Genomic DNA, 72,089 nt, shown 5'->3' with positions numbered 1-72,089 from the left:
AATCAGAACTAAAATTATTATTATTTTAGGTAGGTTTCAGATATTTTTATTGAACATCATTAAAAATATCCTCGAATTTCATTTTCTGGCCCATTTTTGGTCAATGGTCAAAATTTGACCAAAAATGAAATTATCCAGGAATATTTGTTTTTTAAAAATCAACACTAATATAATTGGCATTATGGGAAATTTATGGACACTTTTGCCTAACAGGTTTAAAATACCCATAAATTTCATTTCTAGCCCCCTTTTTGGTTAATTTTTTTACCATAAAATGGAAGTGTCCAGAAATTTTTGAAAGAATTCTCTAAAATCAAAACTATCAAGATTATTATTCTAGGAAAAAATCATACATTTGTTTCAAACAGAATTAAAATAGAACATAGATGGGAAACCTCTTGATTCTCCAAGTGCCAAAAGGCCTTTTGGTGTTGCCTTTGTTGGGCATATGGATAGCTCTTCCATGGCCAATGCATGCAATCAAGGTTTCCAAGCATACATGGGAAACCTCTTGATCCTTCAACTGCCAAAAGGTGTGTTGTGTCCCCGACATTTGGTTCTCTCAAGTACTCCTTTCCAAACACCTTGAGCACTATAGTAGCACATTTGACCATTGCTTCTAGGCATGTACTCCCACACATGTGGAGGTATCCATCACACTGGTCAGTGGTGTACCAAATGCAAGCATGCATCCTCCTCCCGCCCCATGCATTTCTGGAGAAAAGAGAACCCAACTAGGTCAGTGACATCCTTCTTGAGGGTGAAATAATCATGATAGGTCTTCCCACCCACCATAATGTGCAAGAACAATGTCATGCGCATTCGGAAGCGACGCTGAATGAAGCTCTCATGAAACAATGGTGCAGCAACAAAGTATTTGATGAAGAGATTGACATGGCCCCTTACTCGATGACCATAAAGAACTCGATGTCCCGGAGTTGAACACTTGAAGTTGAGAACATGCTCCTCCGTCTTTCTGTTTCTTCAAGAACACTCATCATCATCTGAATCATCATTCGACGATGACTCGATGAACTCATTATAGAAGTAACCACACCTGAATCAACCATGTGTTCCCTGAAATTGATCAAGGAAAGTGTCAATAAAACATCCTATGGCGTTTAAAAAACATTTGGCATGCACGGTGTGCGACATGGGCAATATTAGTTGGGGGGGGGGGTACCTCGGCGGTGTAATGGAGCGCTGAGGGCTAGCAATGATGGCAGCATGGAGCGGCAGGAGGTCCGGGAATGCCGGGGCGGCACCCGAGATGGGTGCCGCGGTGGTGGTGGCGGGGTCTGATGTAGAGAGAGAAGGGGTAGAGTGGGGACGGGGAAGGGTCCAGGTGGGATATTTGGGTGGGACGGGTTTGTTGGGCCGACGTGGCGGACAGTCCATGCTCCCGTATTCCTTCGCTCCGTTTGACCGTAGAATAGTGTTGTCCTGGCCAAAATGGAGCAGCCTGTTAGATGGACTTTTCATATTGGACAATCTGGTCCGACCATATGGGGTAGGGGGGCCTATTGGTGTTTCCCAATATGCTTCTGCGTAACCATACAGTGCCATGCAGTAAGATACGCGCTCCACAAACTATCACGGTAGCTCCACCAAGCTGTGACATGCGCCGAAGCACCACCACACCGCGAAGCAACACTGTCGCACCCTTGAGCTCCATGACGCCCTGATCCCCGCCACACCTCCCAATATTATCTCCCCTACCCTGGCGAGCTACTCGACACTCGTGGTCTCATCGACGTCCTCTCAACTCATCTGAGATCCTTGGCACCTCGCATCATCAATATTTCGCCTACACCACGGATGGAACATGATACCGGTAGGGTTCTAAGGTGGTTCGTAGGCGGAAGATGAGAAGGACAAAACTACTGACATGTAAGATCCATATGGAAGAAGAAGAAAAATATGATGTGTAGTCAAGAGGACAGTGTCCACTAATCGCACATATGCTGCTAGCCAAATAATCTAAGGTGGCGTTTGGTTCTGTGGCCATCCACCCCTGGGACAGGGATAGCCGATTTTTTTGGGGATGCCACCCGTTTGGTTGACCAGCCAGCAGGGATATGGATAACCAGATGCCCTCGAATATTCGCCCAAAACCTGGCTGGAAAGTCGCGAAATTCTGGCGGACGATGGCAGCCACCCGCGCGTGAGCGCCTCTTTTTCCCGTGCCGGTCGCCTCCCAGCCCGTGAACCTGTTTCGTTTCCTTCTTATCTCACCCTCACCCGATACCCTAGCATCACAACTCCCTCTCCCGATAGAAGAAGCGGCAGCGGCGGCGGCGATTTGGATCGAGGCGGCGGCGCGATTCATCTTGGATTCCGGTGCAGTGGAGGTACAGATCCTCCTTGTCCTCATTCCCCTCTCTATCCTCTCTGTTCTATCACTAGTAGAAAAATGGTCAAACGTGAAGCACATTAGTGCCGGTTTGAATTTGAGCCGGCACTAATGGTACCATTAGTGCCGGTTCGAACGACTATGCATTAATGTCGGTTCGTGTTGAACCTTTAGTACCGGTTCGTGCCACCCCTTTAGTACCGGTTCGTGGCACGAACCGGTACTAAAGGGCTAACCTTTAGTACCGGTTTGTGCCACGAACCGGTACTAAAGGGGTCTGACCTATAGTACCGGTTTGTGACACAAACCGGCACTATAGGGCAATTTTCAAACTCTACCCCCCCCCCCCCCCCCGTGTGTCGCCATTTCAGTTCTGAAAAAATCAAAAGAAAATGATAAAAACTTCAAAAAATAAAATCCTTCGAGAGGTAGTCAACCCGGCCAAAATTCTACGGCCTCAGCGGCGATAATGTCTGGGTTAGGAGCAGCCGGGGCAGGAGGCCATGTGCGCTCACCGGCTCAGGTGCTGATGGATCTCATGGATAAACTTACGGCCTTGTTAACTGCTACTGTCGTCCCCGCGAACCAATCTGAGCATGAGGCAGAGGTGGCACAGGTTCGCGATGAGATCGCCCGGGCCAGGAAAACCTTAGCAGCTGAAGATACTAGATTAGCCACAGAGCGGGCGGCTTTGGACGTACGGGCGCAACAACTTCAGGCAGAGGCTTTTCAGCTCACGTTGAGCTTGAACGCATCTAATGAGGTAATGAGGAGGAGACATCAGAAAACTCAGTCCCGTTTACCTCAGATTTATGATCCTCGGAATCTCTTTGCTACACCCGGGGCCGGCCCAAGTAACCCGCCAGGTGCAAATCAGTTTATGACATCCGGAGCGGGAGGCCCAGTCCAGCCTCCGGTGACAGCGCCTCTTCACAGCAATATGGCACTGCCCCATTACGTACCAATACCGCAGGGTCACTTCTCCAACCCCATGGAGAACTTAATCGCAACATCAGCACATTTGGCGGCTCTCCCAGTAGATGATGATGATCCGACAGCGGTGGAAACCCGGAGGATCAGGGAACTTGTCCAAACAGCCCTGGCTCAGCAAGAGACCTACCCCTACAGCCGGGACAAGATTCACTCAACTCCTCCGCCCTGGTTAGCTCCGCCTCGTCAAAACCGGAGCCCGAGTTACAGTAGACACATGGAGTTAGAGGCCTTGTCAAGTAGCGCTCAGCGCCGGAACCAAACCGGCGGGTATAACCCGGTTCAGGATCGGATACGTCAGGAGGACGAGTGGGCGGCTCAACAAGCGGCTCAGCTAGCAGCCCAACAAGACTCACCGGCTTACCCAACGACTTCCGTTGAGGAGGGTGTTGCTACTAGAACCGGAGGAGTTCCTTGTCTGGTACCGGCTCTACGTAATGTACGTCTGCCCAAGGATTTCAAGGGACCTCGAAAGGTGCCGAATTATACGGCCGATTTACAGCCTGGGGCGTGGATTGAAAGTTACGAGATGGCCATGGAGCTGCTGGAGGTTAGTGATGAAGCGATGGCTAAATACTTCACCATGATGTTGGACGGAACGGCCCGTTCTTGGTTAAAGGGTTTGCCACCCAATTCCATTGGTTCATGGGCGGAGCTAAAGGCCCGTTTCATCCAGAACTTCAAGGACACCTGGAAGCAGCCTATGTCGATTGTGGACCTGACAAATTGTAAGCAGGAGGAAGGTGAATCTACGACTCATTGGGTGCGCCGGGTCAAAGATATAATACATTCATCGGACAAGATGGATGCCGGCTCAGCAGTTCTCATGCTGGAGAAGAATTGCCGCTTTGAGCCTCTGAGACAGAAACTGGGGCGCCTTAAGTGTGATTGCAATGATATGGGGACGCTGATGGCGGCTTTAGTCAAGTATGCCGATTCTGATAGTACCAAGGATCCCGCGTCTGATGAGGAAAAGACAGGGAAGGGAAAGAAGAATGGTAATGGAAAGGGTCAGCAACATAACCCGGCGAGTCAAGGAGGCAATAAGCGTAAGGCGGACGGTAACCCAGAATTTATGGCCAATGCACAGGGTAACAATCAGAAGCGCAAAGGAAAGCCACCCCCTCGGTTTGGCGGGTCAGGTTCATCTCTTGAGCAACTACTCAATGAGCCCTGCCCGAAACACGGCACCTGGGAACGACCAACGACTCATTTATGGAAGGATTGCGCAATCATGAAGGCTTTTAAGAATTCTAATACGTTTGATGGCAATCAAGGCCCAGGCGGCGCCTCAGGAGCTGGCGGCTTTCATGTCCCGGGCGGCGGTTCAGGATTCGGTTTTCAGGGAAGCCAGGGTGGTTATAATCAACAGCAGTCTGGTCAAGGAGGTCAGCAGCAGCAGCAGCAGTCGGGTTATCAGAGCCATCCAAAACAGCTAAACAGTGGGAAGTATCCCGTGTTTACCACAAGTTTGTGTAAACGTGATCATAAAGTTCATAGGAGGGCGGTGAATTCTGTTGAGCCGGCAGCCCCTCGTTACTTGAGGTGGTCAGAACAGCCTATTGACTGGAGCAGGGAGGATCACCTCCCCGGGTTGATAATCCGGGTCAACTGGCCCTGGTAGTGGCACCGCAGGTTGGTGGTTATAAATTTACTAAGGTGCTCATGGATGGAGGTAGCAGCATCAACATCCTCTATTATGAGACCTTTCGACGCATGGGCTTAACTGACAAGAATTTAAAGACTTCCAACACCGTCTTCCATGGAGTGGTGCCTGGTAAATCGGCGTATCCTGTGGGTAAGATTGAGCTAGAGGTGGCCTTTGGAGACGAGCATGATTCTAGGGCGGAAAAGTTAACTTTTGAAGTGGTAAAAATCAAGAGTCCATATCACGCTTTGTTCGGGCGGCCGGCTTATGGCAAGTTCATGGCGCGGCCGTGTTATGTTTATTTACAGCTCAAGATGCCGGGTTACAAGGGTACCATCACCGTGCATGGAAGCTGAAAGGTGGCCCTGGAATGCGAAGAAGGCGATGCGGCTTATGCCGAGTCTGTCTGTGCAGCAAAGGTGCTCAAATTTTATCAAGATAACGTTGACCCGGCGGATATGACCTCTCTCAAGAAGCCGACTACGGAGCATGACCCGACCATGAAGTTTAAATCGGCTGCAGAGACTAAGCTTGTTGATTTTACTCCGGGTGATTCGTCTAAGCAATTCAGCATCAGTGCCAACTTCGATCCTAAATAGGAAAGCACGCTCATCGAGTTCATCCGTGAGAACCGGGACATCTTTGCATGGAAGCCTTCTAACATGCCGGGTGTACCGAGAGGACTCGCTGAGCACACTCTTAATATTGATCCTAAGTATAAGCCGGTCAGGCAGTTTCTGCAGCGATTCAATAAGGAACGACGAAAAGCTATAGGGGAAGAGGTCGCCCGGCTCTTGGCGGCTGGGTTTATTGTCGAAGTTTTTCACCCGGAGTGGTTGGCTAACCCGGTGCTCGTGCTCAAGAAAAACGGCACCTGGCGGATGTGTGTGGATTACACGGACTTAAATAAGGCTTGTCCGGCTGATCCTTTCGCTCTCCCCCGTATTGATCAAATCATTGATGCTATGGCGGGTTGTGCGCGTTTGAGCTTTTTGGATGCTTACTCTAGTTATCATCAGATCAAGATGGCAGTTAAGGACCAGGAGAAGATGGCTTTCATCACTCCATTTGGAGCCTTCTGCTATGTGTCTATGCCTTTTGGGCTCAAGAGTGCCCAGGCGACTTATCAATGGTGTGTACAGAATTGTCTCCACAATCAGACTGGGCGCAATGTTCATGCTTATGTGGATGACATAGTGGTGAAATCCAGAGAGGCGGAAACCTTGATATCTGATCTCAGAGAAACCTTTGACAATCTCCGGGTTTACAAAATGATGCTTAACCCGGAGAAGTGTGTATTTGGTGTGCCTGCAGGCAAGCTTTTGGGATTCTTGGTCTCAAACAGGGGCATCGAGGCTAATCCGGAGAAGATTAAGGCAATCACTTCTTTGGCTAAACCGGCATGTATCAATGATGTTTAGCGACAGGCGGGTCGTGTTGCCGCTTTAAGCCGGTTCATAAGCCAGTTAGGTGAGAAGGCCCTACCGCTGTACCAACTGATGAAGAAGGCAGACACCTTTATCTCAAGTAATGCTGCTAATGCTGCTTTTGAGGATTTGAAGAGGCAGTTATCTGAGCCGCCGGTTCTTGCAGCTCCCATTGACAAAGAGCCTTTGCTGTTATATGTGGCTACTAATTCACGAGCTGTCAGTGTGGCAATTGTGGTAGAGCCCAAGGAGGCTGGTAAGGAACATCCGGTTCAATGGCCGGTTTATTATGTCAGTGAATTACTCATCGAGTCAAAACAAAAATATCCTCATTGGCAGAAACTTGTTTACGGGGTGTTCATGGCAAGCCGGAAGCTGAAGCAATACTTCCAAGGTCACCCTATCACTGTGGTAAGTTCTGCCCCCTTGGGAGACATTATTCAGAACAGAGAGGCTACAGGACGAGTCGCCAAGTGGGCCATTGAGCTCGGGCCTCATGGTCTGAAGTACGTACCACGCACTGCCATTAAGTCTCAAGCTTTGGTGGATTTCATCAATGACTGGACAGAGCTACAGGCACCTGAGGAGAAGCCCGATAACACTTATTGGACTATTCACTTTGATGGGTCCAGACAGTTGGAAGGCTCGGGGGCTGGAGTCGTGTTAACTTCCCCTTGAGGTGACAAATTTTGCTATGTGCTCTGGCTTATGTTTCCTTGTACTAATAATGCAGCTGAGTATGAGGCCCTACTCCATGGTCTCCGGATGGCCAAGGAGATGAACTTGAGCCGGGTAAGATGCTTGGGAGACTCAGACCTTGTGGCTCAACAGGTGTCAGGCAAGTGGGATTCTAAAGATCCCCTTATGGCGGCTTACCGTCATGAAGTCGATGCTGTGGCTGGACATTTCAAGGGTTATGTGGTGGAACACATTGATCGAAGGAAGAATGAGGTGGCTGATGCCTTAAGCCAGCTGGGATCTCAACGTAAGCCGGTGCCGCCTAACACCTTTCTTGATGTTTTGAATAATCCTTCTGTTAAGTTACCTACAGAGGAAGATCTGGCAATACCAGACCCAGAGGCACAGCTGGTGGCGGCTCTCCACGTTATCCCGGATTGGACAGTGCCTTATTTGGCTTACATGACCCGGGGAGAGTTGCCTGAAGATGAGACCTCGGCAAGACAAATCACCCGGCGGTCCAGATCCATGACAATTGTCAATGGCGAGTTACATCGTTGCAGCGTCACTGGAGCGTTTCAATGTTGCGTGTCACCTATAGAGGGTCAGGAGATCCTTCGTGAGATTCATGAAGGCGATTGTGGTCATTACGCCGGCTCAAAATCTCTTGTGGCCAAAGCTTTCCGTCATGGGTTTTATTGGCTGACGGCTCATGCTGATGTAGAAGACCTGGTCAGTAAATGTGACGGATGTCAGAAATTCTCATGACGAGCCCATGTGTCGGCTCAAGAATTGAGGATGATTCCAATTACTTGGCCATTTGCAATCTGGGGGCTTGATATGGTCGGGCCTTTCAAAAGGTCTAAGGATAAAAAGACGCACCTCTTGGTGGCAGTTGACAAGTTCACAAAGTGGGTGGAGGCGGAGCCAGTCAGTAAGTGTGATGCAGCCACGACGGTCCAGTTTATGAAAAAGATGATTTTTCGCTTTGGTTTTCCACACAGCATTATAACTGATAATGGCACTAACCTCTCCAAAGGAGCTATGGAAGAGTTTTGTCAACGAGAGCATATCCGGCTTGACGTTTCAGCTGTGGCTCACCCTCAATCCAATGGTCAAGCAGAACAAGCTAATCAAGAAATCTTGAGGGGTATCAAGCCCCGGCTCTTGGTCCCCTTGCAGCGGACGCTGGGTTGTTGGGTGGAGGAGTTACCTTCTGTACTTTGGAGCATCATTACTACACCTAACAGATCTACGGGTTACACGCCTTTCTTTATGGTGTATGGAGCAGAGGCGGTCCTGCCAAGTGACATCCGTCATGACTCACCCCGTGTGGCGCCGTATGTTGAGGAAGACAATGAAAAAGCTCGGCAAGATGCACTTGACCTGTTGGATGAAGAGCGAGACTTGGCAATAGCCCACTCGGCGATTTACCAGCAAGACCTGCGCCGCTACCACAGCCACCAGGTTAGGTCCAGAACCTTTCAGGAAGGCGACTTAGTGCTCCGACTCATCCAGGATCAATCTGACATGCACAAGCTATCCCCTCCTTGGGAAGGACCCTTTGTGGTCAGCAAGAATCTGAACAATGGATCATACTACCTTATCGATGTTCGGGAGCATAAAGACTCACGTAAGTCGGAGGAGGAGACCCGTCGGCCGTGGAATATCGCTCATCTTCGGCCTTATTATACTTGAGCCATCGGCTCTAATGTGTATATACTTATACTATGTATATTACATAAAGCAATAAAGCAGGACCTCTGTCCTTTTTTCCACTCCCAAAAAGGTTCATGTGTTTTCTTTGTCAGGTGGTGGAGATAACCAAGGAAAAGCGGATCATATCTGAATCCGGCTTTCCTTTGGTCCGGCTTATGATCATATCTGAATCTAGCCGTGGTCATTTGGGGGCTTCCTATTCAAACATAGGTCGTATTCGAACCAAAGAGAACATAGCTGTCGATACCCACTTGATCGACATACTGCCAAACCCACTTGGGGGCTTCTTGATCATATTTGAATCATAGCTTAACCCCTTTGGGTCTGACATGGATTGTATTCGAATCAGCGTCATTAAACAACTCTTATGGTCACTTGGGGGCTTCCTGTTCAAACATAGGTCGTATTTGAACCAAAGAGAACATAGCTGTCGATACCCACTTGATCGGCATCGCCACAACCACTGGGGGCTAACAGATCATATCCGAATCTTAGCTCAACCCCTTTGGAATGGTTCACTGATCGTATTCGAATCAGAAACCCTTGAATTTTGTTCATCATATTTTACAAGTATCAACATTGGATATCTTGTGACCCTCTTGAAAATACAATGGAATACATTGCAATCCTCCAGAATTAATATTGGTTACATCAGGTGGTTAAGTACCAGGTGAACTTTTATGTGCCAATTTTCAGGAGTTAAACTTACCCTCAGGGGTTGGCTTATATAAGCCAGAAAAGCAACTGTAAGCATGATAGGGCAATGCAAGACATTTCTACAAAGGACATAACAGATTCATATAAACTACAAAGTGCATAGTGACGGCGGCTTATGCAAGTATTAAGGGCCATAAGCGTGCGCAAAGGCATAGCAAAACTCAAAGTATTTTCTACTCTGTTACAAGACCCCCCGAGTCTGAATGATGCGGCATTGTTTTTCTACAACGACATAAGCAGGTGGCACCTGGCAATCTACTCTTGGGGTTGACTTAAAGCTTCCGGGTTATCCTTCTCCGCCTCTCCGCCGGTTGTTTTGTCCTGGAAGGATGATGAGGCCCAGTCAATGCCACTCAAGGCCTCAAACTCAGCTTCATCATCTATTAAACCGGCTGGGTCGACTTCAGGGGCAAAGGTGTGCTTACGAATTGGAGGGATCAAGCTGACATCGACATAATGCGGCGTGGGGATTCTCCGATTCTCCTTGTCATAACCCGGCTGACACTTGGTGAGGTCAGTGTCGTTTCCAATTTGAGTGGCCACAGGGCGTATATCTCTCACGTAGGTGGTGAAATCCTTTTCATCAAATGGAGTGCCATCTTCCTTTAAACTTGGATACCCAAGAGCGATGTCGGCCGGGTCTAGCTCTGGTAACCAGGCTTTGGCCCGACTCAAAGCGGCTATTGCTCCGGCTTTTGCTTGGGCCCGTCTCAACTCTTGAATCCGCTGAGGAAGTACAGCAAGCCGTTGTAACACATCTTGCAAGAGGTAGGGCGCATCATTTGATAAGGCTACAACGGCCAAGGCACGTTGTGACCCGATGTACAGTTGCTCTACTAGAGTATACACCGCCTTCAGTTTGATCAGCATATTCTGCTTGAGGTTTGTGCTCCTGGGGCCTGTATTGGTAAGTATAAGGTAAACTTCAGGTAACAATTGAATGAATATTTACAATATTTAAATGCTTGCTTAAGATAACTTACCAAAGATCGCTGAGACCATCCGAGATATCTGGTGTTGTAAGCCGGTCAGTTCGGCTGTTGCACTTGCCAGCGACGCCTCTGCTGTCTCGGCCCGGGTCACCAGTCCGGCCTTTTCGTCAGTCCAAATTTTCTTCTCCGACTCAAATTTTTTCTTCAGCTTCTCTTGTTCAGAGATGCTGAATTCAAATTTTGAATTAGCCTTTTGAGTTTCAATCTTCTGGGCTGCCACACGGTTCTTCAGGTCAGCAATTTCTGATTCAAATTGACTTATGATGGCCTGCATTGCACCGGATAGTAGTCAAGATTACGGTAAATAATATTAAGTCCCAAGCACTTTGCAAGCAAAGATACTTGACACTTGGGGGCTAATGTATACTGAAGCTTTCTAAATTATTAAGCCGGTCCTGGATATTAAGTCTCAAATACTTTGCAAGCAAATATACTTGGCACTTGGGGGCTAATGTGTATCGCAAGTTAAAGCATATTTATTCATAAGCAATAGACTTGGGGGCTGGTACAGTAAGTATGATTGAAAGTAAGGAAGCATAAGTCATACCTCATATTTTTGCTGTATTTGCTTCACCATGTCAATTTCCAGGTCACGACTGCTTTGCACCTGGTTGATATAGCCCGAGACGATCTCTCCAATACTCAAATGAGTATAGTCGGTGATATCCATCTTGGCCTTACGGTGTTCTAGCAACTCCTCTTTAGCCGAGCATTTGGCAAGGACGGTGGGCCTGGCCGGCTCAACGAATTGAGCCTTGAGAAATTCCACTTCTGGGTCAGCCGTTTTGATTGGGCTAGGTGCCTCCGGGTTAACAGAACTATCAAGAATATCTTCAGCAGGTGGGTCAGAAGTTGGTGCTGCAATGTCTTCAGCCGGCTCAGGCGGCGGTTGATGTGTGGAAGAGTCGGGAGCAGCTATACCCTGGTCCGGTTCAGTCACCACAGGGGTTTGGGCCGGTTTATCCTTCTTGGTTTTCTTCCTGGGCTTAACCTGCACGTTGTGGGAAAAGCAGAGAAATAAGTAAAGAAACATGAAGAAAGAAAAATATAAGGTGAATAAATTGATATTACCCAGGGGCAGTCTTAAAAGCCGGCATGTTTGATTGCATGGACTCGCCGGATGAAGGAGAGGTATCCTGGTAATTGGAGTCACAGGAATTGAGAGGTTGACGGATTAGACCCGCCAAAGGTAAAAAAGGGTATAAATTGGAGATAACCTCAGTCCGACGCTTCTGGGTTGTGTCAGGCAAGCCGGAGGATAGCTCTGCATCCTTGATGGTCCGGGTCTGCCTCCGGTTGTCAAATTGCTGTTGCTTCAAAAGAAAGTCAGGATCTTGGTAAGCCAAAGGGTGTGAAAATCTTACTTTCCGGGTTACTCTTCGAATTTTCTGACGCGGCCGAAGTTCGGAGTCGGAGGAGATTATAATTACCTCTTCCTCGACGGGTTGGCTGTTGCCCGTGTCTTCCTGAAAGAAGGTTAATATCAGTAAAGTAGTGATAAAGGAGAAAGGGAAATTAAAAAGTTACCTCTTCCTCATTATCATCAGTATCATCAAGCTGAAACAGCTCAGAAGCGCTTGGCTTCCTTTTCCTTGAAGTGGTGGGCTTGGCGGTTTTCCTTTCGGCCCTCTTGGCCGCCCTGGCTATCTTGGCCGCCTCATGATCATATTGGATTTTCCAGAAGTTATCATTTGCCTGTAAAAGGTTATAAAGGGTTATGCGTAAGAATACAGTATAACATGGTAAAAAAATAACCCAACGGCTGGAAACTTACTGCAGGGGCCGGGTTCTTCTGGCAAAAAGGTAGTAAGCCGAAAGTGTTACTCTTCACTATGCCCTCTTTCAACAAAGACTGAGTTGTAACTTCCACTACGTCATCTGGTAAGGCGTCAGAACTATGCACTGAGGGTCATCTTTCTCACCTGAATAATTACACATTAAGCCGAGGCGGCGGCTTAACGAAATTATTATCCAGGCAACCCAGACTCGGACCAGGTCAATGCCATCTAAGTCATTCCCTAAAAGAGCTTTAATCTTCTTGATCTTGGGGGTGAGTGGCAGACGTTCAATAGCAGTCAACTTATCCGGCAGTGGGTGAGTAGGTTCAAGGCGCAATGCACGGAAGCCGGGCAGCGGGTTTTCACCAGCCGGAGAAGTATCTTGGCAGTAGAACCATGTCTGGTTCCAGTCCTTTGGATGACTCGGCAATTAAGCATAAGGGAACAGGTAGTCTCTCCACCTTTGAATCGATATGCCAGCAAGCTCCAGACTGGGCCCGTTGGCCCGCTCATTCTGCCGGTTCAAATAGAACAATTCCCTGAACAAAAGTAGGCTGGGTTCTTCTTCAAGGTAGACCTCACAGAAAACTTGGAAGTTGCAGATATTTGACACGGAATTGGGCCCGATGTCTTGAGGTCTTAAATCAAAGAAGTGCAGAACGTCTCTAAAGAATTTTGAACCGGGAGGAGCAAATCCCCGGCTCATGTGATCGGTAAAAATGATCACCTCCCCTTCCTTGGGTTGAGGTTTCTCTTCAGACGGTTCAGGAGCACGATAAGACATGACATCCTTCTTGGGCAGATGGCCAGACTTTACAAACTCGGACAATTTGCTCTCTGTAACAATGGATGGGACCCAGTTGCAGGTAACCGGAGGTTTAACAGCTTTGGGTGCCATTGGGTAAATTGAAGCGTACAACAAGATAAAGGAGAATTTTCCGGTTTATTATAGCCCGGAGAATAAATATTATTGGGCTGTTTAAGATGGCGGCTTAAGAAGGGGCCTAATGACATACAAGTAAGTATGTGATAATGTTTAACAGCTGCAGGTATTAAAAATGATTAAGGTTTTCTTAAGTCGCCAGAGGCAAGTGGTGCTGACAGCCGGTATTATCTTAAACCGGCTACACGGACTACTATGGCTGAAACAAAGTCAACAGACGCAGTTTTGGGCTAAGTGTGGAACAAACAGGTTTCACAAGTTGCAATCATTATTTTGGATCAAACGATGCTCTGGAAAGGAAAATATTTCTAGACCTAAAACAGTATAGAGAAGTTCATATACTCGCAGAGGGCTTCCAAAACAAGGGAAATGAGATCTGTTCTCATACAGGATAAGCACAAACATTTTCCACAGCAGTTCTAAGTTGTTTTTATAATCTAAACAAAGCATTGGAGATGAGAACTAATGGAGGTTTGCATCGGGCAGCGATGAACGATGACGAACTCAAGACGGTTTCAATGCAGATCTGAGAAGGGGGAAAAGAGGAACTCACAGATGCGGAAGAACTGCGGAGGGTCGCCATCGTTCTCTGGTCAGAATCAGGGTGATGCAGCGGCCTGAGTCGGTGAAGATGAGGGGGTCGACGGCGGCGACGGTGGAGCTTGAGCAGCAAAGAAGGAGGTGCGAGGAGGAAGACGACTGAAGGAAATGAAAAAGACCTAGGTCGCATCTATTTATAAGGAGGGGCCGACCAAGACGACACGAGAAACAAGGAGACGGAATATCATTTTACAACGGCCCCGACGCCTCGATTTTCGGGATGGTCAGTTAAGGCAAAAATCCGTTGAAGATATGATGAAATAAGATAAGGATTTAATTAAAAGATGATGTCACGGTGGATTAACCCGGATCCAGAAGATGACGTCACAATGGGTTATGACCTTTTCACGGATAGAAGACAGAGGGACTGATTCTTAAGGTATTTTAAGATTGACATGAACCCGTCCAAATCAATCTGGGGCCTAATGTTGGGGATATAACTATTTGAGTAAGCCGGCCAGGAGGGGCCGGGTTATGCAAAGAAGACGCATCGTAAAGGAAGCCCAAGACTCAACGTGAAGATGGCGGTTCATAGAGCTTAAGGCCCATGGAGACAAACCGCCGTAATGGCATGACTTGTAACATAAGGTAGAGGTAACTAGTCACCGAGCCGGACACTGTTTATGAGCCGGCCGGGACTCTGTAGGCCGCAGGGCGTCAACCCATGTATATAAGGGAACGACCCACCGGCGGCTTAGGGCAAGAAACAACCAATCGAGAACTGGGCATAGCGTATCTCACTCCTTGGTCATCGAAACCTCAAGCAATACCAACCCAACTAGACGTAGGCCTTCCTTCACTGCAAGGGGCTGAACTAGTATAAACCTCGCGTGTCCTTTGTCCTGATTAACCCCTTTAAGCTTCCTAGTTGCGATGGCTCCATGATTAAGTCCTTGCAAGAGGACATCTGCCGTGACAATTCCACGACACTCCCACTTATTTCTTTCGAGAGAAACTCTTTCTCTAGAAAGGACCCATTCTTGGCAACAAAGATCTTGCCTTCGGATCTGAGGTAGAAGGTATACCCAACAGTTTCTTTAGGGTATCCTATGAAGACGCATTTTTCCGACTTGGGTTCGAGCTTTTCAGGTTGAAGTTTCTTGACATAAGCATCGCATCCCCAAACTTTTAGAAATGACAGCTTAGGTTTCTTCCCAAACCATAATTCATACGGTGTCGTCTCAACGGATTTCGACGGAGCCCTATTTAAAGTGAATGCGGCAGTCTCTAAAGCATAGCCCCAAAATGACAGCAGTAAATCGGTAAGAGACATCATAGATCGCACCATATCCAATAGAGTGCGATTATGACGTTCGGACACACCATTACGCTGAGGTGTTCCAGGCGGCGTGAGTTGTGAAACTATTCCACATTTTCTTAAGTGTGTGCCAAATTCGTGACTCAAGTATTCTCCCCCACGATCTGATCGCAAGAACTTGATTTTCTTGTCACGTTGATTCTCAACCTCACTCTAAAATTCCTTGAACTTTTCAAAGGTCTCACACTTGTGTTTCATTAAGTAGACATACCCATATCTACTCAAGTCATCAGTGAGGGTGAGAACATAATGATAGCCACCGCGAGCCTCAAAACTCATTGGACCGCACACATCAGTATGTATGATTTCCAATAAGTAGGTTGCTCGCTCCATTGTTCCTGAGAACGGAGTCTTGGTCATTTTACCCATGAGGCATGGTTCGCACGTGTCAAATGATTTGTAATCAAGAGACTCTAAAAGTCCATCTCCATGGAGCTTCTTCATGCGTTTGACACTTATGTGACCAAGGCAGCAGTGCCACAAGTAAGTGGGACTATCATTATCAACCTTACATCTTTTGGTATTCACACTATGAATATGTGTAGCATTACGCTCGAGATTCATTAAGAATAAACCATTCACCATCGGAGCATGACCATAAAACATATCTCTCATATAAATAGAACAACCATTATTCTCGGATTTAAATGAGTAGCCATCTCGAATTAAACGAGATCCTGATACAATGTTCATGCTCAAAGCTGGCACTAAATAACAATTATTGAGGTTTAAAACTAATCCCGTAGGTAAATGTAGAGGCAGCGTGCCGACGGCGATCACATCAACCTTGGAACCATTCCCGACGCGCATCGTCACCTCGTCCTTCGCCAGTCTCCGCTTATTCTACAGCTCCTACTTTGAGTTACAAATGTGAGCAACCGCACCGGTATCAAATACCCAGGAGCTACTACGAGTACTGGTAAGGTACACATCAATTACATGTATATCACATATACCTTTCGTGTTGCCGGCCTTCTTGTCCGCTAAGTATTTGGGGCAGTTCCGCTTCCAGTGACCACTTCCCTTGCAATAAAAACACTCAGTCTCGGGCTTGGGTCCATTCTTTGGCTTCTTCCCGGCAGCTTGCTTACCGGGCGCGGCAACTCCCTTGCCATCCTTCTTGAAGTTCTTCTTACCCTTGCCTTTCTTGAACTTAGTGGTTTTATTCACCATCAACACTTGATGTTCCTTTTTGACTTCTACCTTTGCTGATTTCAGCATTGAATATACCTCAGGAATGGTCTTTTCCATCCCCTGCATATTAAAGTTCATCACAAAGCTCTTGTAGCTCGGTGGAAGCGATTGAAGGATTCTGTCAATGACCGCGTCATCCGGGAGATTAACTCCCAGCTGAGTCAAGCGGTTATGCAACCCAGACATTTTGAGTATGTGCTCACTGACAGAACTATTTTCCTCCATCTTACAGCTGAAGAACTTGTCGGAGACTTCATATCTCTCGACCCGGGCATGAGCTTGAAAAACCATTTTCAGCTCTTTGAACATCTCATATGCTCCGTGTCTCTCAAAACGCTTTTGGAGCCCCGGTTCTAAGCTGTAAAACATGCCGCACTGAATGAGGGAGTAATCATTAACCTGTGACTGCCAAACGTTCATAACGTCTTGGTTCTGTGGGACGGGTAAGTCACCTAGTGGTGCTTCTAGGACATAATCTTTCTTGGCAACTATGAGGATGATCCTCAGGTTCCGGACCCAGTCCGTATAGTTGCTGCCATCGTCTTTCAGCTTGGTTTTCTCTAGGAACGCGTTGAAGTTGAGGACAACATGGGCCATTTGACCTACAAGACATATTGTAAAGATTTTAGACTAAGTTCATGATAATTAAGTTCATCTAATCAAATTACTCAATGAACTCCCACTCAGATAGACATCCCCCCAGTCATCTAAGTGAAACATGACCCGAGTTAACTAGGCCGTGTCCGATCATCATGTGAGACGGACTAGCCAACATCGGTGAACATCTTCATGTTGATCGTATCTTTTATACGACTCATGCTCGACCTTTTGGTCTTCCGTGTTCCGAGGCCATGTTTGTACATGCTAGGCTCGTCAAGTCAACCTAAGTGTATTGCGTGTGTAAATCTGGCTTACACCCGTTGTATTCGAACGTTAGAATCTATCACACCCGGTCATCACATGGTGCTTCGAAACAAGGAACCTTCGCAACGGTGCACAGTTAGGGGGAACACTTTCTTGAAATTATTGCAAGGGATCATCTTATTTAAGCTACCGTCGTTCTAAGCAAATAAGATGTAAAACATGATAAACATCACATGCAATCAAATAGTGACATGATATGGCCAATATCATTTGCTCCTTTTGATCTCCATCTTCGGGGCTCCATGATCATCGTTGTCACCGGCATGACACCATGATCTCCATCATCATGATCTCCATCATCGTGTCTTCTTGAAGTTGTCTCGTCATCTATTACTTCTACTACTATGGCTAATGCTTTAGCAATAAAGTAAAGTAATTACATGACGTTTATGTTGACACGCAGGTCATAAATAAATAAAGACAACTCCTATGGCTCCTGCCGGTTGTCATACTCATCGACATGCAAGTCGTGATTCCTATTACAAGAACATGATCATCTCATACATCACATATATCATTCATCACATCCTTTGGCCATATCACATCACAAAACACTTGCTGCAAAAACAAGTTAGACGTCCTCTAATTGTTGTTGCAAGTTTTTACGTGGCTGCTATAGGTTTCTAGCAAGAACGTTTCTTACCTACGCCAAAACCACAACGTGAATTGCCAATTTCTATTTACCCTTCATAAGGACCCTGTTCATCGAATCCGATCCGACTAAAGTGGGAGAGACAGACACCCGCCAGCCACCTTATGCAACTAGTGCATGTCAGTCGGTGGAACCGGTCTCACGTAATCGTACGTGTAAGGTTGGTCCGGGCCGCTTCATCCCATGATGCCGCCGAATCAAGATAAGACTAGTAACGGCAAGCAAATTGACAATATCGACGCCCACAACTGCTTTGTGTTCTACTCGTGCATAGTAACTACGCATAGACCTAGCTCATGATGCCACTGTTGGGTAACGTAGCAGAATTTTAAAATTTTCTATGCATCACCAAGATCAATCTATGGAGTCATCTAGCAATGAGGGAGAGAGGAGTGCATCTACATACCCTTGTAGATCACGAGCGGAAGCGTTCAAGAGAACGGGGTTGATGGAGTTGTACACATCGTGATCCAAATCACCGAAGATCCTAGCGCCGAACGGACGGCACCTCCGTGTTCAACACACGTACGGAGCGAGGACGTCTCCCGCGCCTTGATCCAGCAAGGAGGAGGGAAAGGTTGAGGAAGAGGGCTCCAACAGCAGCACGACGGCGTGGTGGTGGTGAAGCTGCAGTACTCCGGCAGGGCTTCGCCAAGCTCTTATGGAGGAGGAGAGGTGTTGGGGAGGGGAGGGGCTGCGCCTTGGATGTTCTGTGCAGCCCTCCCCTCACCCCTCTATTTATAGGGGAAGGGGGAAGGGGGCCGGCCCCCTCTAGATGAGATCTAGAGGGGGGGCGGCGGCCAAGGAGAGGGGGGCTTGCCCCGCAAGCAAGGGGGCACCCCCTTAGGGTTTCCCCCCAACCCTAGGCGCATGGGCCCTAGGGGGTTGTGGCGCCCCAGCCCACTTGGGCTGGTTCCCTTCTCCATACAGCCCATAAGGCCCTCTGGAAGAGGTGGCCCCTCCCGGTGGACCCCCAGAACCCCTCCGGTGGCCCCGGCACAATACCGATATGCCTCCGAACCTTTCCGGCGACCGTATGCCAACTTCCCATATATAAATCTTTACCTCCGGACCATTCCGGAACTCCTAGTGACGTCCGGGATCTCATCCAGGACTCCGAACAACATTCGGTAATCACATACAAGTCTTCCTAACAACCCTAGCGTCACCGAACCTTAAGTGTGTAGACCCTACGGGTTCGGGAGACATGCAGACATGACCGAGACGACTCTCCGGTCAATAACCAACAGCGGGATCTGGATACCCATGTTGGCTCCCACATGCTCCACGATGATCTCATCGGATGAACCACGATGTCGAGGATTCAATCAATCCGTATACAATTCCCTTTGTCAATCGGTACGTTACTTGCCCGAGACTCGATCGTCGGTATCCCAATACCTTGTTCAGTCTCGTTACCGGCAAGTCACTTTACTCGTACCGTAATGCATGATCCCGTGATCAACCACTTGATCACATTGATCTCATTATGATGATGCATTACCGAGTGGGCCCAGAGATACCTCTCCATCATACAGAGTGACAAATCCCAGTCTCGATTCGTGCCAACCCAACTGACACTTTCGAAGATACCTGTAATGTATCTTTATAGTCACCCAGTTACGTTGTGACGTTTGGCACACCCAAGGCACTCCTACGGTATCCGGGAGTTGCACAATCTCATGGTCTAAGGAAATGATACTTGACATTCAGAAAAGCTACAGCAAACGAACTACACGATCTTTGAGCTAAGCTTAGGATTGGGTCTTGTCCATCACATCATTCTCCTAATGATGTGATCCCGTTATCAATGACATCTAATGTCCACAGTCAGGAAACCATTTCTATCTTTTGATCAACGAGCTAGTCAACTAGAGGCTCACTAGGGACGTGTTGTGGTCTATGTATTCACACATGTATTACGATTTCCGGATAACACAATTATAGCATGAACAATAGACAATTATCATGAACAAAGAAATATAATAATAACCATTTTATTATTGCCTCTAGGGCATATTTCCAACACGTAGGTGGCGGGGAGGCCGCGGCACGCATGGGTGACGCCGACCGAGGCAAAGCCGGCTCCTCCTGAGCCGGCGAAGGAGACCCCGCCGAGAGGCCGGAGGGGCCCGCCAAAGAGGAGGGCGGGCGCGGCGATGGGAGCGCAAGGGCTCCCCGAGACCGCAGAGTGGGAGCATCCAAGTTCGGAGCTGCTGTCGATGAAACCTGCTCAAACGGAAAAACAACTTCATCAAAGTAAACATGCCGTGAGACAAACACTCGACGAGAGACCGGGTCGAAGCAGCGAAAGCCTTTGGTGTTGGGTTGATAGCCAAGAAAGATACAAGCGAGAGAGCGTGGTGCGAGTTTGTGTGGCGTCGTAGCGGTGATGTTGGGATAACACAAACAACCAAAGACGTGAAGATCATCATATGATGGAGGAGACCCGAACAGAAGATGGTGAGGCATATAGTTCCAGCGTGGTTTACACGACCGGAGGTTGAGAAGGAGAGTGGCGGTGGCGAGTGCATCGGGCCAAAAGCGAGGTGGCATGTGTGCATGAAAGAGCAAGGCGCGGACACTCTCATTGAGGGTGCGGAGAACACGTTCGGCACGGCCGTTTTGTTGGGATGTGTATGGACAAGTTAAGCGAAAAATAGTGACATGCGTGGATAGAAGATGGCGAATGGCGAGATTATCAAATTCTTTTCCGTTATCGGTTTGAAGATGAGCAATTACTACTAGGAAAAGGGCTATAGATGAAATTGACACTAATGACGCACCAGACATGTGGTGCGCCATTACTATATACTAATGGCGCACCATGGTGCGCCATTAGTGTGAAAATACTAATGGCACACCACGTCCACGGTGCGCCATTAGTAATTTTTTTTTAATTTTTTCAAAACTAGTAATGGTGCACCATGGGAGTGGTGCGCCATTACTAGTTGAACTAGTAATGGCGCACCACATCCACGGTGCGCCATTAGTAATTTTTTTAATTTTTTTTCAAAACTACTAATGGCGCATCGTGGGAGTGGTGCGCCATTACTAGTTGAACTAGTAATGGCGCACCATGCCACGGTGCGCCATTAGTAAGTTGGCCCAAACATTCACCCGAATGCACCCCCCTGGACCGCCTTTTTAGTTTAAAAAAAATAAAAGAAAATGATAGAAATGTCAAAAAAAAATAAAAGAAAATAAGATTCCCATGTGATATGTGGTCTAGTTGTTAGCAAAATTTACAAACATGAATTTTTGACTTTTTTGCAAAATCTCTCAAGAATTTGTAAAAATGGGCATAACTTTTGCGTACAAACTCGGATGAAGAAGTTTTTTATATGAAAAATCATCTACTCGAAAAGTTACATCCGAATTTAAAATTCAAAATAAGTTACTAATGGCGCACCTGCCCATGGTGCGCCATTAGTATCTTCCCTCCTTCAAAATTCAAAATAAGTCAAAAAAATAAAAAAATAAAGTTACTAATGGCGCACCTGCCCATGGTGCGCCATTAGTATCTTCCCGCCTTCAAAATTCAAAATAAATAAAAAAATAAAAAAGGTAGTAATGGCGCACCTACCCACGGTGCGCCATTACTATGCCATATATATGGCTGGGCGCACCTCCTCCACTCCACCTCTCCTCCACTCCATCTCCTCCTCTCCTCCACTCCATCTTCCCTTCTCTCCTCCACCATACTACCCTCCTCCTCTCCGGCGACCTCCTCCTCCTCCTCTCTGGTGACCTCCTCCTCCTCTCTGGGGACCTCCTCCTCCCTCCTCTCCTCTCCTCCCCTCCCCTCCCCTCATGGTTTCTCCTCCCTCCTCTCCGGTGAGCTCCTCCTCCCTCCTCTCCCATTCCCTCATGGTTTCTCCTTCCTCCTCTCCGATGTTTCGGTGAACTCCTCTCCGGCGACCTCCTCCTCCTCTCCGGCGATGTAGGCGAGCGCCTCTCCGGTGACCTCCTCCTCCTCCTCTCCGGCAAACTCCTCTCCGGCAAAAGAACATGGCAAAAGAACGTACAAGATCCAAAAACAAGAACAAAATTTGAAATAATATCGTGCCAAAAAACGAGCAAAAAAACTAGCAAAAATGGGCAAAAAAATCACGATCCAGATCCAAATTCAAAATTCAAAAATAGCAATGGCGCACGGTGGGGGTTAGACAGTGCGCCACTACTATTATCCCGCCTTCAAAATTCAAAAATACTAATGGCGCACCGTGGCCTATACTAATGGCGCACCGTGGCCTATACTAATGGCGCACCAGTGGTGCGCCATTATACTAATGGCACACCAGTGGTGCGCCATTAGTAAAAAATACTAGTGGCGTGATACTAATGGCGCACCAGTGATGCGCCATTAGTAGGCAAAACTGGTGCGCCATTAGTAGCCCTTTTCCTAGTAGTGAATGGTGCGATGAAAGTGGGTGTTGACATAGGCATAAAATGAGTGAAGGGTGGAGGCGACATCGGATTTGCGGCGTAACGGAAAAGTCCAAGTGAAGTGTGAAAAATCATCTAAAATCGCAAGGTAATATGATAAACCCGAATTGCTAGGCACGGGGATGTCCAAACATCACAATGAATAACATCAAAGGGAAAAGTTGCAATCGATGAAGATGAAGAAAACGGTAGATGAACGTGTTTTCCTATGCGGCAATCATGACAAGTGTGAGCCGCTGATTTATTACATGAAAAGGAAAAAGTGCTCAAAATTTTATGAAGAGTGTTGGCGCCGGGATGACCGAGACGAGCGTGCCAAAGCGAGACGTCGGCATGAAGAGCAACCGGGCCACTGCGAGTAGAAGCGCCGCATGGGTAGAGATCATCGGGAGAGTCACATCGGTGCAGAACCCTCCGGGAGCGAGCATCCTTAACAGAAAAACCGAGAGCATCAAACTCAACGGTGACAGGATTTTCACGAGTAAGAGTGGGAACAGAACAAAGATTTTTAATTAAGGATGGTGAAACAAGCACATTATTGAGAGTTAAAGAAGAAGAGGGTAACGGAAGAGAGGATGAACCATGATGGGTGATGGGAAGAGAGCTACCATCACCAACCATGATGCGGGAGGAGAAAGGATAGGGAGCGGAACGGGATAAGATACCGGGGTTGGAGGCCATGTGGGTGGCGGCACCGGTGTCCATGTACCAATCGCCGCCTCCGTTGTAGGCGCTCGTCGAGGGGGCAACATGAAGGGCGGAGAGAAGCGCCGGGTCATAGATCGGAGGGGCGCCACCATATGCACCATAGCCCGGCGCGCCGCCGTATGCAAAGGGACCACCATAGGCTGACGAGCCATCGTAGGCCGCGGCAGCGCCAGACGCGGCAGGGACCAGTGCGGTCAGCAGCGCTTGAGGGGTGCTCGGCCGTGGCCCGAGGATGCTCGGAGCTGGTGGGCGAGGACAGGCATGGAGTAGGCATGCACTACTCCCGTCCATGGGTTATACCCCGAGAGCCAAGGCAGAGGAGGTGCAGCCGCCGCAGGCGCAGGAGGGCGCGGCGTCGTGTTGGAGTTGCGGCCCCGTCCCCCGCGACCCTTCTGCTTGCGGCCGCTGGAGGGCGCAGGCGCGGGTGGCGGGGCAGGAGCGGGAGCGCGCGGCCCCGGCTGGGTTGGAGTAGAGCTGTGGCCGGCGGCGAGGCCGACGTGAAGAGCGGCGTGGGTCGCCTGCCGAGCGGTGTGACGGAGACGCTTTTCCTCCATGCGAAGGTAGGTGACCGCCTTCGCGTACGTCGGTGTGATGAGGGAGAGGTTGGCGGCGGGCTAGCCAAGGTCGGGGTGGAGGCCGCGGAGGAGGTTGGTGAGGAGGACCGAGTCATCGATGGTCATGCCGACGTCGCGTAGCTCATCGGCGAGAACCTTCAGCCGCGTGCAGTACTCGTCGATCGAAAGATCGTTTTGCTGCATAGTGAAGAACTCCCCTTGAAGAAAGACGTGGCGCTGCAATTGATTGTTGAGGAAAAGATCACATAGGCGCGTCCACATAGCATACGCGGACGGATCGCGGGCATTCACCATGTTGAAGAGGCTGCCGGAGATGGTGAGGAAGAGCCACTTGACGATGCAGGCGTCCACAGCGAGCCACTCGTCGTCGTCCTTCATGTCGCGGAAGTCAACGCTCCCGTCAACATGCTCGATGAGACGGTAAGAGCGGAACAACAGCACGAAGTACGTGCGCCATGCGTTGTAGGACGGCGAGTCGAGGTCGAGGATGACAGGTACGTGGTCCTTGATGTGGATCTCGTTGAGGCGATCGTAGGTGAACATGGCACCGGAGAAAGAACCGGCGTCGGATGCATCGGCCTTGGCCATGGAGACGGCGGGTGGTTAGGGTTTTGGATGAGGGGAAGAGGGAGCGGTGGCTGCGATGGGTGTGGAGAAGAGGGCGGCAGCGGCGACAGAAGGAAGAGAGGAGCGGCGGCGGCCCTTAGGGTTTCGGGAGGGAGGTGGTGGGGGCAGGGGAAGAAGAGAAGCGGCAGCGGCGTCGACTATGGGAGAGGTGGCGTCGGCGGCGGCGGCTAGATGGATGGGAAGGAAGCGGCGGCGGTGGCTACGGGAAGGGTAGCGACGGCGGCGGCAGGAGGGTGGAGGAGTTGGCGCGGCGGCGACTAGGGCTAGGCGCGGCGGCGTAGAGGTGCGGAAGCGACAGAGGATCGCGGTAAAACTGATACCATGTAGAGAGAATATTTGGTGCAACTCATTGTATTCCATGGAGTAGGTTACATTATATACACATGATGTCTTGCGTGGCAAGGTAACTAATCCTACCATATCTCTAGGAGTTAGCTATACAAGGCTAGAGAAGATAAGATTAGAAATACAAGATATGTCACGTTCAACAATGTTCTTCCCTCTAGTGTACAGCTTCTTATGTGAAGGCTGTACCAAAGTACATGACGTTAGTTCTTTTTCACAGTAATAATCTTAATTGTGGGACATCACTATGTAATATCTCAGAGCTGGTAAAAAAAGACTTAGACATTATTGAGGGTTTGTGATAGGATGGTATGCCATTGACAAGTTAAGGTGATAAAAAAATTGGTGTATTTTCTATTATGGGCAAAGAAGCAAGAGTTTCACTATTACAAATTGTAAGAAACTGATCTTCAAAGCATATTTTGACATGTGAATTGGCTTTTACATGGCAAATAATTACAGCGAAGAAGTGGTAACCTATACATATATGCAATGCAGTCTAATTCTAGTTCTTATCATTACTGCATTGTTCTGCAAAAAGTAGGAGCATCACAATATATTAGTGCAAGTTCTGGACTGCGTTCACTCTTCCTTTAAAAAATTATGCAAGGTGACTCTGGTAACCATATACCAGTTCACAAAATATATAACATTGAATCATATACCAGTTTACAAAAATCCATACGTTTGTATTATTATTCGAACTATCTAATGAAAGAAGGCAGCAACTAACACATAAATTCATTAGAAAGAGATGGTATTCCAGATAGCGTCCCGGACAACGCTTCATTACCAAGGGATTATGCATGAACTATAATGCAAATACCTGCAGAGAACTTTACCATAAGCCTGCTTGGAACCAAACTCACACTTTCATGTTTCATGCACACAGGTAGTCAAGAGCAATAAATAAGAATCCATAATCTGATGGCATAATTAGACAGGAAAGGTTTAGCATTTGCTATTCTGTTGTAAATTATTGTTTTGATCACTTGACAAGCACATGAAGGTTTTATTTCTTCCAAGCTATTATACTCGACCTTAACAACATATTGGACATCAATCTTACCAACTTGGCAACTTGCTTAGATGCCCCAAAATCGGCAAGCTTAATGCAGCCTCTGTTATCAACAAGAATGTTTGCACCCTGTAAAACAATCCCATGATGACCAAGATAATTAGCAGAACCAAACAATCAATGACACAAAGATTCTAGTATATTCAGGCTTCAGAGTTTTTACCTTAATGTCTCTATGTATTATTGCATTGCTATGCAGATATTCCAACCCTTGCAAAATCTGCCTAGTATACTTCCTAATGACTTGATCAAAATACGCAACGAATCAGTTTCTCTTCTGCGAGTCAAATCACAGAAAACCGCATGATTGATGGTTACTTACTGCCTCCGGGAATGAACCGAGTTTTCCAAGAAGCGACTGGATAGACCCTCCAGGAACAAACTCCAGCAGGATATTCAGTGTGTCTTCCTCACGGACAGTCCCGAGGTACCTCTTCTCAAATCACAGGAAATAGATCAAACAACTGCAGTCTAGCAGTCAAGTATAGAGTATCTAAAATGTAATCGATCTTTCATCCACTAACCACAATATTGGGGTGCGAAAGGTTCTTGAGGAGCTTCACTTCTTCCTCAAGTTCTCTTATATGCGCCTAATCGTAGAAACAAAAGCCACAAATCACCTCACATGAAGGAAAGCCTCAACAACTAAATTGGTAACCAAATCGGTCGGAGAAGTGCTACTCACTTGGGCCTTACCACGGCTATCACTTGCATTACACTGCTATTCATATACTAATCATTTGAATTTATTCCTAGAAGGTAAATAAAGAACGGAAGCTTAAGCACAACCACTGATTTCTATCAACTTCCCAAAACAAAGCAACTGAAGCTATATTAATATGCAAGCCCAGCAGGCCCGGCCCTGAGGGGGGGCAGGGGGGGCGGCCGCCCCGGGCCCCCGGAATCAGGGGGCCCCCATTTATGTATGTATGTCATGTATATTACTAGTCGATTTGGCCCAGCACACAGCCCAAACGGGAGGTCAGCAGGCGGCAAGACACACAGCCCTCTGATGACGCATAGATTAGATCGTGCCCCGCGGCAGTTGCCCATCGCCGGCCATGCCGAGAAGCCGAGCCGCAAGGGCTGATTCAATGATTTTTGCCGGCGTCAGCAGACGACATGCCCCATGATTGTTCCGGGAGTACGTCGGCCACGCAGCCGCCGAGACATCAGACATCCCTAGTCCGCGCACCTTGCCTTTATCCTCCTTCAGTACATGTGGTAATGCATCTCTCTTATTTCCCGTTTCTGAAAAAAGGAACCCATCTCCAAGGTGCTTCTCGAGACTGTTGTTTCTTGTATTAGCGATCTAGTTGGATGGTACATTGAAACGACAAAGGAGGATTTCTTAAGTATTGTGATTGTTAGGGTTCAGTTTTGCCACTGACTGTGTGTAACTGCTCACAACTTTGGAGATATGATTGCATAACTTTACATTATGTAGACATTGCCAAGGATCTCTTGATTCTGAATAATGCCCAGAATCAGACGAACTATATGTACATGATTTATCAGTCTCCCAATTAGTCCAGAAATTTTCACATTGTGTTCTGCAATGACCTCGTTTGTGGGCCACTATATAGGAGATTTACATCAATGGAATTTTTAGAGGCCCAAGTGTATTACTAATTGATTTGAACTTCTATGTATATCAGTATATGGCTACTATTTTATGGCTGTGAGCCTATGGCACCACGTCATTGGAAGTTTTAGAGGCCCATGTAAATTGCTAATTGATTTGAACTTCTATGTATATAGAGTACATATTATTTTGGTAGCCAAGAATTAGCTTATATAAATCTTCATTCTTGTAATCAAGTTCATGGTTGTGACACTATGCATTTTCAGGCATTTCAACCGGATGCAATTCCAGTATGTGCACTCATGTGGGAAAAAATTTAGTTATGCACTCTCAAGTTTCATATTTCCTAGTATACATTGCATGATTTTGCTTACCCTCTCTATATGGATCTTTTTTATATACTTTTGATTTTTTTTCAGGATAGATTATTGGTGGATAGATCAACTCTTGCACACCTAATATATGGAGTTTTACTTGTGTCCGGCTTCACAAGAGGTGTGTGAAAATTTATCTTTCATCTCAACATCGCCGCTACATATTCCTTGCAGTGAGTAACTTAAGTTTCTCGACAAATTAATTATCATATACTACATAGTTTTTTTATCTTATACATAGTTGTTAAATGCAATTTAAGCATGCTTATTAGTATTTTGATGGTGTATAAACACGTGGTTACCATTTTTAGAAAAGGGCCCCGGGTTCTAGTTTCGCTCCGGGCCCCCGAAATCTCAGGACCGGCCCTGAAGCCCAGATTCCCATATACTTTATTATGGGGCGAAACAACCATATCAGAGATAAACATGAATCATCACTTACTTTTGCTGTTGTTGTTGGAAAGAGCATGACTTCCTGATGTGTGCTTCGTTTCGTTCTTCTACAACCGAACTCTGTAATAAAGAACAAACTAATAAGGCACACACTCAGTAATGGTAACATCTGTAATCGATGGATGGTAATTATATTCGAACGCCCTTGGAAAGGAAACATAAACCTGGGTTGATCGGCACTGTTCTGAAACAGCTGTATGCAGGCAGTGGAGATAGTTGGGCAGGCTGCCATGCTTGTGACAAAGCGGCTCGTCTGTACATATGTGACAATTAAGAAGGGTTCAGGCTTCAGAGTTTTTACCTTAATGTCTCTATGTATGTCGTCGCCGTCGCACGTGCCGGGCAAGAAGCCGCTGGTGGCCGTGGTGAGCTCGGAGGTAGGTGGGGGCGCATCCGGGGCTCCCTTTGTGGACGCTGCTCGCCCGAAGCCTACCTCCGGGGGAACCGATGCTGCTATGCGGAGTAACCCGCGGCTACAGACGTCGGCGATATGGAATCAGCTGAAGACGGCAGGAGCGGCGGGCACGGCGAGGTCGGCGTCGGCGGCTCCCGAGCGTGAGAGCAGGGATGACGAAGACCAGGAGGCTTTTCGGGAAGGAGAGGACCCTGCCGTTGACGATATGTTGGCTGAACAAATGCAAGCCATGTCTGGTGGAAGTAAGGAAGGGACGTGCGCCATGCACATGCAGAAGACCACGTCCAGGCTCAGGTCCAGGAGAATGGAGCCAAGGGCGCCCAGTACTCAAACGCATCCCAGCCGAGGAGTTCGGATATGATTCCGGCGCTGCGCAATATGTCACAGGAAGTGAGCATGGATGAAGCGGACGAGTCTGTTGGCGCGTCCGCCTTGGGCAAGCGTACTGCTGCTAGTGATCAAGTTGCTGCCGTAGGTGGAGAGGAGACTGATAAGGCTATGGTGGATTCTGCTAACACAAACAACCCGGCCGCGCTTGCGCGTTCAGGTACACCAAAGAAGCGCCGGACTCTTGAGTCTCTGGACGGGCAGCAGACTACGCGTGGTGGTGGGATGACGGAACATGACATGATGGACGGAGCTCACACAATGGAGGCAGTCGGCCCAGGGGCCGCCGACGAACTGACGGGGCCGATGGAGCCCCGTCAGGAGCAATGAATATCCTAAGCTGGAACCGCCGAGGGGCGGGGAATACTCAGACAGTTCGTGATCTTGTGAGTCTGGTTCAGGCTCAATCCCTTAGTATCGTTTTTCTTTGTGAAACTAGGCAATCAAAAAATAAAATGCAGAGGTACCGTGCTCGGTTAGGGTTAAGAGGTTTTGATGCTTTCGATTGTGCCGGTCGTAGTGGAGGCCTTGCTTTGTATTGGCATGAGTCTGCGAGTCTTGATGTAAAAGAAATGGACCTGACTAACTTCCACATGTCCGGAGGATTGCAACACATCCGGATGGTTTCAAAAAGTAACAGGAGTGAGTGTGGTGTGCGAGCCAATTCCTAATTTATTTCCAAGTCTGCATGCATGCATATAAAACAGAAATGATGACATCAGTAAAGATTCTAGAGAAATTCAAAATGCAAAATGTTTTGTAGCTCAAACCGTCGGTCCGATTGAAAAAATGTTTTCACATAAAAGAACCGTCTCGACAAGACTTTCGAAACAAGATCCCATATTGATATGTTCTGACGACTTTTTTTTTGAGTAAAAAGCTATCACGTCTGGGATATGCAAGTTATCACGTCTATGGTATATAAGTTACCACGATATTTACATATAAAAATTCCGCGCATAAAAATGATTTCTTTCAACTTTCTCCCCATATGTGAATGCCCTTAAAGTGCACAAAAGCTAATGTCATCATAGATTCACTTTATTTTGAAATTTCAAAATGTTTTGTACCTCAAAGGGTTTGTTCGATTCAAAATTCATTTTCACAAAAAAAAACCCGCCATGATGAGACCTTCGAAACAAGATCCTATGTTGGCATGTTCCGACGACTTTTTCTTCTGGGTCAAAAGTTATCATGCCTGCGCTAAGTAAGGTATCAGATCTGCCGTGTGTATATTACCATGTAATTTACACACATCTTATCGAAGTATATTTTCAGCAACTTTTTTCATGGGTAAAGTTATCATGGTGTTTGTACATAAGTTATTAGGCCCGAGAGCATGTATTACCATGTTATTTACAGAGTATGTTTTGAATAACACTTTTCCATGGGTCAAAAGTGATCATGGTGTTTGTACTTAACTTATCAGGTCCAAGAGCGTATCTTATCATACTTTTACACAAAAAATTATCGGTGGTATGTTTTCAACAACTTTTTTCCACGGGTAAAGATTATTGTAGTGTTTATATCTAAGTTATCAGGTCCGGGATCCTATATTATCATGCTATTCACACAAAAAGTTATGAACAGTTCTACCTTCCGACCCTTCGGTATCCCCATTGACACATAAGTTACAAGGTATGTTTAAAAAAAATCCCTCGGATAAAAAACATAATTATGGGTGTTTGTGCGTGAGTTATCAGGTGTGTGGGATGAAATATTACCATGCTATTGAGATAGAAGTTATCGGGGATAAGTTCTCAAGTACTTTTATCTTTAAGGGTCAAAGTTACCATGTGTTTATAGCTAAGTTATCAGGTCCATAGTATGTATCTTACCATGCTATTTACAAAGAATTTGGGGTGTATTTGAATGCCTTTTTCACATGATAATTTTAACAAAGAGAAAACATGATAACTATATCATGAACGACATGATAACTACAGAGGGTATCTCAAACTAACATGATAACTACAAAGGGTGTCTCAAACTATAACATAGAAAAAAGATTCAAAGCAAACAATACATATTATATAATAAAAAAAGAAATGGAACTAACACAACTAATTGCTTGCCTAGTTGGTTAGCATGGTGAGTTTAGAGGTCTTAGCATGCTAAGGTTGACGGTTCGAATCCCACCTTGCACACTATTTTTTGCATGGCAACTTACGATGAGTAAAGGACTGACAAAATCATGCAAATTAGGAGGTGACCCACTACAGGATAATCTCATTAATTACAGGATTCTAATAAAGTTGCCTAGAATTATGATCGCAGTTAAAGCATAATCCAATCAACATTAATTGCGGGATCGTGGAGAAAATGGAAGTAAATTAACAACTGTCGTACGATTAATAAGCACCGTCGGATCCGAAATGAACGCGATCCGAGTCGTGCGGATCTGTCGCAGAATTCCTGCCGACTGGATTTTAGCTTTCTCAAAAAGAAATAAATGAACGCTATATTGATGCGTATGTAACTGGTGCGGATGGTGAGCCACCGTGGCGGCTTACCTGTGTCTACGGCGAGCCTCGAACGGAGAACCGTCACCGCATGTGGTCCTTCCTCCGTAATCTCCACCAGCAGGCCAGCATGCCATGGGTCGTGGTGGGTGATTTCAACGAGGCGATGTGGAGTTTTGAGCACTTCTCCGACACACCGCGCTCGGCAGGTCAGATGCTTGATTTTCGTGATGTTCTTGAGGTTTGTGGACTGGGCGACCTCGGTTTTGCAGGGCTCCCATACACCTTTGATAATCGGCGTGGGGGACGGGCGAACGTCAAGGTTCGCCTCGACCGTGTTGTCGCCAATAACGCTTGGAGGGACACCTTTGCGCACGCCAGGGTGGAGCACTTGGTGGCGCCCAGCTCTGACCACCTCCCCATCCTGCTCCGCTGTGCGCTGGAGGAGCCGCGCCAGGCAGCAAGTAGGAGATGCAGACAGTACGAGGTCATGTGGGAATGTGATCCTTCCTTGCCCGAGGTAATCATGAACACCTGGACTGAACTCGGGTCTATGTTACATCTTGGTGATGTTGCTTCAGGCTTAGGTAATATGATGAAAAAATTACAAGACTGGAGCCGGAAAAAGTTTGGTAATGTTATTAAGGAAATTAACAAGTCTCGCTCTCGCCCAGAGGAGCTCATGTCTATGAATGCAGACAGGAAAGAAATCAGAGAGGCGACCGACCGGATGAATGAACTACCCTATAGGGAGGAGATGTTGTGGACGCAGAGATCTCGTATTGCATGGCTACGGGAAGGGGATCGCAACACCCAGTTTTTCCACCGGAAAGCGGTGTGGCGTGCTCGGAAAAACCGTATTAAATCCCTCACTGATGAGTCAGGGGTCACGCATAAGGACCACGGATCCATGGCGGCTATGGCCACGGCCTATTTCTCTATACTTTTTACTGCTGACACTTCTCTTTGTGTGGACCATATTATTGATTTGATACAGACTCGTGTTACTGACAGTATGAATTATGGCCTGTGCGCAGATTTTTCGGACAAGGAAATTGCTGATGCTCTATTCCAGATTGGGCCGCTCAAGGCACCAGGTCCAGATGGATTTCCCGCTCGCTTCTTCCAGAGAAACTGGTCTGTTGTGAAGGAGCAGGTTATTGCAGGGGTGAAGGAGTTTTTCCGGTCCGGGAGTATGCCTAAGGGGGTGAACGACACTTCCATCGTTCTCATTCCGAAGGTGGACAACCCGGAGAGGCTCACTGAGTTCCGTCCAATAAGCCTATGCAACGTCATTTATAATGTGGTGGAGAAGTGCGTAGTGAACCGGCTGAGACCTATACTGGATGATATTATCTCCCCTGAGCAGAGTGCCTTTGTTTCTGGTAGGATGATTACAGACTATGCTCTAATTGCCTTTGAGTGCTTTCATTTTATTCAGCAGGAGAAGGATTCTAGTAAGAGCTTCTGTGCGTATAAGCTAGATTTATCAAAAGCTTATGACAGGGTGGATTGGATCTTCTTGGAGCGAATGATGAAAAAGATGGGCTTCGCTCGCCGATGGGTGGACTGGATTATGGCTTGCGTCACCTCAATGAGATACACGGTTAAATTCAATGGAACCCTCTTGAAATCATTTGCACCATCGCGTGGGCTGCGGCAAGGTGATCCTTTATCCCCGTTCTTGTTTCTTTTTGTGGCTGATGGTTTATCCTCTTTGTTAAAAGATGGGGAGGAAAAAGGTGATTATACCCCGCTGAAAATATGTCGCAGAGCACCGGGCGTATCTCACCTTCTGTTCACAGACGATACACTTCTATTTTTCAAAGCGCAGGAGGATCAAGCAAACAAGATCCACGAAGTGCTAAGTGTTTATGCTAATGCAACAGGGCAATATATTAATCCGGCCAAGTGCAGCGTACTGTTTGGCTCCTCTTGCCCCATGGATCAGCAGCATGTGGTGAGAAATACGCTCCATATATATAGGCGTTACCTTCGAAGAGAAGTATCTAGGCCTGCCGACGCCTAAAGGTCATATGTCACGTGGTAAATTTTAGAACTTGCAGTCTCGGTTGTTGAAACGGATTACTGTATGGAGGGACACCCTCTCTCTCGGGCAAGGATACTATGATTAAGACAGTTGCGCAGGCCATCCCTACTTATATCATGGGCGTTTTTAAGTTATCTTTGTCTGTCTGTGATGACCTGAATAGGATGGTACGAAACTTTTGGTGGGGTGCATCGGAAGGCAAACGGAAAACACATTGGTTGGCATGGCCGAAGTTACAAGCTCAGAAAAGCAAGGGGGGCTTGGGATTTAGAGATTTTCGCCTCTTCAACCAAGCTCTCCTAGCGAGACAAGCCTGGCGCCTGTTAACTAATCCCAACAGCTTGTGTGCGTAGGTTCTAAAGGCGCGGTACTACCCAGAGGGGCGCCTCGAATACACGGTCTTCTCGGGGAATGCATCCCCGACTTGGCAGGCGATTCAGCATGGCCTTGAGCTCTTGAAGAAGGGCATCATATGGCGCATCGGGGACGGGCGAAACATCCGCATATGGCGCGACCGGTGGCTACCCAGGGAGCCGTGCGTCAACCCGTGTCCCCGCAGGGCACGTGCCGCCTCAGGAGGGTGGCGGATCTCTTGGACGGCGATGGGTTCTGGCGCACGGACCTTCTTCATCGCTACTTCCTCCCGGCGGATATCGATGTCATCACCAGCATCCGTACTTCGCCCCGCGCCCCGGACGACATCATTGCATGGGCACCAGAGAGGAACGGTATCTTCACCGTTCGGTCTGCCTACCGCCTAGCCATGGACGAGCGCGAGCGTCCATTGGCGTCCGCCACGAGCAGGGCACCGGATGGTCGTCGCGCCATCTAGAAGATCATATGGGGGTGCCCTGCTCCCCCGAAGGTACGTGTCTTCGCCTGGAGAATCGTCACCAACTCACTTGCTACTTGGGCCAATAAATTCTCACGGCATCTCGAGCTTACTGACATATGCCCCCTCTGTGCTATGGAACGTGAGGACGGATTCCATGCGCTTTGCAGGTGCCCCTTGGCAAGGGAGCTCTGGCGCATCATGGCTTTGGACTGGAACATCCTCAAGGTGGATTCCATCCACAATACAGGCCCAGAGTGGGTCTTCTCACTGTTGGACCCCTTGGACGACACGGCAAGACTGGTGGTGCTCATGACCATGTGGCGAATATGGCATGTCCGCAATGAGATCACTCATGCTAAGCCGCCACCCCCTGCCGAAGCTTCCAGGCATTTTTTGCGCGGGTACATCAACTCACTTATGTCCTTACAGCAACATCCTACGGGTGATCTAGTGAAGGGAAAGATGGTGGTCATTACATCACCACAATGCGCCCAGGTGCGCACGGAGACCAAGGCGATTGCGTGCTGGGCCCCCCTATGCCGGGCTGGGCAAAGTTGAACACGGATGGGAGTTATATCGCAGCCACGAGCGCGGCGGGTGGTGGCATGATCCTTCGAGATGATAGAGGTGACATCATCTATAGAGCATGCAGGGAGCTCCGCACATGCAATAATGCCCTCGAGGCGGAGCTAGCGGCATGCAGAGAAGGCCTAGAGTTGGCCTTGTATCGAACGAACCTACCGATCGTGGTCGAGATGGATAGCACGGAGGCGGTGGCCATGCTTACAGGACGTCAGCGGGATAGATCGGTTCATCGTGCACTAGTAGGGGAGATTCGCAGCATGGCTAGTCTCGCTACTAGGGAGATCTCTTTTATTCACTGTAACCGCTCTCAGAACATTGTTAGTCATGAGCTGGCCGCCTATGGCCGTAGCACCCCGCGTACAGCAGTATGGCTTGCTGCCGGTATGAACTTTGTTGTAAACCTGGTTGCGGCTGAAAAGCCCCCGTGAGCTTAATGGAGATTTCTTTTCACCCTGCAAAAAAAAAACCGAGACATATGTTTACCATCGACATCTTCAGCAGCATCTAACTCTTCTTCCTTGACCGTTACTTCCTGGAAACAAACAGCCAAGCTATTAAATTGTTTGATTTCACTGTATTTAATTTGAGAGGATTAACCGTAAAGCATCGTTAGATTCCTGAATTTGGTCTGTTTAGAATGAGTACACAGGACAAAATTTGCTCATAAAAAATTGATGTGCAGATGTACCAATCAAGCATCCGTTTATACTATCCAGGAGCTCAGATTTAGTAACTCTACTGCATATGATAGCAGGTAATATCTATGGTAGGGCGTATCTTGTACCCACAAGACTAATGTCAATTTGTGTGTAAGACATGCATAATCACTTTTCTTAGCCGACTTGAGGCTATAATGAGAAGTTAAAAAACACTATCTATTATAAATTCTATTGTATGCGGCGTGCAGACATTTAAAACACCTATGTTTTCTGACGAAATGAATGGTAATGGCTGATTACTAATTTCCTAAATCGGTTTTTTTCTTCGAAACCTAATTCGCGGATAAACATGCCTAAATGGGAAAACGGAGGGTGGATATACAATTATGACAGCTACCTCATACAGAGGCATGAAGAACATCCTCTGTCCGCATGACCAACATCATGTACTCCTCTGTCAGACCACAAGATTAAAACAAACACTTTTGAAACCTTCGTTTACAAATTTAGCTTTTGTCAGTGGGTAATAGAAATACAAAATCATGTCACGTGCTCTCTTACACAGAAAAATCAAACATCAAGTGTGACTGTATTTAAGAGAGAGAGAGAGAGTTCACCTTGTTCATCTTTATCAATCTCATTCTCAAAATTCTTCTTCTACTCTCCACAAGTAACCAGAATATGAGAATCAAAATTAGATTATGAGAAAACTGGAAAATCAAGGACGCAGATGGGCATCACAGATTGGAGAGGAGGAGGGAAGAAGCGAAGGTGAGGAGGAGGGGCACGGCTGCTGTTAGATGTGTATAGTTCATCCTCATTGTATAACGGGCTTTTATGCACTTTACCACATCTGTATATGTACTGACCGTTGGCCCTCAGCAAAGATCAGTTGCTCACTTATCTAACATGGTATCAGATGCTAGGTTAGCCTGTCTCCCGCATGCTGCAACTCCGTGCCTGCTCCCTCCTCGTCACTGTCGCTGCTAGTCTCCGGCCGTGGTCTGGTTCGATTCGTCCCCATCCGGATCGTTGCTCGGCGCTCACCTCTGCTCCCGTCTTGCTGGCTGTTATCTCCTCTTCGTTCCCGCTCCTTTCGGCCGTCGCTGTCGCCCCGTTCGGCAGCTGCCGCTGCTGCGTTGGGGCCGCCTCGACCGGCCGCTGCTGCTGCCCCGCGGTTTGGCTGCCGTCCCGCACCCAGGCTGCCGCCGCCGCCCCAGGTCCGGCCGCCGCCGTCTGGTCTGGCCCGGGTCTCCTCCAGGCCACCGCCCCTGCTCCTCGAGCGCTGGGCGCTGGTCTCCTCTGGTCGTGCTCGATCCAGATCGAGCGCTGGTTCTACGTTTCCCTCGATCCAGATCGGGTTGAGGGCCTGTTGACAAAAAAAAACGACGCGGACAACAGTAGCAGAGTGACTTACTCATGTCCTCTTCGGGCTATGTCGCGGTCCCTCGGTGCTCGGTGATCTTTGATGGCACCAACTATGCTGAGTTTGTCGGCTTCATGCGCATTCATATGCGTGGACTCCTTTTGTGGGGTGTTCTCTCTGGCGAGGTCCCCTGTCCGCCATGCCCGGTGGCGCCCGTGGCCCCAATACCACCCGTGCCACCGGTTCTTGCTGCTGATGCTTCTCAGGCTGACCGAGATGCTGCCAAGGCTCTGGATAATGCTGCGGTTGATGCTTATGATCAGCAGGTATCCGCTTATTCCGATGCTCTTTCTGTGTACCGGGATGATCTGTCTGCTTACACTCAGTGGTGCAATGATGATGCTCGAGCTGCTGTTGTTCTTACTGCGAGTGTTCTCCCTTAGTTTGCTTCGGAGTTCATGAGACTTGGCACCATTGCAGCGATGTGGTCTTACCTCTGTCAGCGCTATCAGCCCTCTAGTGATGCTCTCTACCTATCTGTCATGCGCCAGGAGCACGCTCTCCAGCAAGATGATTCTTCCGTTTATGAGTTCTATTCACAGTGTTCTGCCATCTGGCGCCAGCTTGACTCTCTTCGGACAATTGTTTGTGGAACCTGTCGTTGCTGTCAGACTACTCAGTCTGATCTCGAGTTTCAGCGGGTCCATGAGTTCTTATCTCGTCTCCGGTCTGAGTTTGAGCCTCGTCGTGCTCACTTGCTTGCTCGTGGTCGTGTTCCTATCTCCGAGATACTTGTTGAGCTTCGTGCTGAGGAGACCCGCCTTCGCTCTGCTGGGTTACTTCTAGTTCCGTCCATGCTGGCCGCCCGAACTCCTGTGTCGCCTGCTCGCCTCAGTGCTCCGCCGCTCCTGCCTACTCCTTCAGGGGGTGGGGGGTAAGTCGTCCTCTATATGCTGAGAAGGGCACGTCGCACTGTGACACCGTCTGTGTTTACTACTCCCGGCCAGGTCACCCAGAACCTGATTATCGCCAGAAGAAGAGAGACCAGAGGCGCTCCTCCTCCAGTGGACCTCCTGTGTCTTCCTCGACTCCGTCACTCACTGACCAGGACATTGTTCGCCTCAAGCATCTTCTTGCTTCCTCAGGCTCCTCATTGACTGGCTCTGCTGCTGCTGTGACTGCATCATCTTCCTCACCATCACCAGCATCTACATAGTCAGGTACATCTTTGTGGGTTCTGGATTCTAGAGCCTCCTTTCATATGTCTTCTGATTCTTCCGCGTTGTCTTCTTTCCGACCTCTTGATTCGCCTGTTAATGTTCTTACTGCCAATGGCACTTCTCTTCCTGTTGCTAGTCGTGGCATTCTTTCCACTCCATCTTTTTCTGTTCTGAGTGTTTCTCATGTTCCTCGACTTTGAAGGAAATATGCCCTAGAGGCAATAATAAAGTTATTATTTATTTCCCCATATCATGATAAATGTTTATTATTCATGCTAGAATTGTATTAACCGGAAACATGATACATGTGTGAATACATAGACAAACATATAGTCACTAGTATGCCTCTACTTGACTAGCTCATTAATCAAAGATGGTTATGTTTCCTAACCATTGACATGTGTTGTCATTTGATTAATGGGATCACATCATTAGGAGAATGAGGTGATTGACATGACCCATCCCGTTAGCTTAGCACTTGATCGTTTAGTATTCTGCTATTGCTTCCTTCATGACTTATACATGTTCCTGTAACTATGAGAATTGTGTAACTCCCGTTTACCGGAGGAACACTTTGGGTACTACCAAACGTCACAACGTAACTGGGTGATTATAAAGGAGTACTACAGGTGTCTCCGAAGGTACATGTTGAGTTAGCATAATTCGAGATTAGGTTTTGTCACTCCGATTGTCGGAGAGGTATCTCTGGGCCCTCTCGGCAATGCTCATCACCTAAGCCTTGCAAGCATGTAACTAATGAGTTAGTTATAAGATGAAGTATTACAGAACGAGTAAAGAGACTTGTCAATAACGAGATTGAACTAGGTATTGGATACCGACGATCGAATCTCGGACAAGTAACATACCGATGACAAAGGGAACAACGTATGTTGTTATGCGGTTTGACCGATAAAGATCTTCGTAGAATATGTAGGAACCAATATGGGCATCCAGGTCCCGCTATTGGTTATTGACCAGAGATGTGTCTCAGTCATGTCTACATCGTTCTCGAACCGTAGGGTCCGCACGCTTAAAGTTTCGATGACAGTTATATTATGAGTTTATGTATTTTGATGTACCGAAGGTTGTTCGGAGTCCCGGATATGATTACGGACATGACGAGGAGTCTCGAAATGGTCGAGACATAAAGATTGATATATTGGACGGATATATTTGGACACCGGAAAGGTTCCGGAGAAGTTTGGAGCCCCGGGAGGTTACCGGAACCCCCCGGGAGGTATATGGACCTTATTGGGCCCATGTAGGAGGAAGAGAGAAGGAGCAAGGGAGGGGGACGCGCCCCCCCAAGCCCAATCCGAATTGGGGAGGGGGGCCGGCCCCCCCTTTCCTTTCTCCTTCCCCCTCTTCCTATTACTACTACTAGTACTACTTCCTAATACTAGTACTCTTTCCTTCCCCCTCCAAATAAGATAAGGAAAAGAGAGGGAAACCTACTTGGAGTAGGTTTCCCCCTCCTCATGGCGCGCCCCTACTAGGGCCGGCCACCTCCTCCCTCCCTCCTTTATATACGGGGGTAAGGGGGCACCCTAGGACACACAAGTTGATCATTGATCGTTCCTTAGCCGTGTGCGGTGCCCCCCTCCACGATATTACACCTCGGTCATATTGTAGCGGTGCTTAGGCGAAGCCCTGCAACAGGAGAACATCAAGATTGTCACCACGCCGTCGTGCTGACGGAACTCCCCCTCGGCGCCTCTGCTGGATCGGAGATCGAGGGTGCGTCATCGAGCTGTACGCGTGTCAAGAACTCGGAGGTGTCGGAGTAACAGTACTTGGATCAGTTGAACCGGAGGACGTACGACTACTTCCTCTACGTTGCGTCAACGCTTCCGCTTCGGTCTACGAGGGTACGTAGACAACACTCTCCCCTCGTTGCTATATCATCACGATGATCTTGCATGTGCGTAGGTAAATTTTGAAATTACTACGTTCCCCAACAGTGGCATCCGAGCCTAGGTTTTATGCGTTGATGTTATATGCACGAGTAGAACACAAGTGAGTTGTGAACGATATAAGTCATACTGCCTACCAGCATGTCATACTTTGGTTCAGCGGTATTGTGAGATGAAGCGGCCCGGACCGACATTACGCGTACGCTTACGCGAGACTGGTTTCACCGTTACGAGCACTCGTGCTTAAAGGTGGCTGGCGGGTGTCTGTCTCTCTCACTTTAGTTGAACCGAGTGTGGCTACGCCCGGTCCTTGTGAAGGTAAAAACGGAGTCTATTTGACAAACTATCGTTGTGGTTTTGATGCGTAGGTGAGATTGGTTCTTGCTTAAGCCCGTAGCAGCCACGTAAAATTTGCAACAACAAAGTAGAGGACGTCTAACTTGTTTTTGCAGGGCATGTTGTGATGTGATATGGCCAAGACATGATGCTATATTTTATTGTATGAGATGATCATGTTTTGTAACCGAAGTTATCGGCAACTGGCAGGAGCCATATGGTTGTCGCTTTATTGTATGAAATGCAAACGCCCTGTAATTGCTTTACTTTATCACTAAGCGGTAGCGATAGTCGTAGAAGCAATAGATGGCGTAACGACGACGATGCTACGATGGAGATCAAGGTGTCGCGCCGGTGACGATGGTGATCACGACGGTGCTTCGAAGATGGAGATCACAAGCACAAGATGATGATGGCCATATCATATCACTTATATTGATTGCATGTGATGTTTATCCTTTATGCATCTTATCTTGCTTTGATTGATGGTAGCATTTTAAGATGATCTCTCACTAATTATCAAGAAGTGTTCTCCCTGAGTATGCACCGTTGCGAAAGTTCTTCGTGCTGAGACACCACGTGATGATCGGGTGTGATAGGCTCTACGTTCAAATACAACGGGTGCAAAACAGTTGCACACGCGGAATACTCAGGTTATACTTGACGAGCCTAGCATATACAGATATGGCCTCGGAACACAGGGACCGAAAGGTCGAGCGTGAATCATATAGTAGATATGATCAACATAGAGATGTTCACCATTGAAACTACACCATCTCACGTGATGATCGGACATGGTTTAGTTGATTTGGATCACGTAATCACTTAGATGACTAGAGAGATGTCTGTCTAAGTGGGAGTTCTTTAGTAATATGATTACTTGAACTTAAATTTATCATGAACTTAGTACCTGATAGTATTTTGCTTGTCTATGTTTGTTTGTAGATAGATGGCTTGTGCTATTGTTCCGTTGAATTTTAATGCGTTCCTTGAGAAAGCAAAGTTGAAAGATGATGGTAGCAATTACATGGACTGGGTCCGTAACCTGAGGATTATCTTCATTGCTGCACAGAAGAGTTACGTCCTGGAAGCACCGCTGGGTGCCAGGCCTGCTGCTGATGCAACTGGCGACGTTAAGAACGTCTGGCAGAGCAAAGCTGATGGCTACTCTATAGTTCAGTGTGCCATGCTTTACGGCTTAGAACCGGGTCTTCAACGACGTTTTGAACGTCATGGGGCATATGAGATGTTCCAGGAGTTGAAGTTAATATTTCAAGCAAATGCCCGGATTGAGAGATATGAAGTCTCCAATAAGTTCTACAGCTGCAAGATGGAGGAGAACAGTTCTGTCAGTGAGCATATACTCAAAATGTCTGGGTATAATAATCACTTGATTCAACTGGGAGTTAATCTTCCGTATGATAGCGTCATTGACAGAATTCTCCAATCACTACCACCAAGCTACAAGAGCTTTGTGATGAACTATAATATGCAAGGGATGAACAAGACTATTCCCGAGCTCTTCGCGATGCTGAAAGCCGCGGAGGTAGAAATCAAAAAGGAGCATCAAGTGTTGATGGTCAACAAGACCACTGGTTTCAAGAAAAGGGGCAAAGGGAAGAAGAAGGGGAACTTCAAAAGGAACGGCAAACAAGTTGCTGCTCAAGTGAAGAAACCCAAGTTTGGACCTAAGCCTGAAACTGAGTGCTTCTACTGCAAGCAGACTGGACACTGGAAGCGGAACTACCCCAAGTATTTGGCGGATAAGAAGGATGGCAAAGTGAACAAAGGTATATGTGGTATACATGTTATTGATGTGTACCTTACTAATGCTCGCAGTAGCACCTGGGTATTTGATACTGGTTCTGTTGCTAACATTTGCAACTCGAAACAGGGACTACGAATTAAGCAAAGATTAGCTAAGGACGAGGTGACGATGCGCGTGGGAAATGGTTCCAAAGTCGATGTGATCGCGGTCGGCACGCTACCTCTACATCTACCATCGGGATTAGTTTTAGACCTGAATAATTGTTATTTGGTGCCTGCGTTGAGCATGAACATTATATCTGGATCTTGTTTGATGCGAGACGGTTATTCATTTAAATCAGAGAATAATGGTTGTTCTATTTATATGAGTAATATCTTTTATGGTCATGCACCCTTGAAGAGTGGTCTATTTTTATTAAATCTCGATAGTAGTGATACACATATTCATAATGTTGAAGCCAAAAGATGCAGAGTTGATAATGATAGTGCAACATATTTGTGGCACTGCCATTTAGGTCATATCGGTGTAAAACGCATGAAGAAACTCCATACTGATGGACTTCTGGAATCACTTGATTATGAATCACTAGGTACTTGCGAACCGTGCCTCATGGGCAAGATGACCAAAACACCGTTCTCCAGATGTATGGAGAGAGCAACAGATTTGTTGGAAATCATACATACAGATGTATGTGGTCCGATGAATGTTGAGCCTCGTGGCGGATATCGTTATTTCCTCACCTTCACAGATAATTTGAGCAGATATGGGTATATCTACTTGATGAAGCACAAGTCTGAAACATTTGAAAAGTTCAAAGAATTTCAGAGTGAAGTAGAAAATCATCGTAACAAGAAAATAAAGTTTCTACGATCTGATCGTGGAGGAGAATATTTGAGTTACGAGTTTGGTTTACATTTGAAACAATGTGGAATAGTTTCGCAACTCACGCCACATGGAACACCACAGCGAAATGGTGTGTCCGAACGTCGTAATCGTACTTTACTTGATATGGTGCGATCTATGATGTCTCTTACCGATTTACCGCTATCGTTTTGGGGTTATGCTTTAGAGACGGCCGCATTCACGTTAAATAGGGCACCATCAAAATCCGTTGAGACGACGCCTTATGAACTGTGGTTTGGCAAGAAACCAAAGTTGTCGTTTCTCAAAGTTTGGGGCTGCGATGCTTATGTGAAGAAACTTCAACCAGATACGCTCGAACCCAAATCGGAGAAATGTATCTTCATAGGATACCCAAAGGAGACAATTGGGTACACCTTCTATCACAGATCTGAAGGCAAGATTTTCGTTGCTAAAATCGGATCCTTTCTAGAGAAGGAGTTTCTCTCGAAAGAAGTGAGTGGGAGGAAAGTAGAACTTCATGAGATAACTGTATCTACTCCCTTATTGGAAAGTAGTTCATCACAAGAACCGGTTCCTGTGACAACTACACCAACTAGTGAGGAAGCTAATGATATTGATCATGAAACTTCAGATCAAGTTTCTATTGAACCTCGTAGGTCTACCAGAGTAATATCCGCACCAGAGTGGTACGGAAATCCTATTCTGGAAGTCATGTTACTAGACCATGATGAACCTACGAACTATGAGGAAGCGATGATGAGCCCAGATTCCGCAAAATGGCTAGAGGCCATGAAATCTGAGATAGGATCCATGTATGAAAACAAAGTATGGACTTTGGTTGACTTTCCCGATGATCGGCAAGCCATTGAGAATAAATGGATCTTTAAGAAGAAGACTGACGCTGATGGTAATGTTACTGTCTACAAAGCTCGACTTGTTGCAAAAGGTTTTCGACAAGTTCAAGGGGTTGACTACGATGAGACTTTCTCACCTGTAGCGATGCTTAAAGTCTGTCCGAATCATGTTGGCTATTGTTGCATTTCATGATTATGAAATTTGGCAAATGGATGTCAAGACTGCATTCTTGAATGGATTTCTAGAAGAAGAGTTGTATATGATGCAACCTGAAGGTTTTGTTGATCCAAAAGTGCTGACAAAGTGTGCAAGCTCCAACGTTCCATTTATGGACTGGTGCAAGCATCTCGGAGTTGGAATAAACGTTTTGATAGTGTGATCAAAGCATATGGTTTTATACAGACTTTTGGAGAAGCCTGTATTTACAAGAAAGTGAGTGGGAGCTCTGTAGCATTTCTAGTTTTATATGTTGATGACATATTATTAATTGGAAATGATATAGAATTTCTGGATAGCATAAAGGGATACTTGAATAAAAGTTTTTCTATGAAAGACCTCGGTGAAGCTGCTTACATATTGGGCATCAAGATCTATAGAGATAGATCAAGACGCTTAATAGGACTTTCACAAAGTACATACCTTGACAAAATTTTGAAAAAGTTCAAAATGGATCAGGCAAAGAAAGGATTCTTGCCTGTGCTACAAGGTGTAAAGTTGAGTCAAACTCAATGCCCGACCACAGCAGAAGATAGAGAGAAAATGAAAGATGTTCCCTATGCTTCAGCCATAGGCTCTATCATGTATGCAATGCTGTGTACCAGACCTGACGTATGCTTAGCAATAAGCTTGGCAGGTAGGTACCAAAGTAATCCAGGAGTGGATCACTGGACAGCGGTCAAGAACATCCTGAAATACCTGAAAAGGACTAAGGATATGTTTCTCGTATATGGAGGTGACAAAGAGCTAGTCGTAAATGGTTACGTCGATGCAAGCTTTGACACTGATCCAGACGATTCTAAATCGCAGACCGGATACGTGTTTTTATTAAACAGTGGAGCTGTAAGTTGGTGCAGTTCTAAACAAAGCGTCGTGGCGGGATCTACATGTGAAGCGGAGTACATAGCTGCTTCTGAAGCAGCAAATGAAGGAGTCTGGATGAAGGAGTTCATTTTCGATCTAGGTGTCATACCTAGTGCATCGGGACCAATGAAGATCTTCTGTGACAATACTGGTGCAATTGCCTTGGCAAAGGAATCCAGATTTCACAAGAGGACCAAGCACATCAAGAGACGCTTCAATTCCATTCGGGACCAAGTCCAAGTGGGAGACATAGAGATTTGCAAGATACATACGGATCTGAATGTTGCAGACCCGTTGACTAAGCCTCTCTCACGAGCAAAACATGATCAACACCAAGACTCCATGGGTGTTAGAATCATTACTATGTAATCTAGATTATTGACTCTAGTGCAAGTGGGAGACTGAAGGAAATATGCCCTAGAGGCAATAATAAAGTTATTATTTATTTCCTCATATCATGATAAATGTTTATTATTCATGCTAGAATTGTATTAACCGGAAACATGATACATGTGTGAATACATAGACAAGCATATAGTCACTAGTATGCCTCTACTTGACTAGCTCATTAATCAAAGATGGTTATGTTTCCTAACCATTGACATGTGTTGTCATTTGATTAATGGGATCACATCATTAGGAGAATGAGGTGATTGACATGACCCATCCCGTTAGCTTAGCACTTGATCGTTTAGTATTCTGCTATTGCTTCCTTCATGACTTATACATGTTCCTGTAACTATGAGAATTGTGTAACTCCCGTTTACCGGAGGAACACTTTGGGTACTACCAAACGTCCCAACGTAACTGGGTGATTATAAAGGAGTACTACAGGTGTCTCCGAAGGTACATGTTGAGTTAGCATAATTCGAGATTAGGTTTTGTCACTCCGATTGTCGGAGAGGTATCTCTGGGCCCTCTCGGCAATGCTCATCACCTAAGCCTTGCAAGCATGTAACTAATGAGTTAGTTATAAGATGAAGTATTACAGAACGAGTAAAGAGACTTGTCGATAACGAGATTGAACTAGGTATTGGATACCGACGATCGAATCTCAGACAAGTAACATACCGATGACAAAGGGAACAACGTATGTTGTTATGCGGTTTGACCGATAAAGATCTTCGTAGAATATGTAGGAACCAATATGGGCATCCAGGTCCCGCTATTGGTTATTGACCAGAGATGTGTCTCAGTCATGTCTACATCGTTCTCAAACCGTAGGGTCCGCACGCTTAAAGTTTCGATGACAGTTATATTATGAGTTTATGTATTTTGATGTACCGAAGGTTGTTCGGAGTCCCGGATATGATTACGGACATGACGAGGAGTCTCGAAATGGTCGAGACATAAAGATTGATATATTGGACGGATATATTTGGACACTGGAAAGGTTCCGGAGAAGTTTGGAGCCCCGGGAGGTTACCGGAACCCCCCGGGAGGTATATGGGCCTTATTGGGCCCATGTAGGAGGAAGAGAGAAGGAGCAAGGGAGGGGGACGCGCCCCCCCAAGCCCAATCCGAATTGGGGAGGGGGGCCGGCCCCCCCTTTCCTTTCTCCTTCCCCCTCTTCCTATTACTACTACTAGTACTACTTCCTAATACTAGTACTCTTTCCTTCCCCCTCCAAATAAGATAAGGAAAAGAGAGGGAAACCTACTTGGAGTAGGTTTCCCCCTCCTCATGGCGCGCCCCCCCTAGGGCCGGCCACCTCCTCCCTCCCTCCTTTATATACGGGGGTAAGGGGGCACCCTAGGACACACAAGTTGATCATTGATCGTTCCTTAGCCGTGTGCGGTGCCCCCCTCCACGATATTACACCTCGGTCATATTGTAGCGGTGCTTAGGCGAAGCCCTGCAACAGGAGAACATCAAGATCGTCACCACGCCGTCATGCTGACGGAACTCCCCCTCGGCGCCTCTGCTGGATCGGAGATCGAGGGTGCGTCATCGAGCTGTACGCGTGTCAAGAACTCGGAGGTGCCGGAGTAACGGTACTTGGATTGGTTGAACCGGAGGACGTACGACTACTTCCTCTACGTTGTGTCAACGCTTCCGCTTCGGTCTACGAGGGTACGTAGACAACACTCTCCCCTCGTTGCTATATCATCACCATGATCTTGCATGTGCGTAGGTAAATTTTGAAATTACTACGTTCCCCAACAGCCTTACCATGAATCTTTTTTCCGCTGCCCAACTTACTGATTCTGGTTGTCGTGTCATTCTTGATACCGACTCTTGCTCCATTCAGGATCGTCGCACCAAGGCTTTGGTTGGTGCTGGCCCCTGGCGCCATGAGTCAAAGGGCCTTTGGGAGGTTGACTGGCTTTGTGTTCCTTCCGCTGCCACCACTTCTGTCAGCTCTCATGCTCTTGCTGCCTCTTCGTCTGCGTGCTTCCAGCAGTGGCATCATCGCCTTGGTCACATCTATGGCTCTCGCTTGTCTTCTTTAGTTCGTCAGGGCCTCTTAGGGTCTGTATCTGGAGATGTCTCCTTACATTGTAATGGTTGCAGACTTGGCAAACAGACTCAGTTACCTTATCCTACTAGTGAGTCTGTATCTCAGCGTCCTTTTGTTTTAGTTCATTCCGATGTCTGGGGTCCTGCTCCCTTTGATTCGAAAGGTGGTCATCGCTATTATGTTTTGTTTATTGATGATTTCTCTCACTACACTTGGCTCTACTTCATGAAATCTCGTAGCGAGGTTCTCCCTATATACAAATGTTTTGCTGCCATGGTTCACACCCAGTTTGCCACGCCCATTCGCACTTTTCGTGCTGACTCCGCTAGAGAGTATATCTCTCAGCTGTTGCATGTTTTTCTCGCGGAACAGGGTACTCTTGCCCAGTTCTCTTGTCCTGGTGCTCATGCTCAGAATGGCATTGCCGAATGAAAGCATCGTCATTTGCTTGAGACGGCTCGTGCACTGATGATTCTGCTTCCCTTCCACCCCATTTTTTGGCTGAGACTGTTTCTGCAGCCACCTATCTCATCAACATTCAGCCCTCCTCTGCTCTGAAGGGTGGTATTCCTATGGAGTATCTCACTGGTCGCTCTCCCGACTACTCCGCTCTTTGTATGTTTGGATGCGTGTGCTATGCTCTTCTTGCCCCCCGCGAACGCACCAAATTGACTGCTCGGTCGGTTGAGTGTGTTTTCCTTGGCTACAGTGATGAGCACAAGGGATATCGATGTTGGGATCCTGTGGGTCGTCGCTTGCGCATCTCGCGTGATGTGACTTTTGACGAGTCTCGTTCTTACTATCCACATTCTTCTTCCTTGAGTTTCTCTGTGGACAACCTTTCTTTCCTTCTTCTTCCTGATACACCCTGCTATGTGCCTCCTATGTCCCCTCTTCCTCCGGCACCTCTCGTTCCTTCTCATTCCCCACCGCCACCATCTTCTCCACCCTCCTCCTCCACCTCTCCACCATCATCTCCAGTCCGTCGCCCTCTCTCACCATTTCCTCTCCATTATACTCGTCGATATCGTACTGAGGATGTCTCCTTTCACGACCCTTCCACCTCTTCTCATGCCTCCCCCGGTTCACAACCTCCGTGCTCGGCCTCGCCCCCGCCTGATCGCTACTCTCCTGATCGGTAGTCTTTCTATTGTTGCCGAGCCCACACTTCCTACCGCACTGCCATGACTCAGCCTGAATGGCAACTTGCGATGGCCGAAGAGCTTGCTGCTCTTGAGCGCTCTGGCACATGGGATCTGGTTCCCCTTCCTTCCGGTGCCCGTCCCATCACCTGCAAGTGGGTCTACAAGATTAAGACTCGCTCCGATGGTTCTCTTGAGCGCTACAAAGCTCGGCTTGTGGCCCGTGGTTTTCAGCAGGAACAGGGACGCGATTATGATGAGACATTCGCTCCTGTGGCCCACATGACCACTGTCCGCACTCTTCTTGCCGTGGCTTCTGTTCGCCAGTGGTCTATCTCTCAACTTGATGTTCAGAACGCTTTTCTCAATGGCGAGTTGCGTCAGGAGGTTTATATGCGACCACCACCGGGGTACTATGCTCCTGATGGTATGGTCTGTAGACTTCGCCGCTCCTTCTATGGTCTCAAACAGGCCCCTCGTGCCTGGTTTGAGCGCTTCGCCTCTGTGGTGACTGCCACTAGTTTCTTGCCCAGTCATCATGATCCCGCGTTGTTTGTTCACACGTCTCCTCGTGGTCGGACTCTTCTCCTTCTCTATGTTGATGATATGATCATCACCGGTGATGACTCTGAGTACATTGCCTTTGTTAAGGCTCGCCTTCGAGACCAGTTCCTCATGACCGATCTTGGTCCTCTTCGGTATTTTCTTGGGATTGAGATCTCCTCGACCTCTGATGGCTTCTACATCTCCCAAGAAAAATATATTCAGGATCTTCTTGCTCGCGCTGCTCTTGGTGATGAGCACACGGTTGTGACTCCTATGGAGCTCAACGTTCAGCTTCATGCCTCTGATGGTGACGCTCTTCCTAATCCCACTCGCTATCGTCACCTCGTTGGCAACCTTGTCTATCTGGCTGTTACGCGCCCTGACATCTCCTATCTTGTCCACATCCCGAGTCAGTTTGTTTCCGCCCCCACCTCTGTCCACTATAGTCACCTCCTCCGTGTCCTACGATATCTTCGTGGCACGATCTCTCAGCGCCTTTTCTTTCCCCGCTCCAGCTCTCTTGAGCTCCAGGCCTACTCTGATGCTACCAGGGCTAGTGATCCCTCTGATCGACGCTCGCTGTCTGCTTACTGTGTCTTTCTTGGTGGCTCTCTTATTGCCTGGAAGACAAAGAAGCAGACTGCAGTTTCTCGCTCGAGTACAGAGGCTGAGTTGCGAGCCATGGTTATGTTGACGGCTGTGGTGATCTGGTTACGGTGGTTACTTGAGGATTTTGGTGTGTCTGCTTCTACCTCCACTCCTCTACTATCCGACAGCACTAGTGCTATCAGTATTGCACGTGACCAAGTGAAGCATGAGCTCACCAAGCACATCAGTGTGGATGTCCACTTTGTGTGTGCTGCTGTGCAGGATCAGACTCTCGCTCTTCACTATGTGCCCTCGGAGTTACAGTTGGCTGACTTCTTCATGAAGGCACAGACTCGAGCGCAGCATGGGTTTTTCCTCTCCAAACTCAGTGTTGTTGATCCACCATGAGTTTGAGGGGGGGGGTGTTAGATGTGTATAGTTCATCCTCATTATATAAGGGGATTTTATGCACTTTACCACATCTGTATATGTACTGGCCGTTGGCCCTCAGTAAAGATCAGTTGCTCACTTATCTAACAGCTGCTACCTGTAGACATGCGTGGCTTCAGAGGGTTGCTCGCCCCCACCCCTTGCTTGTGCTGTCGTGGCCCTGTCTAGGTCAATCGGAGAAGCTCAGGTGGTCGCCATCTCCCCAACCGACGAGCGCCCACAGCTTCTCCCGCCTGCACGCACCTGTCCGGCCCTTCTCCTCCATCGCTGCCGGTGTTGGGGAACATAGCAGAAATTCAAAATTTTCCTACGTGTCACCAAGATCTATCTATGGAGAGACTAGCAACGAGGGAAGGAGAGTGCATCTACATACCCTTGTAGATCGCTAAGCGGAAGCGTTCAAGTGAACGGGGTTGATGGAGTCGTACTTGTCGTGATTCAGATCACCGATGATCCTAGTGCCGAACGGACGGCACCTCCGCGTTCAACACACGTACAGCTCGACGATGTCTCCCACGCCTTGATCCAGCAAGGAGAGAGGGAGAGGTTGAGGAAGACTCCATCCAGCAGCAGCACAACGGCGTGGTGGTGATGGAGGAGCGTGGCAATCCTGCAGGGCTTCGCCAAGCACCTACGGGAGAGGAGGAGGTGTCACGGGAGGGAGGGAGGCGCCAAGGGCTCAGGTATGGATGCCCTCCCTCCCCTCCACTATATATAGGGGCAGGGGAGAGGGGGGAGGCGCAGCCTTGCCCCTTCCTCCAAGGAAGGGGTGCGGCTAAGAGGGGGGGAGGAGTCCATCCTCCCCAAGGCACCTCGGAGGTGCCTTCCCCCTTTAGGACTCTCCCCTTTTTCCTATATCTTGGCGCATGGGCCTCTAGGGGCTGGTGCCCTTGGCCCATGTAGGCCAAGGCGCACCCCCTACAGCCCATGTGGCCCCCGGGGCAGGTGGCCCCACCCGGTGGGCCCCCGGGACCCTTCCGGTGGTCCCGGTACAATACCGATGACCCCGAAACTTGTCCCGATGGCCGAAACAGGACTTCCTATATATAAATCTTTACCTCCGGACCATTCCGGAATTCCTCGTGACGTCTGGGATCCCATCCGGGACTCCGAACAACATTCGGTAACCACATACAAACTTCCTTTATAACCCTAGCGTCATCGAACCTTAAGTGTGTAGACCCTACGGGTTCGGGAGACATGTAGTCATGACCGAGATGTTCTCCGGTCAATAACCAACAGCGGGATCTGGATACCCATGTTGGCTCCCACATGTTCCACGATGATCTCATCGGATGAACCACGATGTCAAGGACTCAATCAATCCCGTATACAATTCCCTTTGTCTAGCGGTATGGTACTTGCCCGAGATTCGATCGTCGGTATACCGATACCTTGTTCAATCTCGTTACCGGCAAGTCTCTTTACTCGTTTCGTAACACATCATCCCGTGATCAACCCCTTGGTCACATTGTGCACATTATGATGATGTCCTACCGAGTGGGCCCAGAGATACCTCTCCGTTTACACGGAGTGACAAAATCCCAATCTCGATTCGTGCCAACCCAACAGACACTTTCAGAGATACCCGTAGTGTACCTTTATAGCCACCCAGTTACGTTGTGACGTTTGGCACACCCAAAGCACTCCTACGATATCCGGGAGTTGCACAATCTCATGGTCTAAGGAAATGATACTTGACATTAGAAAAGCTTTAGCATACGAACTACATGATCTTGTGCTAGGCTTAGGATTGGGTCTTGTCCATCACATCATTCTCCTAATGATGTGATCCCGTTATCAACGACATCCAATGTCCATGGTCAGGAAACCGTAACCATCTATTGATTAACGAGCTAGTCAACTAGAGGCTTACTAGGGACATGGTGTTGTCTATGTATCCACACATGTATCTGAGTTTCCTATCAATACAATTCTAGCATGGATAATAAATGATTATCATGAACAAGGAAATATAATAATAATCAATTTATTATTGCCTCTAGGGCATATTTCCAACAGTCTCCCACTTGCACTAGAGTCAATAATCTAGTTCACATCGATATGTGATTAACACTCAAGGTCACATCCCCATGTGACTAACACCCAAAGAGTTTACTAGAGTCAATAATCTAGTTCACATTTACCATGTGATTAACACTCGATGAGTTCTGGGTTTGATCATGTTATGCTTGTGAGAGAGGTTATAGTCAACGGGTCTGAACCTTTCAGATCCGTGTGTGCTTTACAAATCTCTATGTCATCTCCTAGATGCAGCTACCACGTTCTATTTGGAGCAATTCCAAATAACTGTTCTACTTGGAGCTATTCTAAATTGTTGCTCCATTATACGTATCCGGTATCTCTACTCAGAGCTATTCGGATAGGTGTTAAGCTTGCATCGACGTAACCCTTTACGACGAACTCTTTTACCACCTCCATAATTGAGAAAATTCCTTAGTCCACTAGTTACTAAGGATAACTTTGACCGCTGTTCTGTGATCCATTCTTGGATCATTCTTGTACCCCTTGACTGACTCATGGTAAAGCACACTTCAGGTGCGGTACACAGCATAGCATACTGTAGAGCCTATGTTTTAAGCATAGGGGACGACCTTCGTTCCTTTCTCTCTATTCTGCCATGGTCGAGCTTTAAGTCTTAACTTCATACCTTACAACTCAGGCAAGAACTCCTTCTTTGACTGATCCATCTTGAACACCTTCAAGATCACGTCAAGGCATGTGCTCATTTGAAAGTACTATTAAGCATTTTGATCTATCCTTATAGATCTTGATGCTCAATGTTCAAGTAGCTTAATCCAGGTTTTCCATTGAAAACACTTTCCAAATAACCCTATATGCTTTCCAGAAATTCTACGTCATTTCTGATCATTAATATGTCAACAACATATACTCATCAGAAATTCTATAGTGCTCCCACTCACTTCTTTGGAAATACAAGTTTCTCATAAACTTTGTATACACCCAAAATCTTTGATCATCATCAAAGCATACATTCCAACTCCGAGATGCTCACTCCAGTCCTTAGAAGGATTGCTGGAGCTTTGCATACTTATTAGCATATTTCAGGATAGACAAAACCTTTCGGTTGTATCACATACAACCTTTCCTCAAGAATCGTCGAGGAAACAATGTTTTGACATCCTATCTGCAAGATTTCATAAATAATGCAGTAATTGCTAATATAATTCCAACAGACTCTTAGCATCGCTTCGAGTGAGAAAGTCTCATCGTAGTCAACTCCTTGAACTTGTCGAAAAACATCTTAACGACAAGTCGAGCTTTCTCAATGGTGACACTTACCATCATTGTCTGTCTTCCTTTCAAAATCCATATGTACCTAACAGCCTTACGACCATCAAGTAGTTCTTCCAAAGTCTACACTTTGTTTTCATACATGGATCCTCTCTCGGGTTTTATGGCCTTGAGCCATTTATCGGAATCCGGGCCCACCATCGCTTCTCCATAGCTCGTAGGTTCATTGTTGTCTAGCAACATGACTTCCAAGACAGGATTACGTACCACTCTGAAGTAGTACGCATCCTTGTCATCCCACGAGGTTTGGTAGTGACTCGATCCGAAGTTTCATGATCACTATCATAAGCTTCCACTTCAGTTGGTGTACGTGCCACAGGAACAACTTCCTGTGCCCTGCTACACACTTGTTGAAGTGACGGTTCAATAACCTCATCAAGTCTCCACCATCCTCCCACTCAACTTTTCGAGAGAAACCTTTCCTCGAAAAAGGACCCGATTCAAGAAACAATCCCTATTGCTTTCAAATCTGAATTAGGAGGTATACCCAACTGTTTTTGGGTGTCCTATGAAGATGCATTTTATCTGCTTTGGGTTCGAGCTTATCAACCTGAAACCTTTTCACATAAGCGTCGCAGCCCCAAACTTTCAAGAAACGGCAACTTAGGTTTCTCCAAACCATAGTTCATACGGTGTCGTCTCAACGAAATTATGTGGTGCCCTATTTAAAGTGAATGTGGTTGTCTCTAATGCCTAACCCATGGACAATAGTGGTAATTCGATAAGAGACATCATGGTACGCACCTTATCCAATAGGGTGCAACTATGATGTTCGGACACACCATCACACTATGGTGTTCCAGGCGGTATTAATTGTAAAACAATTTCCACAATGTCTTAATTGTGTGCCAAAACTCGTAACTCAGATATTCATCTCTATGATCACATCATACATCTTTTATCCTCTTGTCACGACGATCTTTCAACTTCACACTGAAATTACTTGAACCTTTCAATAATTCAGACTCGTGATTCGTCAAGTAAATATACTCAACATCTACTCGAATCATCTGTGAAGTAAGAACATAACGATATTCACTGCATGCCTCAGCACTCATTGGACTGCACACATCAAAATGTGTTACTTCCAACAAGTTGCTATCTTGTTCCATCTTACTGAAAACGAGGCTTTTCAGTCATCTTGCCCATGTGGTATGATTTGCATGTCCCAAGTGATTCAAAATCAAGTGAGTCAAAACGGTCCATTTGCATGGAGTTTCTTCATGCATATACACCAATAGACATGGTTCGCATGTCTCAAACTTTTCAAAAACGAGTGAGCCCAAAGATCCATCAATATGGAGCTTCTTCATGCGTTTTATACCGATATGACTTACGTGGCAGTGCCACAAGTAAGTGGTACTATCATTACTATCTTTTGGCATAAAAATGTGTATCACTACGATCGAGATTCAATCAACCATTCAGGTTTAATGCTAATCTTGATGGTAGAGGGAGCGTGCGATGTTTGATTACATCAAACGTGGAAACACTTCCAACATATATCGTCAGCTCACTTTTAGCTAGTCTCCGTTTATTCCGTAGCTTTTATTTCGAGTTACTAACACTTAGCAACCGAACCGGTATCTAATACCCTGGTGCTACTAGGAGTACTAGTAAAGTACACATTAACATAATGTATATCCAATATACTTCTATCGACCTTGCCAGCCTTCTCATCTACCAAGTATCTAGGGTAATTCTGCTCTAGTGGTTGTTCCCCTTATTACAGAAGCACTTAGTCTCGGGTTTGGGTTTTACCTTGGGTTTCTTCACTAGAGCAGCAGCTGATTTGCCGTTTCATGAAGTATCCCTTCTTGCCCTTGCCCTTCTTGAAACTAGTGGTTTCACCAACCATCAACAATTGATGCTCCTTCTTGATTTCTACTTTTGCGGTGTCAAACATCACGAATACCTCAAGGATCATCATATCTATCCCTGATATGTTATAGTTCATCACGAAGCTCTAACAGCTTGGTGGCAATGACTTTGGAGAACCATCACTGTCTTATCTGGAAGATCAACTCCCACTCGATTCAAATGATTGTTGTACTCAGACAATCTGAGCACAAGCTCAACAATTGAGCATTTCTCCTTAGTTTGCAGGTTAAGAAAGTCATCGGAGGTCTTATACCTCTTGACATGGGCACGAGCCTGAAATCCCAATTTCAGCCCTCAAAACATCTCATATGTTTCGCGATGTTTCAAAAACGTCTTTGGTGCCTCAACTCTAAACCGTTTAACTGAACTATCACGTAGTTATCAAAACGTGTATGTCAGATGTTCGCAACAACCACAGACAACATTCAAGGTTCAGCACACTGAGCGGTGCATTAAGGACATAAGCCTTCTATGAAGCAATGAGGACAATCCTCAGTTTACGGACCTAGTCCGCATAATTGCTACTATCAACTTTCAACTAATTTTTCTCTAGGAACATATCTAAACAGTAGAACTATAGCGTGAGCTACGACATAATTTGCAAAAACCTTTTGACTATGTTCAGGATAATTAAGTTCATCTTATGAAGTCCCACTCAGATAGACATCCCTCTAGTCATCTAAGTGATTACATGATCCGAGTCAAACTAGGCCGTGTCCGATCATCACGTGAGACGGACTAGTCATCATCGGTGAACATCTTCATGTTGATCGTATCTTCTATACGACTCATGTTCGACCTTTCGGTCTCCGTGTTCCGAGGCCATGTCTGTACATGCTAGGCTCGTCAAGTTAACCCTAAGTGTTTCGTGTGTGTAAATCTGTCTTACACCCGTTGTATGTGAACGTTAGAATCTAACACCCGATCATCACGTGGTGCTTCGAAACACGAACTGTCGCAACGGTGCACAGTTAGGGGAGAACACTTCTTGAAATTGTTGTAAGGGATCATCTTATTTACTACCGTCGTTCTAAGCAAATAAGATGTATAAACATGATAAACATCACATGCAATCAAATAGTGACATGATATGGCCATCATCACTTTGCTCCTTTTGATCTCCATCTTCGGGGCTCCATGATCATCATCGTCACCGGCATGACACCATGATCTCCATCATCATGATCTCCATCATCGTGTCTTCATGAAGTTGCCTCGCCAACTATTACTTCTACTACTATGGCTAACGGTTAGCAATAAAGTAAAGTAATTACATGACGTTTAAGTTGACACGCAGGTCACAAATAAATAAAGACAACTCCTATGGCTCCTGCCGGTTGTCATACTCATCGACATGCAAGTCGTGATTCCTATTACAAGAACATGATCAATCTCATACATCACATATATCATTCATCACATCCTTTTTGGCCATATCACATCACATAGCATACCCTGCAAAAACAAGTTAGACATCCTCTAATTGTTGTTTGCATGTTTTACGTGGCTGCTATGGGTTTCTAGCAAGAACGTTTCTTACCTACGCATGAACCACAACGTGATATGCCAATTGCTATTTACCCTTCATAAGGACCCTTTTCATCGAATCCGATCCGACTAAAGTGGGAGAGACAGACACCCGCCAGCCACCTTATGCAACTAGTGCATGTTTGTCGGTGGAACCGGTCTCACGTAAGCGTACGTGTAAGGTTGGTCCGGGCCGCTTCATCCCACGATGCCGCCGAATCAAGATAAGACTAGTAACGGCAAGCATATTGAACAATATCGACGCCCACAACTACTTTGTGTTCTACTCGTGCAAAGAATCTACGCAATAAACCTGGCTCTGATACCACTGTTGGGGAACGTAGCAGAAATTCAAAATTTTCCTATGTGTCACCAAGATCTATCTATGGAGAGACTAGCAACGAGGGAAGGAGAGTGCATCTACATACCCTTGTAGATCGCTAAGCGGAAGCGTTCAAGTGAACGGGGTTGATGGAGTCGTACTCGTCGTGATTCAGATCACCGATGATCCTAGTGCCGAACGGACGGCACCTCCGCGTTCAACACACGTACAGCTCGACGATGTCTCCCACGCCTTGATCCAGCAAGGAGAGAGGGAGAGGTTGAGGAAGACTCCATCCAGCAGCAGCACAATGGCGTGGTGGTGATGGAGGAGCGTGGCAATCCTGCAGGGCTTCGCCAAGCACCTACGGGAGAGGAGGAGGTGTCACGGGAGGGAGGGAGGCGCCAAGGGCTCAGGTATGGATGCCCTCCCTCCCCTCCACTATATATAGGGGCAGGGGAGAGGGGGCAGGCGCAGCCTTGCCCCTTCCTCCAAGGAAGGGGTGCGGCTAAGAGGGGGGGAGGAGTCCATCCTCCCCAAGGCACCTCGGAGGTGCCTTCCCCCTTTAGGACTCTCCCCTTTTTCCTATATCTTGGCGCATGGGCCTCTAGGGGCTGGTGCCCTTGGCCCATGTAGGCCAAGGCGCACCCCCTACAGCCCATGTGGCCCCCGGGGCAGGTGGCCCCACCCGGTGGGCCCCCGGGACCCTTCCGGTGGTCCCGGTACAATACCGATGACCCCGAAACTTGTCCCGATGGCCGAAACAGGACTTCCTATATATAAATCTTTACCTCCGGACCATTCCGGAACTCCTCGTGACGTCCGGGATCTCATCCGGGACTCCGAACAACATTCGGTAACCACATACAAACTTCCTTTATAACCCTAGCGTCATCGAACCTTAAGTGTGTAGACCCTACGGGTTCGGGAGACATGTAGTCATGACCGAGATGTTCTCCGGTCAATAACCAACAGCGGGATCTGGATACCCATGTTGGCTCCCACATGTTCCACGATGATCTCATCGGATGAACCACGATGTCAAGGACTCAATCAATCCCGTATACAATTCCCTTTGTCTAGCGGTATGGTACTTGCCCGAGATTCGATCGTCGGTATACCGATACCTTGTTCAATCTCGTTACCGGCAAGTCTCTTTACTCGTTCCGTAACACATCATCCCGTGATCAACCCCTTGGTCACATTGTGCACATTATGATGATGTCCTACCGAGTGGGCCCAGAGATACCTCTCCGTTTACACGGAGTGACAAAATCCCAATCTCGATTCGTGCCAACCCAACAGACACTTTCAGAGATACCCGTAGTGTACCTTTATAGCCACCCAGTTACGTTGTGACGTTTGGCACACCCAAAGCACTCCTACGATATTCGGGAGTTGCACAATCTCATGGTCTAAGGAAATGATACTTGACATTAGAAAAGCTTTAGCATACGAACTACATGATCTTGTGCTAGGCTTAGGATTGGGTCTTGTCCATCACATCATTCTCCTAATGATGTGATCCCGTTATCAACGACATCCAATGTCCATGGTCAGGAAACCGTAACCATCTATTGATTAACGAGCTAGTCAACTAGAGGCTTACTAGGGACATGGTGTTGTCTATGTATCCACACATGTATCTGAGTTTCCTATCAATACAATTCTAGCATGGATAATAAACGATTATCATGAACAAGGAAATATAGTAATAATCAATTTATTATTGCCTCTAGGGCATATTTCCAACAGCCGGTCCGGTCGACATCCCACAGGCTGAGCCCGAGCAGCCCCACCCCCCTGACTTGTGGAGGAAGGAGCGGAGGAGGCGGCGGGGATATTCCTCCCCAGACGCCCCCACTCTCTCCTCCTCCTCCTCCCCCGTCTCATCCACCCCTCTTCGTTCCGGATCCTGCCGAATCCGAGGCTTGTGGGCGCGGAGGCGAGCTTCTCCGGCGGCGGCGGCGGCAGGAGAGGAGGCGGGGGTCGCGGGGGAGACACGCGGGCTAGGTCACCGGCATCGGCGGCGAGCTTCTCTGGCGGCGGCAGGAGGAGAGGAGGCGGGGGTCGCGGGGGAGATGCGCGGGCCGGAGCTGGTTGGAACCGGCCGGCGCGACGGGGAGAGAGAGGGATTAGCGAGAGAGAGAGAGAGAGAGAGAGAGAGAGAGAGAGAGAGAGAGAGAGAGAGGAGGGCGACGAGGAGGGGGGACGAGTGGGACGGGAGGCGGCGGCTAGGTCTTCTCCACGGGGGAGGCGGCCTTTTATAGGCTTGGATGTGAAATGACGAAAATGCCCCTGGCGGGGCATGAAAATAACAGGCGGTGGCACGAGTACTGTTCATGGCGAATTAAAGGCGACGTGGCCACCTTCGTTGTGACTATGAGTTCTTCAGGGTTTATATGTTCAATGTTAGTCCAAATACAATCAACAATATTTTCTTGATTTATAATCTTCAAAATCTTTTATCTTTGAAACCACCTATAACCAGAATAAAGAGATGGTTTCACCTTTGAGGCAAGTGAGATGAACTTTGTCGACAGAGCCACTTGTTATTTTAGTGTTAGAGAACGTCAAAAATCTAAATTCAGATGTGTAAAGTTGCATTCGACTAGTGGAGTGCTTGCGCAGTTTTCTACTGCGGAAAATATTGTCAACCAACTGCTCCGTTACAGGTAGCGTATGTATAATGATAAGTAAGTCAGCATGTAAAGTGCACGGCACAACCTACCTGAGAAACCCTATAGCACAAAGAGGACGTCTTTTGAGTCCTTTGAGGCAATTTTGTGTTAAAAAACTAAAGTATCATAACAAAAGAATGGATATTTTCATCCAAGCACTGATGCACGTACGTACAGCTTCATGATGCTCAGCTAGCACCATCTCCTATTTAAGCATGCCCCAATTAGTTAGCATGAAAGAAGTGAGATTGCAATCACCCGAAGTGTTTCTCAATCATAAAACAAATGGCTAGCATTAAAGTAAAAAATTAATCTCACACATTATGCCATTGGTAGGCAATAGGTCTCTGTCAATAAGATGCATATACTTACCCAGACTACAGACTGAACTGATTGATAATCACTTATCATTCCTTTTACAGCATGTGGTCATAGCATTTTCCTCCTTCAACACTACTACGCGAACGATTCTCAGAGAAATCAGACAAGTTGCATCATTAGTTCATTATACTGAACCACCATTGCTCGAAATTTAAAAGGATGTAGACAGCAGTCAATGAGAATGAGAACAAAACTGAATCAGACATGCCAAGGCCGGCGATCCATTGCAAGAACAATTGACTACTATCGAAGATTCACTTCTTATAAAAGCACGAGAATCTGCTATTGATTTCACAAGTGCAAAGATTGTAACAACGCATAGAATGGTACATATGGTAGGTATGGTCGGGCTCCATATTCAAGATTGGAGACCACCTTTACTTGCTGACGGTCCATATTATAGCACATGAATTCCGACATGAATTCAGTATCCCGCCCCGCTGTGAAGAAGATCAAGTCACAGTCCGGATGAATCGACATCCAACGGTGACCAATACGATGTGTCCCTCCAGACATGTGTGAAGCTTCAACACTATGCTTCAACGTCCACTCTTTGTTGCCATAGTCCTCGAGAACATAAACAACTAGTCGATCCACATCCCCATTTTTTCTCTGAAAACTGGAATAATGCAAGCAGCCATGTGACTGCTGAACAAAAGAATTATACGGACCACTAGGGACAGGGACGATCCTCCATGTCCCCTCCGTGTCCACTGCAACCAGACAAAGGAGTGACATGCTGCCAAATGCGTGAAAATGCATGCAGCCATTGAGGAAAGCACTAGGTTGGTACTGAGGAGTAACAAGCCAAAAGTTCTCGTTCCATCTCTTCTCTTTACCGAAAAAGGCTTTCGCCCCGCTTTATATATAAAGCAATGATCCACCACAACCTAAATACAAACGCACCCCACGACACACGCACACACCCAAGACGGGATACATAGGTGCTGAGCGCAGCAACACCACCCCTACCACTACAAGAGCAATCGGGGTCCTCCACCGTGAACACGCCACCACGAAGAGATGGAGCCGCATATGACGAACCGTGAGCTCCAAGGCGGCGCCTCCAAGAAGGTTACGACGCCAACGCGCCGCCACTGCCCGACCCGGGGGTCAGAGTTTCCTCTGGAGCAACACGATGACCGATGAGAGCCGCGACGACGCCTTCAAGAAGGTAACGCGCTACGCCGCCGCCGGTTCGTCCGAAGATAGAGCAGGTTTTCACCCCAGCTAACACTCATCGCCACCGAACGCCACACCCCAGCCACCATGCCGCCCACACAGCCATGGTCACCAGGCAGCACCAAGCAACGGCCTCTGCCCAAGAGCACCGCGCTACCACTACCAAGGCCGCCGCCCCGGCATCCAAGACCTTGACACCACCTCACCTGAGACCCGTCGCTACCCCAACCAAAGAGATGAGTGGAAAGGCCGCGCCTTTCACACCCCTGGGCGGCCCCCCAGCGCCGAGACCCAAAAGGCCGGCCAAAATTGGCCTCCATCGACCCGTCCTGCTGCACCAGGTGCGAGACGAGCTCGGTCCTGCCGCCGGGCGCGAGACGAGCTCGGTCCTGCCGCCGGGTGCGAGACGAGCTCGGTCCTGCGGCACAGGGCGCGAGACGAGCGATGGACTGCAGCTAGGAGCGGGCCAGCCCTTCGATGTAAGTAGAGGCCGACCGACGAGGACAGGAAGCGAAGGTCGAAACGGCCCGACCGCAGACGAGCCGACGCCAGAGAAGCCGGCCGCCGTCGCGGGCAGAGCCGCCAGCCACCGTGTAGCCGCCGCACCACCAGGACCTCCCCGCGCTGCCGCCCACGGCCGGAGCAGCAGCCACGCCCGACCGCTGCCCCAACCCGCGCCGTCGGCCGAAAAAATCACGTCAGATCCGGCCGACACGCCTCCCACCTCCACCAGCACCAGCCCACCTCCGGCCCCCACCGAGAGGAGAGGGAGGCCGAGACGGATCCCGTAGAGAAGGGGCTCGCCAGAACCCGCCCGTTGCAGCCCATGGCCAGATCTGAGCCACCGCCGCCATCACGGGCACGTAGCCACCACGCCGCCGCCGCCGCCCACCATGTCGCCGGAAGCACGCCGCCGCACCGCCGAGCCCTACGCACGCCCGATGCCGCCGCCAGAGAAGGCCGCCCCGCACCGGCCACCCTCGAGCGGAGGAGAGAGGGGCCCCGCCGCCAGCCACCGCGAGGGGCTTTGCCCCGGCGGCAAGGGCGGGGGAGGGCAGGGAGGAGGAGAGGAGGGGGGGAGGGCGCGCCGCCGTCCAAGTCGCCCGCGGGGGGACGACGCGGGGGCTAGGGTTGGAGAGCTCCCCTCTCCGCTGTCTGTTTTTACCCTTCTGCAATTATTGGTCGTTTGATGTAGAATCTCCATCTCTTCTCTTTACGAGCCCACCGTCCGGTTTCCGACGAAAACACATCCACTCTGGTGAGGCATAAGTCCTCGCTGGATTCAGGTAGCAACATAAACACGTAGAAGTGGGAAGACACGGCCGGATCAAAACCCAGACGCACGGTGTTCTCATCGTCGACCTGGTTGGGTTCCGGTAGCATGACCCACTCCTCCGTCGCCGGATTGCACACGATGTAACGGCCCTCGTCACCCCTAGCAGCGTAATGGCGGCAAAGGAGGAGGCCGTTGCAGCAGTCCAACAGATTGACACGCCAGTGGTTGGGCAGGAAGGCAAAAGACGTGCTTATCAGAGCGCGGCATCTCCCCGAGAGAGTGGTGAAGCGGAAAGATGATTCCGGAAACCACTCCCCCGCAACGCTCCTGGTGTAGATGAAGCCGGCTAGGGTTTGAGGGAGCTTTTTGCGGTGGTCGGGGTGCTCGATGAGGCTCAGCCAGTAGTTGGAGACGCACTTGAAGCGGCAGAGCGACTTGACGGGGACGCGCGAGAGGATCTCCACGAGGAGGTCGTCGGTGAGTCTCTCGACCCATGCCACTGGAGGAGGAGAAGAGGAGGACCTGCACACACAAAGATGGAGAAGTTAGGGTCTCGCTGAAGGAGGAGGAAAGACGAGGATTCCCTGGTGAGTCGAGGCGCCGCCTTCCTCGGACGTGAGAGAGCGATTCGCCGGGGTGGACATGACGACGGAATAAAGCGGCGACGGCGGCACCCTCGAGCGTCTGGGAGGGAAGCGGAAACCTACGGCATTTTTCTTTTTGATGATGATATACTACTAGAAGACTTGTATTATAAACCAATTCGGAACTAGGAGCTCTTAATTTTGGGCGATTGGCCGTCAAAATATTGAAGAGGGCCGCTGATTTTTTTTTTTCTTTTGAGGGAAAGGGGGCCGCTGATTTAGTTGATCCAATCACAAAGATTTGATCGGTCAGACCGTCAGAGAACTCCTATTCCGGTCCAAATGCTTTTCGAACTGATTTTTTCACATAGACTTATAAAAGAATAAAAAAATGTTTAAAACAGTTTTACAATGGAGAATATATAAATCAAAAATAAAATAAGGTTAACCTTCATGTGCATAATTCTTTACCTGTATTCTGAAAAATGTTCATCACATATTTGGGAAAACGTGTCATGTATATGATAAGTATTTACCATGTACTGTAAGGCTGGTCACAATGGGCAGGAACATAAGCTAGTAACCTACACACTTCCCTGGACTATGTTACTAACTCCATAGTGGGCAGGAACATGTATGTAGTGTCATGCAACGATGTATTTATTGGGTCATAGGCCCATTGTTTCTTGGAGTGTGATGTTCCGGTAACTTAGCTACCACAAGCAGCTCTTTCTTCATTAAATATGTGCCACATAAGCAAAGTTGCATTGGAGTGTGTGATATTACTCCTAAGTTCCTGCCCATTGTGACCAGCCTAAAAATGTTTGTCCAATATTTAAAGGTATTCATCACATACATTTACTAAAGGATTTCACTAACTGGCAGTGTTATATTTTAGAGATAGACATAAATGAGTCATCCTCTTCTGCCCACATGCACATTAACGCATGCATATACTGTAGGAATAAAATGATGTCATTCTACATTCTTCTCATTTTTAAAATTCAAAATATTTATAGCTTAAACCGTCGATCCGATTCAAATTCAATTTCAACATTAAATCTATCACGATGAGACCTTCAAAACTATATCTCATGTTTGTGTGTTTCGACGAATTTTTTGGATAAAAATTTACCAAGACTGAGCTACATAAATTGCTGCATATGCGATAGGTAAGTTATCCGCAAAAAAAAGTTAGGTAAGTTACCATGCTGTTTACACGTAAGTTATCGAGGCATACAAATGATCCCCCAACCTTCTCCCTAAATGCATATGCATGCATGCATGCACTGGAGGACAAATGACTGTCCACACCAACAAGCAACTCCCTTGATCTCTTCAATAAGAGGGCCAAACCTGGAGCGATCACGATAATAGGATTATATAACCAGAGCCACACACTGGTTATACTAGTAGAGCGCCCGTGCGTTGCCACGGGCTACAATGCATATGAATGAATCAAATAAATGATAAGATCGTTTCAAGGTTGAAATTTATTTCTCCCTCATACGCCAGACGTGTCCAAACATATCAAACAGGTGTCCACTCCCCCAAATCCAGTCATATTTGGGGGAGAAATGTGGTTGTCCGAACACTCGGTCCCAACAAAAAAAACCGAACCCACCTTTCCCTTTTCTTGCCAGACCCCTCCCCTTCCCTCTAAATTTTCCACCGTAGCGGAACATTTTTCGCCGAGGCCCTCTCTTATAAAACCGGATGACGCCAACCTCACCTCCTATATCTAAAATTGCTTTTATGTCACAAATTTACCAATTCTATGCTCTAATAAACCAAATGTATGGGCATATCAAGTTGGAACCTTAATAAATGAGTAATACAAGAATTATTCCCGCAAAAATAAAGTTGGAAGCTAAATATGAGAACCTAAAGAGACAACATTTAAAATGTTCGAGGTACCGGGGAAACCATGTAATACCTAATAAACAAAAATCTAGCTGAAATAACAATATTTGATTAATATTGCATTGATACAACAATCAAGAAAATATAAAAAGGAAAATTAAACCGCACATCCAATGAACGAATCAGGTTTCATGTGGCTCACATGGCAACTTGAGCTTATTGTTGCTATTGTTATAACGGAGAAGTGCAAACTTTAAATATCACTTGACCAAGAAAGGGAAGTTCAAAAACCAATTAATAATCGTAGTTGCATGTCACTATCCAAACTAAACCAGCGTTAGCAACCGGGCGTTACAACATGGGACATATCGGTAAAATGTTAGCAAGGCAGTGAACACAGTAAGAAAACATGCAAGGAGCATGCAAGTTTTGACCATCTCACCACGTCCTGATTGAGATGTTGGAACTGTAGACCTGTTGTGTAGTAGAAAAGAAAGCAAGTTCTTTCATGAATACTCGTATATGATTGAATATCAAATCTAGTATTTTTAGGAAGGCAGAAACTTGCAAGATAAAATTAAAGATGCAAGTACTCCTCCTTTCCTCCCTCCATCCTTTCTCAGCAGCAGTACAACACCCATCCATCCATTTCAGACACAAAGTACATACATGTAACACCAGCACCGGGGAAACTCCCCAACAAGCTATCTTGTAGCTATTGCATGATTCACTAAACGCTAACAAAAGTTCATGGACACAAGAGAAGGTCGTTTGTTTTGGCAAAGGGTATGGCGTCGATGGATACAACAAAGTCGTTCTTCGTCAATCATCTATACCTCACGTTCATGTCAAGCTCAGGCTCATAAATGCCGCCACCAAGCATAGGGCCAGCTATGGCTGGTGTATCCGCTTGGATCTGCCTGTAAGCTCCGTCTGCACAAGCCTCTCGAAGACCTCTGCATGTTTGCCTTGCACATCTGGACCCAGTGGACCTACATAAAGAGGGCATAATATGTTAGAATCAAACATGCAGCCAGAGTTGTATCATAAATAAATTCAGGAAAAAATCAAACATGGACCGGATGGACCTACATAAAGAATGCTAAGCGCAAACATAATATTGTACATTTTAATATGCAGGACGAAGATGTTAAATGGAGCTTTTAATAATGTTCTATCACATTCAAATCTCTACTCAAGTATTTGTCATATGAGTATTTTAAAGTTTTTTGTGAACTTTAAATTGTTATTAGAAGTCACTTCTACTTTTTATATATCTTCAAATAGACCTCTCAGCACTCATCGGGGACATGTATTTTTATTTCTCACAAATATATTCAGGAGGTTTAACTTACATATAGCCCCTGCGAAATATGCATGATTAGAACAGATGTATACCTTGTTGGATTGCATATCTAGCCATTTTATATATGCAGCATATTCGGTTATTTGAGATCTTGCCATGTGGTTCACCTTATCTCTTCTTTTAATCTTCATGCAAAGGCATGATATTGAGTACATGAGTGTTATTTGCAGATATTGATAAAGTTTGACTGTTCAAATATATGAAGCTTTTATACAATGGAAGTTGCATGTGTTGAATTACTGGCATCTTCTTATATTTTCCAAAATATTGTAATATAGAAAAAAAAGTACTTGGCTGGTCATACACGATTGAGAAGAACGGACGAATACAGAAAATACAATCATGGGTGTTGTATGCCCTCATACCTTACATGGTTGATGATCTGGCTGTCGAGTGGTGCTAGAAGTTCTCCACTCTCTAGCAGGTATTCGCCACCTTGCTCATTGTTGCGGAAGTCAACGGCATCGTCTCTCCAAGTATGTGGTTCAATTGTATCAATTTACAACATCTCTGGATTGATTAAATCTCTGCTGAAGAACAACAAGTGGCATGACACAATTATGGTCATCTTCAGAGAAAATATACGCAAGCGCCAATGCAAATTGTACATACCTTTAATTCACCACAACCTTGCTGGCAATGTCGGTGATTTTCAAGTTCTCTGGAGGTCCCACGTGGGCTCATGGTCTCAACATGCTCGCCAACGGTTTGTTGATGTAGACTATAAAGCAGTGCGCATGCTCTGATCCTATCTCGGTGTTCTTCTCGATGCAAATCACACATTTCAAGTGATATGTTTCCTTGCACGTGTGTGTAATTAATCAATCTAAAGGACTATATCTGGTTGTAGCCTTGCAAGTGGAGATGTGTCAAATCCTAGAAAATCGTCAAGTTAGGATTGAGCAAGTCTAACTGAGTAGAAGACACAAAAAATGCATTTACTATGCTTCCTCTTTCAACTAAAAGGAGGAGTTGATTCAATCAAATGTCCACATATGCTAATTTGAAGACTTAAGAACTCTCTATTCTACTAAAAATCATAAGAATTACAAAGAGAACATATAGGACAAACATGTATATCTAGAAGGGGATTGGAGCCTTTCTTGTGTGATGCTATGATCTAAAACCACTCTTAGCTTAGACATATCCTACTTCTAGTTTTCTGATCCAACGGAGGAAAACATGATCAATTATTTCCAAAAGCTAACCATATAAGCAAGGCTAAAAGGAGCTCATTAGTACTGCAAGGTTGATCTAATCACTATATCAACTACTAATGCAAATTTCGAACAGTAAAAGCATCCATTATGTTGTAGAAACGGACAATTCTATTTTAACCCTGAGCATGATTTGCAGACTCGGAATATAGTGTCAAATACAGGTTATAGGATATTGGTTGCAAGGTTTTGGTTACCGAATGAGGCATTTTTACCGAGGGGGACTGGAAAACGCGGTTACCACGGTTACCGAGAAATACCGAAAAATACCGAGAATATTCCGAACGAATTTTATAGTTGAATTTTGAATTCAAATAAGTTAATGAAGAACATTTGAACCAAAGACCTCTCAAAACAGGAACTAGGTTCCGACCAACAAGCCAAAACCAACTCTCATGGTATTAATTAGATTCTATGTACTTTACTATAAATCGAGTGTTTAAATTCAAAAAATTCAAATAACTGGTATTTTTTGCTTGGTACGTGGATTTACCGAGGGGCACGGAAATACGCGGTAACCATGGTAAATCTCGAAATTTCGACCGGTAACCAAAACCTTGATTGGTTGTAAAACGTTTCCCACAAAAACATCACCTCTAGGCTCTAACATATAAATATGGACTAAATGACTTAAGCTGCAGGGAGGAGGAAGCATACTTGTCTTTACTCTGTCGATCAGTTCTCTAGCAACACTATAGTCACAATATTACAATTTAGTTCTATTACTGGTAAGGTTTTCAATTGAGCAGCTAACTGTAATTTTCGGAACATAATTGTTGGGGCCGCCAAAATTGGTGAGTCTGCGAACAGTGAACTAAAAAAGTCAAGGTAATAAAGATCTTAACAATATCCTTAATTTGTGTAGCATATTCATAAAGGTGGTGATCAGAGTTTGTTAGAACCTTAGAAGACAGTTTAGATTCTGAGACTGAAATAGCACTGTTTGTGAGAAACAACTACCCCTTTTCAGCGACACTTATTTTAGGGCGGAGGGATTAAACACGCGATAGCAACAAAAGAAATTTATATTTCTGCCCGGCGATAATAGCTTTCAGTTTCAGAAATGTAGAAACCAAGACATACAAAAATCCAACGTTAAAAAATTTATGTAATCTAAAAAACATGAAGATATTTCACAAGGAAAAACATGAAGTTATAGACAACAACTTAAAAAATTCCCCAGACCTACACTAAATAAATGGGTGACATGCAGAAGTGTGAGCTGTTGAGGCATCAGATAAATTTATTTTGCTAGGGGGATAGTACGAATAGCAGTAGCGGGCAGACTTTGCACAACTGGAACCTGCTTGTCGTGGAGAGTGCCCGTGGTACCTGAACCAGCTCCACCCGTTGGAGGACTTGTGATCGACCGTGCGTCAGGCCCCTAGGAACAGCGGGTTCTCCTCCGTGATCGCCAAAGCTGCTTGGTTGGGTCAAAATCATGAATCAGCGAGAATCAAAGCGCAAATAGTCTGAACCCTCGGCTAGCTCGCATTGCTGCTTCCTTGCGGAACTTGGTCTATAGTCCAGGACTCTTCAAACTCGTATTTGAGTCTTCTGGCAGTGATTCCTTGCGCAGCTCCTTCCTCCTCTGGGTCATGTGAGCCCGGGTAGCAGTAGGCATATTTTGCACAAGCAGCGGCTTAATCAGCAAGTGCACAACAGGAGCAGCACACATATCTGGCAAGACATTCAGCAAGATATAACACAACATGAGTTTTGTAGTTCAACTCAATGAAAAGGACATGGCTTGAGATTTATTACCGCAATGGGATGGCAGGCGCAGGACGGGTCCGGCTGGATCTGGTTGGAGCAGGTGCCGGAGACCTTCCAGTGCAGGCACTGACGGTGGCAATCGCCTCACGCCCCTCCTCCTTGAGATCTAACCATGGATCAACGGATCTGTGGGAGGAGGAATCCCGACTCATCGTCGTCGCTGGGAAGGACTGAGAGGGCCTCCTTGAGATGAATACGACACCCTTGGCGCAGGATACACGGACGCGGGCACCGGCCGCCATACACGCGGAAAGATGGATATCGCCATGCCCCCTGCCTTGATCGATCACTGATGTAGAGGGGGTCAACGACGGGCGGATCTGGAGCGTCGGCGGCGGGGAGGCCGCGGCCGTCGTGGCGCTGATTGAAAAAAAGATAATTCGTTGCCTGCCAAGAGGAGTGTAAAAAATCTAGAAGATCATGTGCCCTTATCACTTTGTACCTTTGTTTGTACCTCTACATCAACACAAAGGAATGAAAAGTGTGATAACAGTAGATATGCACAATAACTTGCAATCTGAGTAACCAAATGCAGTGATTGAGATGGAAGTGCAATCCTTTTGCGTCAATAGTCACCATGTAGAAGAATCTGAGTAACCAAATGTAGTGGCTCGTCATTAGAAGGCAGCATGTGAGGTTGTAGTAAGAAGGACGTCAGGTGGAAGGTCTCCATCAGAATTTCCGGTGGTGTGGATTCATGAAGAAAACCAGATGGTCCATAACAACTCCTGCAAGGTTGAGGTGTGATCCGTCACTGCCACCGGTTTGAAAGATGAGAAAGGTAGGGAGTAGCCTCACTGTCACTGACACAAATTGTGAAGCGATGTACAGAGCACGAAGGACCAAGAAAACAACATATAAATAGGTCGAAGCATACATACGCTGAGGAGCCCGTGCGACATATTTAATGCCTCAACACCAATTGTGTCTAAATATAGATTTAGAACTTTAACAATTCAACACTGGTTGCTATTCTTTTTTAAGTAGGAGAGATTTGTTAAATACATAATTACGAGAAAGATAAAAAAATAAAGGATATTTTGTTGCAATCAGGGGTGGTCTAGTGGCGAACCTTCCCTGATGCACTACTTTTCCATGGTTTTAAAATTTTATAAACTACAATGTAAAAAAGTTAAAGAAACTCACCTCCCTTTAATATTAAAAAAATAAAATGAAGGAAAAGAGGTTGTACGGTTGCAACAGGGGACATATATATATGTATGGCATGTTTATCAATTTGCCGGAAATTGTAGAATAATGAAGCCTAAATAACACTGCACCACGAGAAACAAAATAATTTTTTATGAAGTAAAAAAACCCTGAGCCAACATTTCAAGTTATTTAGATGCCGAAATTAGTGCTGACGCATTGTTGTGCACAGTAATATGTTATATTACACGGTGGTGGTGATACAAGCAGGATGAAATTGACTATTATTAACTGAACTCTGCCCTGAACTGTAAACAAACAGCCCTAGGACCATGAATGATCAATCAATATATTCATGTTACCTTCTAAAATCAAGGCCCTCGAGTTCCTTCAGAGCAGACTGTTTTTTTAAACCAAACCAGCACTCAGGTAGATAGAAGCCATGCTATATGCAGACCACCCTGGAACTACATCATTTTCTTGCATTTCTTTTAAAACTTCTCCAACATCTATCTTGTTCAATGCCGCACGGCTGATCATTAGAAGGCAGCATGTGAGGTTATCCGGCTTAATATTCTCCACCTTCATCTCCTCAAAAAGGCTACGAATCTTCTGATGTTGGCCTAACTTCATGCAAAGGGACATCAAACTGTTGATGAGGCAGAGTACTGGCTGAGAAGCCAAGCTCGTCCATCTTGTAATAAAGGTCTGGAAACTATCCGGTGTAAACCATCAATAGGAGCACCTCCATCTTGTGTATCGACAGATGTGATGAGCACCTTCGAAGAAAACTTTAGGAGTAGATATTATTCAAGCAACTATGATTCATTAAAACTGGAAGGTACAACTGAGATTCGGAAGTTTCTGTAAATATCGGAAGATATAACTGAGATGAAGAAACATCATGCGTCTACAATTCGGCATGATTGATTAATTAAGTTGACCGATTTTTTTTCAAAAAGAGAGTTGGCAGATGATTTTAACCTGCAACAACTGATATATGTGTGTGGCATGCACGCACACCTAGCTAGCTTCTTGCTTATGTTCACCGACTAACAATCAAACGAAGACCTGCACAGTGCTTAACCAATAATAATTCAGCAAATTACAAGTTAACTAAAGCATCAAATTAATTGACAGATTCTTGCTCATGGTCAACAACTAACAATCAAAGTAAGTTAATCAAAGCATCGAACAAATTAATTACCAGCATATGGATGCAGAGGCAGTTGGTTGTGCTTGTGGCGCCTTGGACCTCTGGACCCTGAGGCAGGAGAGGTTGCAGTTACCTGTACGTTCCCAAGCAAACCCCAATGGCGCCTCAGCCTCCCAGAACGTAACCTGGCAAGCATCCATCTAGGCATAACATCAACTAACGGGACTGGATTAAGCAAGCGAATTAACTACTGAAGATGAATCGATGATGAGGGGAAGAAAGA

At 46.8% G+C, this 72,089-nt stretch overlaps 1 protein-coding gene and 2 long non-coding RNA genes across 5 annotated transcripts in view; all 3 read right to left on the bottom strand.

The window, feature by feature from the left end:
* Positions 1 to 24,491: 24,491 nt before the first annotated feature.
* LOC123153715 (mitogen-activated protein kinase kinase kinase 3-like) lies at positions 24,492 to 28,359 on the bottom strand. The gene is made up of 6 exons (XM_044572698.1): positions 28,117 to 28,359; positions 26,240 to 26,305; positions 26,038 to 26,148; positions 25,879 to 25,959; positions 25,707 to 25,784; positions 24,492 to 24,605 (listed from the first exon to the last, which is right to left on the bottom strand). The coding sequence occupies exons 1-6, from the start codon at positions 28,357 to 28,359 to the stop codon at positions 24,492 to 24,494; spliced, it is 693 nt and encodes a 230-aa protein (XP_044428633.1).
* A 6,984-nt stretch (positions 28,360 to 35,343) lies between these two features.
* LOC123148464 (uncharacterized) lies at positions 35,344 to 50,315 on the bottom strand. The gene is made up of 3 exons (XR_006473904.1): positions 50,207 to 50,315; positions 36,138 to 36,177; positions 35,344 to 35,393 (listed from the first exon to the last, which is right to left on the bottom strand). It is a non-coding gene; the product is annotated as an uncharacterized lncRNA (long non-coding RNA).
* A 15,282-nt stretch (positions 50,316 to 65,597) lies between these two features.
* Positions 65,598 to 72,089, bottom strand: part of LOC123154646 (uncharacterized) — a 7,022-nt gene continuing 530 nt past the window's right edge. The window contains exons 2-8 of one of the 3 annotated variants that reach the window (XR_006476964.1): positions 71,858 to 71,991; positions 71,013 to 71,721; positions 69,490 to 70,229; positions 69,058 to 69,405; positions 67,121 to 67,384; positions 66,874 to 67,035; positions 65,598 to 66,134 (exon numbers count right to left, since the gene is read on the bottom strand). This is a non-coding gene — a long non-coding RNA (uncharacterized lncRNA). Of the gene's footprint in view, positions 66,135 to 66,873; positions 67,039 to 67,120; positions 67,385 to 69,057; positions 69,406 to 69,489; positions 70,230 to 71,012; positions 71,992 to 72,089 lie in introns of all 3 variants that reach the window. The other 2 variants (XR_006476965.1, XR_006476963.1) reach the window with 2 other exon arrangements.

Source organism: Triticum aestivum, chromosome 7A, assembly GCF_018294505.1.
Source record: "Triticum aestivum cultivar Chinese Spring chromosome 7A, IWGSC CS RefSeq v2.1, whole genome shotgun sequence".
Taxonomy (NCBI): domain Eukaryota; kingdom Viridiplantae; phylum Streptophyta; class Magnoliopsida; order Poales; family Poaceae; genus Triticum; species Triticum aestivum.
Note: the sequence above shows the minus strand (reverse complement) of the source record. Positions and strands in the feature narration are given on the sequence as shown.

Coding starts and splice junctions, on each gene's coding strand:
- LOC123153715 (XM_044572698.1), bottom strand. CDS start 28,359: ATGGCAGCCTGCCCAACTATCTCCACTGCCTGCATACAGCTGTTTCAG. Junction 26,149..26,239: donor TTTCGCACCCCAATATTGTG/GTTAGTGGATGA, acceptor TGATTTGAGAAG/AGGTACCTCGGGACTGTCCG. Junction 25,785..25,878: donor TAATACATAGAGACATTAAG/GTAAAAACTCTG, acceptor ATTGTTTTACAG/GGTGCAAACATTCTTGTTGA.